A 72,089-nucleotide genomic window follows, 5' to 3' on the forward strand; every position below is an offset into this window, starting at 1 on the left:
CTCCAGCATTCTCAGGCTGTGAAACAACAAATATTTGAGAAAGAATTGATGGCTAATAGCTGTCATTTATTATTTTTATAAAAACAAGGCGGGCTGGAATGGCCTCTGAAAAGCTGACATGACTCTGACCATCTGATAAATGCTCACACTTATGATGTTTTACACTGAATAATCTTCAGCCATTTCAGTATTAGGCAAATCGCCTCAGCATTTTATCCAAACCTCTTCAGCAGTTAATAAAACATTTTTGCTTCAAGCTTTAACTACTTCAGCTATTTTAAAAATAAGCATGTTGGTTAAACATTTTCAGCGAAGGGCTTCAGCATCTTCAGAGACACTAAAAAAATGAAACATTGGATCAATGAACAAAAGTTCTGTAATTTGTTACACTTAAAATGAATAGTTTTCATCAAATTAGAACTTTGAGTTGATGGTTTACTTAAAATTTTAATTTGATAAAAAAAATAATATTTTTAAAAGTAACATTTGTTAAATGATCCAATGTTTCACTTTTTACAGTGAATATGTGATTTAAAGTATTCTGGTAGTGGAGGACCCGAATGCAGGAGATCAGGCTTGGTGACAGGAACTTAAAACATTTAATAAAGTAGCCAAAACATGACAAAAACCTGAGAAGTATGAACTGAAAACTAGAAACTTACATAAGGGTGTGAATCGTGATCAACCTGGAACTGGTGCGACTGGCAGGGAAAATCAGAACATGACCAAAAAAACTCCAAACAAAACCACAGAACCCTTACAGTATTCACATTATAGCATGTGATGTAATTCGTCTAGTTTTCTCAGAATATTTAGCTTTTCACGGCCCTCAAGTTAAAAACACAGTTAAGAGCAATAAACAGCATTTAAATGTTGTTGTAAACCACCAGGAATATGACAGTTTGAACAGATTAATTTAAGTTTTGTTTTGCAGGGAGAAAGGTAGTCTTTATTTCAGGTGGAAGTCAAATTTTGAGGGCGGAGCAGTTGAAAGCTCCGCCCCCATGGTGCTGAGCCAGACCGAGGGAACAGTCCATTATGATTTCTGAGGTGAGGGGAAGCACGCCGGGTCATGTTACTGATGTGGGCGTGGAAAGAGAGGGGCGTGTCCATGACAGAGACTCTTCACATGGGGAGGGAAAGTCAGTTTTGCATTTTGCAACAAACTTACTCAACAGTTTCAAGAACTGTTTTTTATTTGATGACAGCTATGATACCCCCCGGGCAATCTGGCATTACAACGTTTTAGAATGCAAAAGTCGCTCCTCATGTCATAACACACTTTTTTATGCAAATAATGCTGTGAAAATGGAATCAAAACACAGCTTGGAGCGATGAATGCTGCTAAGGAGGGATCACAGAGATGTGCAAACATTCTTTTTGTTTGATCATTAACAACCCTGTCAACACTTTATTATTCCCTAATGCAATCAACGAATCAGAACATGGCAATAAACCAAAAAGGGAAAATCATTAGTCAAAGATAAAAGAGCTGCAGGGATTGCTTGTGTGCGAGTGGAGGAGATACACTCGGGCCTGTCGGATCACGTTCTCGCTGCATGGAGCACTTAATAACAAAAATCCTCTGAATTGTTTTCACCCAAAATCATTAGCAGACGTGTCCTGCCTTTGCACGTCTCCCTCGAGTTTCCATGTGCTGGGCTTCCCACACTGTGATGATGGTCGTCAAGGAGAGCACTACAAAAGTATCTACGCCTGCAGGGCTGACATACCTCTCCGGTTTAATATCTGTGCCTGAATCCACTCGATAAGAGGCGATAATGACGGGTGAAACAGCTGGAAGAGAATCTCTCTAACATCCTCACTCTGCGTGTTGCTGAAGGCCTCCACCGCTGACTGTTGTTGAACATGCTGTACCAATTTGCATCCACAGAAATGCTCCGTGAGACACACGACGCACCTCAACCCTTAAAGTCCTGTTTGCACAGGGTTTCCAATCAACCCGAACCATCAAACCCTGCAGCCTCTTTTGCTGGTATTTTTACTTCAGGAAGCTGGAACCTTTTCAGACTGATGTGACCAGAGACTTGGGGTTTCCCGATCACATCTCCTCTAAAGAGACACAATTAAACTGTCCTCTCCTTTGGAAATCTACTCGTTTCTCTACTATGTTTTATCTACTTCATCGACTATTTTCAACCCTCCCTCCTGGAAGCTTTTACCAGTTTTTTCTCAAGCTTTTGCAGCTCACTGACGTCATCATTATCATCATTTCAGCCTGTACGCCTCTGCTGGCAGGTCACCTCCACAAACATCTCCATTTCAGGCGGTCACATGTATCTGGTCCCTTCCAGCTTTCTTCTCAATATCGTCTCTCCATCACTGCTTTGCTCGTTTTCCATCTCTTGGAGTCCATTCCACGACTTTCCTGGCCCACTTTTTGGTATCCATTCTGGTAAGATGCCCCGCCCACCTACTTTTTTCCTCTCCTGCAGCTCATCACATCTTCAGCTTTTGTTTTTGAATCATATTATTTCATGACGGATTTTGTCTTTCCTTGTTATATTAAGCATTGATCTTTCCATGCTTCTCTGGGCAACAGCCAACGTTTCTCTCCATGTGTCACTGTAGGTACGATGACCGTGTCCATGATCTTCTTTTTCAAGCATGAAGGCATTGTTTGGTCTGTAATGAATGTTCTCTACTGCCCAAATCGTCTCCATCCTTCTGTCATCCGGCCCTCAATCTCTTTATTCATCTCGTTTCCAGATGTCAGCAATCTTCCTAAATACATGTATTGGTCAACTTCCTGAAGTTGATGCCCATCAACTGAGATTCTGTTTTGGCTGTTACTGCACATGATCTTTGTTTTCTTTATTTCATCTCCATTCCGTCCTTCTTTTCTATGTTACGTTTATCAAGTAGATTTTGGAGTTGATTTTCACTCTCTGGAAACAAGACGATGTCATTTGCAAATCTCAGGCTGTCTCAGGCTCAGGCTAAACATGTGGAAGAAAAAAAAACCTGCAGAACTCTGTGTTTCTCTTTTAGTGGAGGAACTGTGACTGAAGTCTGTGCGAAACACTCAAGGAGAACATTAACCTGCATCTATGTCCAACATTTATATAGTGGTCATTTTGCAGTTAATATGGTCAATAAAATTCTCATCCTGATTGAAAATGCTCTGGTTTTGTTTTTATCTTTAACCTATAATGATCTACCAACACATTTCAGATATTTTAAAAAGTTGTACACTTTAGGTGGTAAAAACCTGTTGGGAAAAGAAACATTTAAGAATTGAACCCTGCAGTGATTTTAAGCAGAACAAAAACTTTATCGCTTTCATCCTCTCAGTAATTATTAATTCACAAATGTGTTCTTTGACTTTTCCAGCCCTCAAACCAGACTCCTTTATTCCCAGTGAGACTGATACTCATGGGAATAGCAGGAACTGTCCAGCAGATGAAAAGCTCTCCCAGTGATGCTCAGACTGTCTGTCTCTGTCTCTGTCGTCACGTCATCAAGCCTCCTCTCATCCGCCGGTCCTCCCCAAACTACCGCTTTCAAACAAGTTTGGGTTTTCTCCTAAACTAAGCGTTTACAGACTTACTGACCTCAGATCAACAGCCAACAAAGTTTCCAACGCTCTCAACTTTATTAAAAAAAAAAGAAAAAAAAAAGAAAAAGGAAAATCTCCATGTATATTAATGATCCATTGATGCTAAACATTAATTTCAACAGGTGAAATTAATGAACACAATTGTTCATTATTTTGAAAAGATCCATGGATATTAAAATATTTCAACAAAATATTAATATAAGTACAACTATAAATGTTGCATTACCTGCTATAATGCTAGTGTAAATACTTTTTGCTGAAAATAGTCACTGAAGCTTTTTGCTGAAAATGATGATGGGATTTATTTTAATTGCTGAAGGGATTTGCTGAAAATGCAAAGGCTATTTGCAAAATGTTATATTTGCTAAGAGACTAGGAATTTCATTGAAGAACTATGAAAGAGCACCTAAGGTGACCTAAATTTCTGACAAATTTGTAGTAAAATTGCTTTTAAATCCCCTATTACATGCCAATTTTGCAAAAATATTTAGTGTGTTGCTTAAATATGACTTAAACTCCAAATTAGCCAAAAAAAGCTACCTACTTGCTTAAATACTAGCTAAACTCAGGAATAGCCAAAAATTCCTCAGTAAACTAAATTAGTCAAAACGTTAGCATGTTGCTAAAATAGAAGCTAAACTCTAAATTAGCCTAAAAAACAAGTAGATCCCAAATTAGCTAAAGATGTTGGCATATTGCTAAAATATTAGCTAAACTCCAAATTTGTTTAAAAAATTGAGTAGATACCAGATTAGCCAAAAAAGCTAGCTTGTTGCTTAAACTCCAAAATAGTGTAAAATTCCTCAGTAAACTAAATTAGTCAAAAACGTTAGCATGTTGCTAAAATATTAGGTAAACTAAATTTTTTGAAAATTACTCTAAAAGATGAAAACATAGCCCATGAATATATTTAAAGGCTTGTTGCTAAATTTACTTAAAATGTTTAAATTTGAAGATTTTTTCATTAATTTCCTATTGGGCTTATTTGGGTCGATATTTCAAAAACAATAAAGTTTGTAAAAAACAAAAATACAAGCAGTAATGTCCTGAACAAGCTGAACGTTTTGATATCAAGATTGCTGAAATAGCTGAAAGTGTGATTGAGTTTTTAAGTGCATGCTGAATGCTTACTAAGCAATCACACAATTAAATGAACACCTTAAGCTCGTCAGTAAAGAGTGATACTTTTGGATAGTTTGCATGTTTTTCACTCCAACAGCATCGCTTCAGATGACTAGAACTAGAGATGTCGACCTGAAGGAGTTAAGAACTGAGACTTGTTATCAATGTTCATTTGTTTATTCCTTCTTTTTTTAATCTGCCGAACGTTCAGAAACGTGCTTAATGTGGGTTCTAGAACAGGCTTTAGCCCATGCTGTTCCCTCTGAACTGTTTCCACCAGATACAAGAGCATGTCCTCACAGTTGGGAGAGACTTGGTGTGAAATGTCAAAGTGATGTTAATTGGGTGAATCTTGCTCCAGGTTTTTTCTTTCACAGCTCTAATTCAATATGATAGACCAGGTGTCATAGAATTCCAGCTAGACACAAACTGCAGTTATTGATTTATCCTCCATGATCACTTTTAAAATAGTTGACACTTCCGTCAATTTCAAAGGATAAAACCCTTTATATTTCAGTTTGGGGTCACTGGAGCTTCTACTACTGAGTGAAGGTGGTGTTCACCCATACAGATATACAACCATAAATTCACTGCTGAGGGACAATTTAGAGTCCAACCTATGAGGCTTTTTTGACCTGGAGAACCCACACATGCCTGAGGAGAATACACACTCCACATTGAAAGTTCCCAGCTGGGATTTGAACCAGGACCTTCTAGCTGTGAGACGTGAGTGCTAACCACTAATCCTATGAGGACTTTTCTTTATACAAATCTAAAATATGACCTTAATAAATCAATATTTCTATAATAAAAAAGCTGGACCGCTTAACTGTGTTTTTTTTCTTAAAAGTTGTGGATCATTTGCCTTTAGCTTCGTGGTTTCTCACACTTCCTGTTTCTCATTCTCAGCTGTTTGTAGTCAAGTAACTTCATTTCAGTTCTGCGGAGAAAGTTCAAGGGCATGAAATGATTATTTGTGTGTCTCTCAATGAGCTGCAGCATTCCGAACTACATTATTAAAACAGATTTGTTTGTTACTGCAGCTTTGCTTAGAGTATGGGAGCATTGTCTCAGCGTGAGTGAACCAAAGCAGGACAGAGTTCACTGCTTTGATTGGCTCCAGAGTTCAGGTGAGCTTCACACCTTTCTTTTTTATTTGATTTTTTTTTCACATTTTTGCTTTTTGATGTTTGGAGGGAAGTTTAGATGAAAGGTTCAGAGGAAACTGTAGTTAAACCTTTAAAAAGAAAACCACTGGTAAAGTCATGTAATGGCTCAAACTGCTGTCTTTCTTTTTGTCATTTAAATATGTAAATATGCAGATAATAAATTACTATCAAGTACAAAGAAGAACACCTGAAGTAGCAGCACAACTTAGCTGAGGAGGGCTGGGACTTCTGCTCTCTGCACAGAAGCTCATAATCTTTTCTTCCCATCATTTTCAGAGTCCCAGCTCCTGACAAACAGCTCCAGGTGAGATGAGTCAGAGCTCGTGTGCCAGACGGAGATGCTGTGGATTACAGGCGGCTGCAGAGAGGAAGTCAACGAATTTCCTGAGGCGGAAGGAGACGAGGAGGAGAAATGAGGTACGTGGCTGATGAAGGCCTGTGGAACAGACACCTGATGTAACACAGAGTGGAAGCTCTTTTTTACAGACCTGAGCTGCTATGACAGTGAAGAGTTTGCTTTTGTCTTTTATTTACAGATTCTCTTCTTTATATTATACTTCTTGCTTTAGTTTTGTATAGGACACTTGGTCTCTCTCCTTGAACTGGAGCCAGAGCGGTCTCTATGATTGATTTTTTTTTTTTCTAAGACTTGTCTTTAGGCAAAGACTCCATCAGATTTACAAATAGATAAATCCACCAACAATTTTGGATATTCTTTTCAAAAACTGGGTCTACACAGTGTGTAGTGGTTAGCACCCCCACCTCAAAGCAAGAAGGCCCTAGTTCAAGTCCTGGCTGAGTTCTTTTGCCTCCTCCTTGAGGCTTCTGGGATAGACTCCAGTGACCCTGCACAGAGCTTAGCGGGAATAGAAGAGGGTGGGGTTAGCATGTGTTGCAGCAACAGGAATACAGTTCGGTGCTACGTACAAACCGGGCATGTGTGGGTATATTCAAAATGTTATTGCTGCTGTGTGCTTCATCCCTTGCTTGTCATTCTGCTCACCTGGCAGGTGGGGACCAATCATCCTGATTAACACCTGTTGCCCATTTAAAAAACAGAGGAGGCCCTCAAGCAGTCGGCAGGCAGAGCAGAGCAGTACGATGAAGAGTAGCAGGTCTTTGAGTCTTGAGTTTTTAGCCATGAGTCGAGAGTTGAGAGTCTTGAGTTTTGAGCCATGAGTCTTGAGTCGAGAGTCTTGAGTCATGAGTCTTGAGTCATGAGTCTTGAGTCGAGAGTCTTGAGTTGTAAGCCATGAGTCAAAAGTCTTGAGTAGAGAGTCTTGAGTCGAAAGTCTTGAGTCATGAGTTTTGTGTCATGAGTCTTGTGTCACGAGTCTTGAGTCGTGAGTCTTGAGTCGTGAGCCATGTGTCTTGAGTCATGAGTCTTGGGTCGAAAGTCTTGAGTAATGAGTCTTGAGTCATGAGTCGTGAGCCATGAGTCTTGAGTATAGTCGAAAGTCTTGAGTCATGAGTCTTGAGTCAAAATTCTTGAGTCGTGAGCCATGAGTCTTGAGTCTTGAGTCATGAGTCTTGAGTCGTGAGTCGTGAGCCATGAGTGTTGAGTCAAGAGTCATGAGTCTTGAGTCGGAAGTCTTGAGTCGTGAGCCATGAGTCTTGAGTCAAGAGTCTTGAGTCGTGAGTCTTGAGTCAAAAGTCTTGAGTCGTGAGCCATGAGTCTCGAGTCATGAGTCATGAGTCTTGAGTCGAGAGTCTTGAGTCATGAGTCATGAGTCATGAGTCTTGAGTCATGAGTCTTGAGTCGAGAGTCTTGAGTCGTAAGCCATGAGTCGAGAGTCTTGAGTCATGAGTGTTGAGTCAAGAGTCATGTGTCATAAGTCTTGAGTCTTAAGTCCTGAGCCATGAGTCAAGAGTCATTAGTCTTGAGTCGAAAGTCTTAAGTCATGAGTCTTGAGTTGAGATTCTTGAGTCATGAGTGTTGAGTCAAGAGTCATGAGTCTTGAGTCGAAAGTCTTTAGTTGTGAGCCATTAGTCTTGAGTCATGAGTCTTGAGTCGAGAGTCTTGAGTCGTAAGCCATAAGTCTTGAGTCTTGAGTCTTGAGTCTTGAGTCTTAAGTCTTTAGTCCTGAGTCTTGAGTTGGCAGTCTTGAGTCGTAAGCCACGAGTCTTGAGTCAAGAGTCTTGAGTCTTAAGTCTTGAGTCATGAGTCGAGAGTCTTGAGTCCTGAGCCTTGAGTCAAGAGTCTTGAGTCTTAAGTCTTGAGTCCTGAGTCGAGAGTCTTGAGTCCTGAGCCTTGAGTCGAGAGTCAAGAGTCTTGAGTCTTAAGTCTTGAGTCCTGAGTCGAGAGTCATGAGTGTTGAGTCATGAGCCATGAGTCTTGACTTGAGAGTCTTGAGTCGAAAGTCTTGAGTCATGAGTCTTGAGTCAAGAGTTTTGAGTCATGAGTGTTGAGCCAAGAGTCATGAGTCTTGAGTTCGAAAGTCTTTAGTTGTGAGCCATTAGTCTTGAGTCATGAGTCTTGAGTCGAGAGTCTTGAGTCATGAGTCTTGAGTCGTGAGCCATGAGTCTTGACTTGAGAGTCTTGAGTCTTGAGTCTTGAGTCGTAAGCCATGAGTCTTGAGTCTTGAGTCTTAAGTAGAAAGTCTTGAGTCATAAGTCTTGAGTTTACAGTCATGAGTCGAGAGTCTTGAGTTTTCAGTCATGATCTGTGAGCCATGAGTCTTGGGTCGAGAGTCAATAGTCATGAGACTTGAGTCGAGATTCATGAGCCATGAGTCTTGAGTCTTGAGTCGAGAGACATTTAGCTTTAAATACACATAAAATATTTCAAACAATGCAGCAATCTGCATCTTGTCTGCACCTATTACATGTCGCCATACAAGACGTCTCTGGCCCAGAGCCCTACCGCCAAAGATTTCTGAATGCTCAGGATTCACTGCTAAATGTTTCACAATTTAATCATTCAATCCCTCTTACAAGTTCTCTCCCTATTGAAATATTTTTGATAAGTTTAATATTTTATATTGACAACACCAATCCGAATTCTTCCCTTCTTCCTTCCCCTCCATTTGAAGGGGCAGTTTAGGTTTGAGTGTGTGCGGAATTTTTTTTTATTTCACCCTCCAAGCGGAGGGAAACACAGTTCTCTGTCGTGAGGGTAAACCACCTGAGAAGCGCTTTTCTTCATGTGTGTTCTCTCTGAACATAGAAGTTTACATTTAAATGTAAGTAATGACTTTTTATCATAGCGTGACCTTTTTAAAGTTATAAAACCGCTGTTGTTCTGTAAATTCAAGCACTGGAAGCGGTGATTATTAATGACGTCATTGAACGAAAGTGACGTCCAAAGTATATGAGACATTATTTTTTCACAACTCTCTGTTTAAATGAAGGGGAAGGGAACAAGCCGACCCTGTATGATTGTACTTTGCCTTTTAGGGTAAAATCTTTTGGGGGTAAAAAATTGTATTTGTTAATATTTTTACTTTTAGGCAGACTTTTCATTAAACAAATGTTATGACAGCTAAGAGTAAAGTCAATCAGATGGTGACTCAGCTTTTGGTTTGGCAAATACTGATAAGAAATTGTTTGTGGGGAATGGACTCGACTGAACCAGACGTGTTGGGAAGCGTTTACTTCTCTGGTGATAAATGTTTCCACCTTTTTCATGAGCTTGTTTGGCTTCATTTACTGCTTCCTGTCCCGGTGATCTGAGTTGCTTTCTGTCCATAAACTGGACGGTTTGTGTCTCCCGGTGAAGGCCTGCTTCGCTTCATCCAGCCAAGCTGTGATGAGCAGAACTGTGATGTGTTTTTCTCTGTTCCAGTTTTCACACAGACCTCCGTGCTCGTCAGCGCCTGTCAGGCAGGGAGGGAACATGTGTTGTTTTCGGCATCTTTTGACTAAATGTGGCTCAGTTTACCGTCAGAGGAATTTTCTCACAAACTTTGATGAGTTTTAGGGAGGAGCCGGGATTGAGGATGAATCTGCTACCAAAGTGGTTGTTCTGGCCAGGAGGAGCGAGGGGAGCGGAAACCGAGCGAACACAGGCGTCTCTGTGAGGGCATGATTAGATTGAGCAGCACTCGTCATTTGAGTAAACAGAAGTCACTTCAGTGACCAGAAAGGAAGATTCCCCTCAGAACAGAGCTGTTTTTTGGAGGGCTGGGACTCTGAAGAAATGAGGAAAAGAATGATTTCTGTGTTTACAAAAACCTTAAGTTTATTTTATCTCATTTTAATGTCATGAAATTAGCACAAACAACAATTTGGAAATCCAAACTGTGTTTTTGCTCAGAACTTACTGGAACTGAAAGAAGCTGTCCTTGTGTTTTTAGAAGATAAAAGTTTCCCATCTTTAAAGTTCGACTGAAACCTTTTCTGTCTATTTTACACGTACCGTATTTTCTGGAGTAGAAGTCACAGGACCAAAAAATGTCTAATAAAGAAATTAAAAAAAACAGATATAAGTCACTCTGGAGTATAAGTCACACTTTTGGGAGAAAAGTCTGACGTTTCAGAACAAATCCACCAAGCCCAACATAGCTAAAAAATAAAAAAAATAAGCAAATACAAGAATACTAATCTTTTTATTTGTATAAGAATAATATCAAAGTTTAAGAGGAAAGCAATCAGATTGTCTTCCATGTTTGTTTTGGACGACACGGACGACACTTCTTCTGCCACTCTCAGTAGCAAATATTTATACTATATATGCAGCGCCCTCTAGTGGTTGTTAGAGGAAACAACCGCTAAAAGATAACCAATGTTTACTGGGAAAATAACAACTATATGAGCCTATTTATGTCTAAAGAAAAAAACACACAAATAAGTCACTCCTGAGTATAAGACGCATACCTGGTTAAACTATGGAAAAAACGTGACTCTGGAAAATACAGTGTTTTGTAAAAATCCATAATGATCCCACACTCTGAAAACACGGGTTATTTCTTCAACCCAGTCCTTGGGTCATTCATGATGGGATGTATTTTTGAGTCACTTTTTGGAGCAATACTAATTTTTGGGCTGTAGTGCCACTACATTCAATTTCTTTAACTTGCGTCAAAGTTGGGTCAAAAGCAACCCATGTGGGTCATTTTTTAACAGGAATTTTCAGTATGCAGGGGCCAAAAAAGCAAAAGGCGATAGGCCCGAAATGTGAATCGTGACTTCCGGCTTACGGATTTAGAACAGCAAAGCTGACAGCTGAATGCTGTTTGACACAGTTTTATGTAAATAATAAAAGGTAACCTTACCAAATTCAACAGAAAAATGTGCAATATTTATTTCATGAATGTGCTGATGAACTGTAGTTTCATTTAGACTGTTCACAAATCTAAATACAAATCTGAATAATCTTTTAATATTTGAGGTTTTATTGAAAATATTGACCTTTGCAACAACAAAGAGGAGCTACGTCAGAAAATAACACAACAGTTATTAGTTTTTCTTTATTGTCAAACACATTAAAATTGTCTGACTTTATCTCTGTTTTTAGTGATTTTGTGAACACAGAAATGTGATCAACTTTAACTGGACAGAAAAGATCTGCAGATCTACGTCTCATCCCCGTCATAGAAAGCTAGCATTAGCATTAGCATCAATTAGAAGAAGAAAATCTGAATTCATAATCAAACCAGCAGCATTCAATGAAGTTCCTGTAACCTTCATCTAACTATGACCGGGTTGTAGAGAGAAATAATCCACGACTGGTTTAATATCATTTTGGGGAAGCAGCTGTGGAGCATTCTGCAGGAGGAATACTGACATTTGATCTAAGAGGGAAAACAAAACAAGGAAGGACATTTAGAAAATAAATATTGTACAAATTTCTGTTACAGTTTCTTAGGTTACCTTTTATTATTTACATAAAATTGCTTTAAACAGCGTTCAGCTGTCAGCTTTGCTGCTCTAAACACAAAAACTTGAAGTCACTCTGCACACTCGCCGTTTTGTGTGACGTCACGTGAAAAGATTTTATAAAATTGTTTTTCTTATAAGCTGAACGCATTTCATCAGGATCGCTTTCATGGAATATGTTGCATTGGATAGAAAGGATAAACTATCGCCCCAAACAGAGAAACTTTGGGTTCCCATCAACATTTGTTTTCTTTGTTCCACTTATGTAACTGATGTAATTAAGCCAAAGTTCATTCAAGTGAGCAGTTTATCGGTGCGTGTTAATCTTTATTTGGGAATCTGGATCTCAAAACACAGTTCACACCAGTTTTTGTTGCCCATTTAACAGGAAGAGATCTGGATCCAATAGGGTTTTATTGCTGTTGGCATGGTAACGTGTGTTTTTGTTCCTAACTTCTCGCTGTATCAATCATTAAACTTCTGCCAGAAACTAATTAGCACTAAAGACGGTCTGACTTCAGAACAAAGGCAGAAACCATTTGGCAGCGACTGTTCTCTGCAGCCCAAATATTCAAACTTTTGGAGGAACATTCAGTCATCATCTCAGCTTTATCTCCTGACTCCCTGACATGATGTTTGACGTGTGTGCAACGCCGTGAAACAGGAAGCTGGTTTCCTGCTAAATAGAGAAGACTGACAGAGGAAGTCATCACTCACTCTGACAGGAGCTGCTGAGCAGATAAATGCTGTTTGACATTGTTGTTTTTCTGGATCAAAAGTGTTTATTTTGTGTTTGATCAGAGAATGAGGAGAAGAAAACATGGCTGCTGTTCAACACGCAGCAACTGAATGACTAAATCTGACTATAGCCACCGGACAAAACTGAACCCTAAAGACAGACAGAGAGATAAACAAAGTGCTCTAAAATTACATCCATGAATTGATTTAAATCAAGAAAAATGTGACAGATTTGGTTGGATTTTATATTTATTTGATTCTGACTTTTTTATTCTCCAGTGGATCATATTTAATTAACATTTCGTTTTTTTTAACTCTTCAGATATTCAATATTGATCAGTGAAATATCAAGTTTGAATCGGTGAACTATCCTGACAAGGATTTCAAACCGTGATGATTCTTTGTCTCACTGCTTTGCCCCGCCCTCATAATTCCTGGCCAATGACTGAAGAGATCATTAGTCATGTGGTTGCAACCTGGAAATATTAAGTCAATTTTGTCAATTTAGATATTGTCCATGAGAGATATTTTAACAATAAGGATATTTTTTTCTGTCTTAATATTGTGGGAATAATTTCTTATTTTAGTTGTTTACTATTTTATTTTGAAAACCCCTGTTAGACGCAGCAGGATATCCCCCTTTTATTGGAGAGTGCGCATGTGCAGAAAAAATATGTTTTTGGTGTGTATGCAGTCATGTTCTCCTGCTCCGGCTGCCTCAGAGAAAGCATCAAAAGAAAAAAAACACTCAGTTCTGGGAGAATAAATTTGCCAAAACAAAGATGGAGTCCTGTCTATTTCCAAGGGTGCAACTCAAGCTTTGAAATGATGTCAGTCTGAATGCAAACCAAACATAAGGTTCAGGGCTCCATTTGGACTTGGTCCGGACCAATGGACTTTTCCAGTCTGAATTCAAACTAAAACATTGTCCTCAACCCAACAAAGTTTCTAAAAATGCAAGCTTTTTGAAAAGGAAGTTACATAAATGTGAGCATTCTATTTTAACCATAGTCTAAGCAGATGTTTAAATGAATTATATGTACTTTAAAGTCTCCCTATGACAATTTTTTTCAATGTTCCCAGTAGTGTTTTAATGATTATTTTGACGTTTTTAACCAAAATCCCCCAACCTAAATGTCTTAAAAATAAAGTTTTAATGTTGATCTGAAGCCAATGTTTCTAAAATCTCCTCTGAGGGGGTGTGGCTTTTGGAGCTGAGCTGATCAGCCCCACCCCTGATTCTGTTTATGATAGTTCTGTGTCTCTCTAGCTCAAATCTTCATCACTGCTACATAAAACCTCCATCAATCTGGGTAATGTCCAGCCGTATGGTTCTGATCCGGATGTCAGCTGGACGAGGAAGTGAAGATCTTCATGGACAGAACTTCCTCCAAAATCCTGATTCTTTCTCCTTCCAGTTCACCAAAGACTCTTTTAGCTAATTCTCCAATGTTTATTGCTGTGATCAATACATTCAATCATTGGTTTCTCAGAGTTCTTGATAAAATAATCAAAGCTAACATCAAAATGCTCTTTCATTGATTTACAATCCTTTCCAACTGCGGTCAAATGAGCCGCCGTTCACATTTCCGTGGTCACATCAAGAAGCTCCGTGGAGTCTGGTGGAGATTTTCCAGCGTTCTCAGTCCTGCTACCGTAAGTATTGGATGAAACTCACACCAAAAATCCAGTGATGCTGATTTGACCACAGAAATGTGAACGGCGGCTCATTTGACTGCAGTCAATGTGAAGATACCATCTTCTCTTCTCCAGAACCTGAACTAGACACTAGGAACAGATGAGGGTTTAGTGCATGTGCAGCAGAGCTGTTGATGGAAAGAAGATCATTCATTCAAACAGAGTCTGTCCAAGACAGTTTGATTGATTTAAAAGGAGAAATATGTGAAAACAAAATGATTTCTTATTATATTTGTTCTCTTTCAGAAGAAAAATGACACAAATACATGTTAAAAACTCCAAAATCATTTTTTTATTGAAGGGGGACTTTAGTCCACAGTCATATGAAAGCTTTCCATCTTTCTTCAAGTTATGAAGCAGTTTTTTCATTTGTGGGTCTCTCTGCAGCTTTTTCACGTGAGTGCAGCCACGTGCAGAGGCTCCTGTCTGAAAAATTCCACAGTGAAGCTGAACAGATCTGGAACAAAAACACAGACTTGTTTTGTGTGTTTTATCAATCCTCTTGTTTTTTTGTTAAAGTCGGCTGTTAAAAAGTTGCGCTGAGTGATTTAAACGCGGCTTTTCCAAAACTTTCCAGCATTTCAGGTGGAGTAAAGGACTCTTTATTTTCAGCCAGTCTCCTGAGCATTTGCTGGTATGTGTGGCTGCAACAGCTCAAGATCCAGAGGACAACATGAAGTCCCGGACAGGTCTGATAACAAGCGTTCGACCGTTTGATCCTCCAAGCCCAGAACATTCCTCACAGACGAATACTGGGGGTTTGTCGTCCTTGGAAGCTCAAATGTGTTTTGTTTCTTCATGTTAGTAAAGGCTGACATCAAAAATCTTTCACCTTTGGGGATGCAGCAGATGAGACCACACCAGAGGAAGAGTTTCTGGAGCGGGGTAAAGAAAAAACAAGAAGGAAAATGTACAGAGAATGAACTGTTCCAGTGAGATACATTTGGAGACAATCACAACAGTTTCTAGCCAACACTTGTTGGTTCCTTGACTTTTTTAAAGCGGGTCACTCAGACCCAGTTCTCTTTTTTTATCTTAATATAAAGAATTAATGTTTATCTGACATTCACTTTTTTTGGTTTTGTACTTTGTTTCCATCATCTCAGGACAGGATATCCTTTCTTCTGTCAGTAATGTCTGATGTTTCATGTAGATTATTTGCTTCTGGTTTCTTCTGTGTTAGTTCTGGTGCTGCTGCTCGATGTTGTCAGATTTTGAACAGTTCCTCCACCCAAAGAGCAAGGCCAAGTGGGTCACATACTCAGTTGGTTAGCTCGCTACGCTAGCCAGCCGCCCAGTGAACAATGGAGCTCGCTAGCTTGATACAGCAGAGCTTGCTAGCTTGATACAGCAGAGCTTGCTAGCTTGATACAGCAGAGCTTGCTAGCATGCTTTGCTGTCCACCAGGAGGCTGGCTAGCATAGCGGTTGTCATTCTTTTTAGTTTAATTGCATCACAGCAGGTTTCAGTTTTCAGTCATCATCGCTGTCTTTAACTCTTTTTATCAGCTCCTCCTGAAGTCTTCATTTTATCGTCTTTACTGTCTTTCTTTTAGATTTTAGAAGTGGATCTTGGTCATGCAAATCTAGTGGATTGAGTCACGCTGGAGGACATTTAGAAGACTTTTTGACTTTTAGTTTTTATTTCCTTCACTCGTCTTCCACCAGCATCCTTTCTGACAACCTTCTGGACCATGTAGCTCCTCAACCCTTTAGCCCCGGAGCTCCAGTGTTGATGTTATTTGATTTACTGTAACTTTTCAACCATTAACACAATCATTCCAGTAGATTTTGAAGGAGAAAAGCGGCGCTCCAAAAGGATCTGCTCTTCAGATAAACTCACTAGTAGCTCAGAATCCCGTCAAGTTTTTCCCTAACTTTTCATAAATTCAGAAAATCCCCCTCCTAATTTTGTACACCTGGTGACACAGACACATAATCCATGTAAAAGCGATTATAGACCTGCTGTCACTCTCAAACTAACAAATGTTGGGTAAATTCCAGAAATCGTACAGTCTTCCTGAATAATGCTTGTGGATTTGGGTGATAAATAAACAAACGCTGTCTTTAATGGCAGGCGTGAGGCGACATGTTCAGCTCAAGTGGAGCAGAAGATGTTCTTCAGAAACCAGAACGACAGAGTTCAACCGAGATACTTTTCATCTTTACCTGGCTTAGAAACTGAGCTTGAGTTTACTTTAATTAATCACAGCCAACAACTCCAACTTTTTGATGCTATTTTGACTTCAGGACTGAACAAAGGAGAGAATAAAACAAAAAAACTCTTCGTGCAAATTACGACTAAACCTAAAATGAAGACACACTTTGGATTTCTCAAGAGCTTCAAAGCAAAAAGGAAAATCTGGAATAGATGTAGTGTTCTAATAACCTCATTTCAGACATTTTTCTTTTGCTCTCGTATAGTTTTGTCAGTTTGTTTATGCAACATTAAAAGCAGAACCGATTAGAAACACATTTGGGCCGGATCTGGGTCACGTTTGGCAGTTTTTTTCCCCAAAATGTGAGCTCCAGATGTATCACAGGTCAAAAATTGGGTAAAAATAACCCACAAAGAATTCAGAACTTAAGTACTATTTTTCACAAACATAATGTTTAAGGATTTAGTTGTGTTAATCTAGATTTTGATTTTAGTCCTGAAAAAAAGTATCTTTTTTAAAGAATTTATGAATTGTCAAAGTATTTCTCTTAGTTTAACAATTCTTTTTTTATGTTGCATCCCAATATGACATTTAAGTAATGACCATATTATGAGTAATTGACAACTCACTTCAAAAGTGTCAACAAGAAAATATCACAAGTTGTTTCTGCTGTTTTTTTATTTATTTATTTTTAGCCCAGAGCTGTTTCCTGGAACTGCTTGATTGGTCACAGCTCCAGTGAAAAGCTGAAACCAGTAAACCTACTTAAGAACTGTGAGCTTGCCTTGGTATTCATTCTATTGACATGTTGTTTTTTTCAATCAACAACCATGCTTTCATAAACGGTGTATACTTGCATAGAGCTTTTCTATCTTCCTTGAAGACTCGAAGTTCTTTACAGTCACATTCACACTGATGGCGGCTCCACTGTAGAACACGGGCGCCAAACTATAACAACAAGGAGCAAGGTCGGCTTCAGTGTCTTTGTCTAAGTGTCCATTAGTTGAGGGCATGGCGGGAACTAAACCCACCATCCTGTGATTGGAAGAACCAGTTCAACCTCTGCAACACAAATGCCGTTTTCTTATAGTTTACATGCTTTTTAACACTATTTATTGTATTCTGTGTGTGTGTGTTTATACATTACACTAGAATGTAAAATATGCTATTGTCTTATATGGGAATATAATATGCACTTAAAATACTTTAATTTTCTCAAAAATCAACAGGGCTTTTTTTGGCTTGTGAACTGAAATAATTATAACAATTATGACTAACTGGAAAAGTTGCATTATGATGCCAGTGTGAATGTTCTTTTTTGATGAATGTGGTCGTTGAATATGCTGAAGCTTTTTGCTGAAGATGCTGAAAAATATTACTGTAATTGCTGAAGGGATTTGCTGAAAATACTAAAGCTCTTTGAATAATGCTGAATTGCTAAAGAACTTAAAGTTGGAGAAATGGTAGACAGTGCAAAAAGAATTTCAAGAATTTCTTGAATAATCAAAAAAAAAATGAAAAAAATTAAAAAAGGTATCAACTCAGAATTAGCCCCAAACCTCAGTAGATGCACAATTAGCATAAAAAATGAGCATTTTGTTAAAATGTTAGCTCAACTCCAAAAAAGCCCCGAAATCCTTAGTAGGTGCCATTTTAGCCCAAAAAAGTCTCGAACATTTCTAAAATTGGGCTGCACGGTGGCGCAGTGGTTAGCGCTCTTGCCTCACAGCGAGAAGGCCCCGGTTCAAGTCCCGGCTGGCGGATTTGGGACCTTTCTGTGTGAAGTTTGCATGTTCTCCCCGTGCATGCGTGGGTTTTCACCGGGGACTCCGGCTTCCTCCCACCGTCCAAAAACATGCTTCATAGGTTAATTGGTGACTCTAAATTGTCCCTAGGTGTGGATGTGAGAGTGAATGTGTGTGATTGAGGCCCTGTGACAGACTGGTGACCTGTCCAGGGTGTACCCCGCCTTCGCCCTTCAGTAGCCGGGATAGGCTCCGGCACCCCCGCGACCTCGAAAGGGAAGAAGCGGTCAGGAAGATGAATGAATGAATGAATTTCTAAAATTCTAGCTTAACTCAGAATTAGCCCAAAAAACCTATGTCAAAATATCCAAAAATGCCAGCACGTTGCTAAAATACTAGCTTAACTCAGAATTAACATAGAAAAATCTCTGTGGATACTGGATTTGCTAAAACAGCTAACACGTTGCAAAAATGTTAGCTTAACTCAGAATTTGACCAAGAAAACCTCAGTAAATGCCAAATTAGCCAAAAACTTTAGCATGTTGCTAAAATATTAGCTTAACTCAAACTAGCCTTAAAAACCACAGGAGAGGAAAAATTACCCCAAAATACTAGCATGTTGCTAAAATACTAGCTTAACTTAAAATTTGCATAAAAAACCTCAGTAGATCTCATAAAAGTAAAAAAAAAAGAAATAAAGCTAACATGTTGCTAAAATGTTAGCTTATCTCAGAATTTGCCCAAAAAAACCTCATTACATGCTAAATTAGCCAAAAGCGTTAGCATGTTGCTAAAATATAAGCTAAGCTCAAAATTAGCCTTAAAAGCCTCAGTATCATTGATGTCCGTAACATGCTGAATGTTTTAATACTAAACTTGCATAATTTGCAGAAAGTCCACAAATATTTGAAGAAGTACATGGAAAATAATGGCAAAATTTGTGTAAAATTTCAACAAGTGTTTAACATTTCGAAAACTGCCTAAGTAAAAGTAAAAGCATGAATGTTCTGAACATGCTAAATGTTTTTAATTGCATAAATTTGAAAAATTCCCATTTATTTTCAATGGGGCTGAAAAATCGCATAAATTACATAAAATCTTAAAAACCATAAAATGTACAAATACTAAAAGTGCAAGCAGGAATGTCCTGAACATTTTTATACCAAGATTGTAGAAATTGCCAAAAGTCTAAAAGTTTTTACAAAACAAAATGCGTACAGATGGAAAAATAAGGAATAATAATAAAGAGAAACAGGATGGTTATAGCGTGAATGTTTACAAAGCATTTACACAATTAGCATCATCACAATTTATGTCTAGATTCTGTTTTTTTAAAATCATTTTAAATAAAGATAAATTCTTTGCTGTTGCTTAGCTGTGTTTCTGGTTTGCTGCAGTCATAAATCCTCTTCCTCTGACCTAATTAGTGAAATGTTTCTGTGATAAATCTGATCTGTTTCCTTTAGTGGCAGAAACACTGAGACCCACAACAGTGCTGCTGCATCGGTTTGGATCTTATAAAATCTTTGGACCTGAAACCTCTGTGACTCTCATCCATTGTTTTCCTCCGACGGATTGTGACCGCTGCATTGTGGGATTCCTTCACTCCACTGCTGTTTCTATTTCAGGGATGATATATTTAGTTCTTTTCTCTGCAGAGTTGTGACCCTACAGTCCTGGTTGGCGCTCCACATGAAAAGCTTGTTTCATTGTGCTCCTCAAAGTGGTCTCTTATAGAGAAATCAAAGTGCAGGATTGTGTTCTACTCTGGCTTTGAGAGAGGTCAGATTCCAGACTCACTAAACTGATAATCATTTTTTTTTATATTTGGGACTCACTCCATCTTTATCTGGAGAAAAATGTTAGCAATTCAAGGACAATCATTTAGACTGCATGAACAACACAGCTTCATTTGTGCTGAATCAGCACCTTTCACTTAATGTGTTGATCTAAGGGCTGCACGGTGGCGCAGTGGTTAGCGCTCTTGCCTCACAGTGAGAAGGCCCCGGTTCGACTCCCGGCTGGGACCTTTCTGTGTGGAGTTTGCATGTTCTCCCCGTGCATGCGTGGGTTTTCACCGGGGACTCCGGCTTCCTCCCACCGTCCAAAAACATGCTTCATAGGTTCATTGGTGACTCTAAATTGCCCCTTGGTGTGAATGTGAGAGTGAATGGGTGTGTGATTGAGGCCCTGAGACAGACTGGAGACCTGTCCAGGGTGAACCCCGCCTTCGCCCATCAGCAGCCGGGACAGGCTCCGGCACCCCGCGACCCGAAAGGGAAGAAGTGGTCAAGAAAATGGATGGATGGATGTTGATCTAAGTGTTCTCTAACCTTTTGTTTTTCAATAAACAATGATAAGCGGATTTTGTTTGCTTTGTGACGACTGAAGTCTTCTGCTGTGGTCACTGGTAAAAAAAAGTGAGTCATCTCACAGAGAGTGCTCCCTTCAGAACAAACACTCACTTTGCCAAAATAACTGGGAGTGAAAAGGCAGAAGGAACAATAGCCTCTTTGTGTTTCGGTCCAGCCAGCCTCACCGTGTTGCCATGGTCACCTCTGTGGACATTCCTGGCATTCTGCAAGTCTCCAGCTGATGAAATTCTCTAAAAGTGTTTTTACATCAGGAGAGATCTTTAATCCACTTCTTTGGTCCGGATCGGGTGTGGAGTCTATGATGTAAGAATGACCACAGAGGAGGTTCATGGATGTAGAGAAGGTGGACACGAGGCTGGAAGGTGTGAGTGAGGAGGACTGAGAGGAGAGGAGTAGATGGAGGCAGATAATCTGCTGTGGTACATCCTAAAGGGAGCAGCTGAAAGATCCGGAAGAAAAGGTGTACAATTGTTGAAGACCGAGTGTGAACTGAACCTGTTGCTGTCCGTTCAGCATTTGGCCCCCCCACACCACACCTGTGCGTGGTCATTGCCGTACCCTCTCTCCAAATATCACGAGGGTTTTAGGATATTTCCTGCTTCCTCAGTCACAGGTGAGGATTCCCTGGAACTAATGAAAACCTAATCCATGAGCTGGAGGATTTAAGAAACTGGAGCATGCAGCAAAAGGGGTCTGTCTCTATTCTAAGATCTCTGTGTTCTTTCTCCACAGCATGCTTCTCTTCCCAGGCTCCTCTGCTGCATTATATTTGTTAAAAAAAAGAGTTAGAATCATAACCATTTAATTTCTAGAAGGTGAAGAAAAATATTGAATAAATTAAAACCATAAACTCTCCAGGGTGGTGTCATTGTTAGTGCTCTTACCTCACGGGAAGAAAGCACCGTTTCAAATCCCAGATGGTTCTTTTCAGTGTGGAGTTTACATGTTGACCTCATGCATGTGTGGGTTTTCTCCGATAACGATGGATTTCTCCCACATCCACAAACATGCTTCAAAGGTTGATTGGTATCTCTACCTCTACCCTCCTCCACCTTGTATCCTTTGAATGTATCATCAGTTACATCAAGATCCAGATTCTGGGGTCTCTTTACCCAAGGTCCAACCCCTGACTTAATCTCAGTTCAACTGCAACAGGAGGATTGTAGTTTTTGGGGAATTAAAAAGAGTTTATTGAATCTAAAGGGAGTAGCTGGGTCCTCTGTCCGTTTTGCCAGGAGCATATCACCCTAGTGAAGCAAGGTGAGAGAAGCCAGCGCTGGCTTCTCTCACCTCACTCCACCAGGTCCCAGCGCTGGCTTCTCTCCCCTCACTCCTCCAGGGCCCGGTGCTTGCTTCTCTCGCCTCGCTCCTCCAGAGTCCGACGCTGGCTTCTCTCGCGTCGCTCCTTCAGGGTCCGGCGCTGGCATCTCTCGCCTCGCTCCACCAGGTCCTGGCGCTGGCTTCTCTCGCCTTGCTCCACCAGGGCCCAGCGCTGGCTTCTCTTGCCACGCTCCTTCAGGATCCGGTGCTTGCTTCTCTCGCCTCGCTCCTCCAGAGTCCGACGCTGGCTTCTCTTGCCACGCTCCTTCAGGATCCGGTGCTTGCTTCTCTCGCCTTGCTCCACCAGGTCCTGGCGCTGGCTTCTCTCGCCTCGCTCCACCAGGTCCCAGCGCTGGCTTCTCTTGCCACGCTCCTTCAGGATCCGGTGCTTGCTTCTCTCGCCTCGCTCCACCAGGTCCTGGCGCTGGCTTCTCTCGCCTTGCTCCACCAGGGCCCAGCGCTGGCTTCTCTCGCCTCGCTCCTCCAGAGTCCGACGCTGGCTTCTCTCGCCTCACTCCACTAGGTCCTGGCGCTGGCTTCTCTCGCCTCGCTCCACCAGGTCCCAGCGCTGGCTTCTCTTGCCACGCTCCTTCAGGATCCGGTGCTTGCTTCTCTCGCCTCGCTCCGCCAGGTCCTGGCGCTGGCTTCTCTTGCCTCGCTCCTTCAGGGTCCGGCACTGGCTTCTCTCGCCTTGCTCCACCAGGGTCCCTTTCTTCGCTCCCCTTTCCTCTCTTGTTTGCATATTTCACTGTTCCTTATGAAGTTTCCCACTGGCCACACCCCCACTGCACACCTGTCCCTGATTAGGGAGCAATTAAGTGGCCTGTTCAGGGCTCTCTGGAATTTTAAACTCTAACAGAATAAAACATATAAAAAACTACAGTCCACCCATTACAGAACCACCAACAAGAATATTGAACATCTTCAATAATATTCACTGAAGAACATGAAGCATTCAATACTCTGATGTTTAAGACCATTAACTTTTATATATGTGAGAGCTCTTCTGTATAAAATGAATCTAATTACAGCTTCAATGAGTAAATGGAAAGTATTACTAGAACTGAATGGCATAAGATAGAAACATTATAAAGAACTGAAGATTTGTGTGTGTGGCACTCCTGAAAATATTTATTGTGAGGAGTATCCTCAGTAAACTGCAGCCTGTCAGAGTGAGGCACTCATCCAGGAGGAGCAGTCACTTCTGAACGGAACAACATGGAGAAACATGATTGGAAGAATGGAGTTATCATCCTGAAGCTGAATGTCCTTTTCCTGAACACACATCTGTGGCACAAATGAAGCCTTCCTGACAGTCTCATCTAACGCCGCCCTGATAACCAGCAAATGACGTGTTTGAGAAACTGACAGAAATGCTGACATTTTACAGACAACACTCACAGTTATGGATTTCATTCTTCCAAGTGCAACACATTGTGAACTTTATCAGGAATACAGAAAGGACATTTGACATTCCATGAGAGATTCCACACGCTTATTATGAATTTGCATTTAAAATGAATCATACACATCTGAAAAAAATGTTTTTCTGATGATGGAAAACGTTTGTTTGGAAAGTTAAGCTTAAAACAGAGTTTCTGAGTATTACTTTATTCAAAGGAGCAGACATAAAAAAGCTGTTTGAAAAACCTCGTATTTGTGATGTAGAAGATACACTGGGCAGGGCCTCCAGCTCCCTGCTCTGCCTCATTCTGATCATCCACTTCCAGATAAACAGATCCATGAACGTCTTTGTTTTCCTCGTGTGAGCTGGATCTGGATCAGAATTGTGCGACTGTATATACATATATATATATATATATATACTTTTTTTTTGTATTGTCGCTATGATCTTAAGTTTTTGCGTTGAGTGATTTGTTGATGTGTTTTGCGCTTCAGGACCACCCTTTTTGTGTCTTAAAATGTCACTGTCTTTACAATGTTATGTAGAGGAGAACAAATCAGAGAAGATCAAATCATCTAAATCTGCTGAAAAGATGAGAAAAAACTGAAAATATGATTGAGTTTTTTTACTTGTGGATCACAGATAAAGTTTGTGTGGCCAGAAGTCTCATCTGGAACCAATCTCTGAGACATTCATGCAACAACTCAAACGTAAAATGTATAAAGAAATCTTGAGGCTCATCCAGGACAGGAAACATAAAGTGAAACAACTTACTTACAGTATTAAGTAAAAGCTTAACTTTGATGTCTCTCCAAAACATTTAGGTTTGTAAATTTAATCTTTCGACAGTTTTCCTCCCTGCAGATCCTCCTGTCTGTGTTTCTATTGATTTTCTAAATTCTGTCTAAAATACAAACCATTCAATCATCTTCAGGTGGAAGAGTCAATTCACAGAAATCAAAGGGAAGGAGTTTTTGTATTCAGTTTTTCATGATGTGAGATTACAGAAAACACAGTGTGTAATCCTCATTTCCGTGTCTGTTCTGCACTCGAGCATTTCTTTCTAAATAAGGGAAAGTGCTTCCAGCTCAGAGGACTGACGCAGCTTGACGGTCCCTGAATGTGTTTATTCATGCCAGTCTTCCCCTCAAACGGCGTCAGCGTCTCCTCCGGCGGCTCTCAGGTCACCAGGTTTCTGCTGAGCACAGATAAAGTTTAACAAAACCCAGAGCGGCGGCAGCGGCGTCTGACCCCACGCAGCGTTTGACCATCACGTCCCGGTTTCACCGTCTCAGCGGGGGTTCACATTCCACATGCTGCTATGCAGAATATGCAACTGTGACGTCATGTTCCTGAGGGCCCAACTACGGAAATGATCACGCTGATGAGCAGAAAGTCTCGTTTAAAAAAAAATCAGCAAACATTTCAAATCTGGAAACTCCAAAACAGAAAAATGATCATGAATTCAGAAACCATTGGGTGGTTATTCTAAAATCACCGTTAGATTCTGTTTATTTAGTTTGTTTCCTGGAAAGAAATGCGAATGCTTTTCAGGGAAATTGACTTTCACCATTCGGTGCCACGGTGTGTGACATGAAAACAAATGAGTGAGAGAATCACTGTGGAAAGTTTGGCCGTGCCACATTTAGCTCGAGGCTTTACTGCTGTCATTCACTTCATTTCCTCTCAGTGAGGTTTCTGGGAGAAACTGGGGAGATTTTCAAGACATCTTGCAACTTTTATTGGTCTCGGAATATCCTCGTGTTGTTCATCACCTAGAGGTGTGCCAAATTATCGATATTGCGATATATCACGATATTTAGTCCTGCGATTGATTCTCGATGAGTTCTCACCAAGAATTGATCTTTTATTTTTGTTTTATTTTCTGTAAAACGTGATATTCCTTTAGTGAGACATTCCTTCAGAGGTAAAAAGTAGGGGTGCATTGCCAGACTGGCTGTTGTGGGCAACTATGTATCTACTAGTGCCGCCACAAACAATTATTTTAATAGTCAATTAATCGTGGCAACCCTAGAACCTACTTGAATTATTTAATTTTTGTTCTGCTGTTTACAACAATTTTGCACTAAGTAGTGGCACTGGTGTTCATGATCACTATCATTAACACTGTATTTTACAGATTATTCCAATTCAGTGTGTGTCAATGCTCGTCAAAGACATAGGATTACTGATTTCATAATTGTACTAAAGTTTTGATTATTTGTTGCACAAAATTAGACAGTAGCGGATTATTATGATTGTGTTCAAACTAAGAAGTACATGGGAATATATTTTCCTAAAAAAATATGTTCTTTTATATATTGCAAGTTATTAGAGAGTATTTTTTAAACTAATTATCACAGCATTATATATCACCGATATTTTGAGCCATGTTTGATGTATCGCATCGTATCGTGACGTACACAGTGACTCCCAGCCCCACCATCATCTGTTTAAGTTACAGTAAAACTGTTGAAGCTTCTTAGAATTGTTCTAAACTTTTATGGTCTTTTGGTTGGTCCACTGAGGCAGGTGAATTCCAGGAATCAGAAGTCCAAATGAAGTCCCTGTGGAATGTTTATGAGCAGTAGAGGCTTTCCCTGTCCTCCCCGGGGGCGCTGTGCTGCAGCAGATCCTCCTGGATGCCAGAAGAGCGGCGGCTGGGACAGAGACGGTGGTTTTCACGGTGCTGTTGTAGGTCTCAGATGAAGTCATTGCAGTCAGTTGGTGCTCAGAATTGTCCCTTCATAGTAAAACTATTTCTGGCTGCAGGTTGTACTGGTGTTTGAGGTCGGGTTGTGGTGCCTTCAGGGTTTATGGGAAAAATTCACACAGAAGTGCATCAATTTGCCTACTTTTTTAAGAAGTAACCACATTTTATAAGGAGAATGTCTTCAGACCAGTTCAGTCATAACTTATATTTAGTAGAAGTATGTGCAGCTCCACCCTGCACCCCCCCACCGGGGTTCTTCCTCAGTGCATGGTGGGCACCAACATTACATCCTGTGTTCTCCCCACTTTGAAGGAGGAACGGTGTTCTCAGTGTGTCGAACAGTAAAACTCTGCAGGAGCTCCATGAAAGCCCGTCTGTGTAGCTTCCTGACTCCGCCTCATGAAGCTCACAGGAAGCAGTGGCGGTTGGTTTGGCGGCAGCCTGATCCGGCATTGATGAGAACGCCGCGGTGACACCTTTTGGCCCCGCCGCCGCCATTTGAAAGTAAAGTCGGGGCTTTCCTGAAGAATCTGCCGCTGCAGTGCGCTCCGTCCTCATCTTTGAACACACAGCGGGTTCACATTAAAAAGACTGGAGTGGAAATGACTGCGGGGGATGTACCCTTCCCTTTATGAGGTCCACATCATCCTCTGTTTTAAGTTGAGGATGAGGAGCAGTAGGGCATTATCCAGGATGATGGAACAGATGCAGGAAAACCTGAGGAATGCACTCTGTTGAACAATAGAGGATGGTTCCTATTTAGGTCTGTTTTCTAGCAACTTAAAGGAGGTCTGTCTGGGTTTTTTGTGCTTTTATCTGGATATTAATATAGTAAACACAGAGTAAAATATAAAATCTGAGCATGTTGTGTATCACGGTCGTAGACCACTTGCTGAGCCTGTAGAGAAAATGTTCATGCACTTTTTTTTCTACAGGCATGCTGCGAGCGAAGTCCCCCTATGACAATTTAAAAAAAAAAACATGGTCTTAGGGTACACTCATGCCAAATTTGGTGCTTGGACCACAAAATGCATGATTATTTTAATAACTACACAGATCTGGACGTCATGAAAAGAGAACACACCATTGTTGTACATGTTTCTTGTGAAGTATTTGTGAGAATAATGGGAGTTACATGCAATTATGATGTGCAAGTGATGCTGTGTCCTTGCAACAACATACAGGTTGTCCGGGGCAGATCGCTATCTGCATGAACATTTTCACTGTATGGGTTCACTTGGTGGTCTAAAACTTTTACATTTTGTGCAGGTCATCTGCTCTGTACTGGTTTGCCCAGCATTCTTCATGTATCCACCTGTAAGGGCAATTGGTACAAAGAGCTAATCAACACTACAGATAATTACCAAAGTACAGGAAGTAGAGACTGTTTACCAGACCACCACAGGAGAATGGGAAGAGTCACAGTCTGTTCAGAGACCAGAGTAAAAGACAAACTTTAGAAGAAAACATTTCCAGTGGCTTCAATTTTCAATTGCATTTTATTTAAATAGCTCAATATCACAAAAAAATTGTCATCCCTTAAAACCCTTAAAAATTGTTATCCCTGTCCTTAGACCCTCTTTCCCATTAAGGAAAACTCCTAAAAAAAAACCTGATTCAGGAAAAAAAAGAAGAAACCTTAGAGATGTCACATGAAGGAGAGATCCTCTCTCAGGACAGACAGGTGATTTACCAGAATTATTAAAGAAGAATTAGATTATCTAACTCTACAACTACGTATTTGAATAGAGTTCATCCACATGAATTTAACGCAAATTATATTCAGTGTGAACGGACAACTGACTTTAATAATGCACACGCGAGGTGGTGGTGGTGGTGGTGGGGGGGTGAACCGCGGTCCACGTCTCTGCCGAACCGTGGCTACTGATCTGTACGGACCACAGATTATCCGTGATCCATTACAACCCCAGTTTATATGATTAAGATTTCCCCTTACAGGGGGGCTGTGTCTGTATGACAGACGCCTCTGCTGTGTTTCTGTGTCTCTGTGTCTGAACTTGAAGGCTCTCTGTCTAGCATTAACCCGAACCAAAAATAGAATTAGGAGATCTTTATCCTTTTTTTAAATGTCTTGATGAGGCCCAAGCCGGCAGCCTCAGCACCCCACAGTGTCTCTCTCTCTCTGCCGGCATACCGAGAGAGGGAGCTCCACCGCGGGAGTGAAAGCAGGAGATCTGTCCAGAGTGGATCCCGCCTTCACCCAAAAGTAGCCAGATGAGTTTTGGAATCCCACGCCTCCAGTGGGTAAATGGAAAAGATGGAAGTTTAGAACAAAAACACTCACTTTGGATTAGTATTCTACCCGCCGATTGAGTCGCTGAAATCGTCACATCCAAAAGCCGAGTTCCTGATTGGCAGATGTGACCTTTGACCTGTCAAACTTCAGGTATTTATTTTGGCTAAGTCACCCATTTCGTGCCTCTTCACTCAAATCGAGCTGCTGGCAGATATTTGCACCTCGCCTGTCACTCATATCGTGCCGCAGGACTTCAGATCGCTTCATGCCGCATCTGTTCCGTTGACTTAACATTGACTCTGGCTGCCTGCGTGAATCACATTCAGCGTGAATTCATCTTTAGATGTAAGGGGTCTAAAGACATCATATCCAGTCAAGATAACAACGACCACAGAAAACGAAAAGCTTTGAGGAAATCAACCCAGTAAAAATCAATTCAAGCTAACCCAGGATGCTGCAGGTCTTTAGCATTATCATGAAAGTGATCACAGTTTCTGCTTGCTGATACTCAATAAAATAAAGCTGCTGGAATGAATACAATGTTTTAACATGGAAATTAACACTTTAAAATCTACAGCTGTTAATAAAAATTACACACACATCTTTTAAAAGAAAACAATTCAACACGGTATTTAATTTCCCTGCGGGCATGTCCCAAATGGATTAATAAAGTTGTCTATCTATCTATCTATTTATCTATCTATCTATTTTAAATCTAAGCAGAAAAAGGGAGTTTTTTGATCTTTACGGGCCACATTTTGATCCTCCACTTTGTCTTTGACTGAACTATTCTTCTAACTGAGGATTACAGTGGATTTTAAATAAGTTGTCAAAAATCTCTATAGTTTAGCCTAAAATTAGCAAAATGTTTCCTTTATATTCCGTTTCAAATCATTTCTAAATGCAAAAACTAATTTTTTATCTCTCCACCGATCAACAACTTCTTTTTAATCGTTACAATCAGGATGTTGTCCTCCAAAAAGTTGGAACCACCATCCTTAATTACTTTCCCAGACTTGTATTTATAGCAGGCCATGAACTCAATGAGGCATTTGACAGCGAGCACGCCGTGTACAGCGTGAGCCCGCTCTGCTGACTCATTCAGGGAAACGTGTGGCGTTTCTGCCAGCCGGGCGTCCAGTCGATAAGGACGACACTGTCAGTTCTGGATCCTGTTTTCTCTTCATTCCTGGAAACAAATGTTGACTTTGAATAATTGCTTCTTCTTAGAAAAACACTCATCAGAGCGGCTCAGAGGACGGCTTGTTGGAGACGGCGTGTGAGGGATTCAACCATCCACGGTCGGCGAGTTAACGATTCAAAGTCAAATATCTGGATGTAAACTCCAGAGGAGTTTATAATTTTATTATGATGAGATGCCACTTCTTCAAATTCCCAATTGTGTAGACACCATCAAATCAGAGTGAAATGAAGATGTGACAGGCTAGTCCATTTTTTCCAAAACTTAATTTCTGCAACTCAAAATGCTTTTCAGTATCTTGTGTGGCCCCCACCAGCTTGTATGCTTGCTTGACAACGTGGCGGCATGCTCCTAATGAGACGACGGATGGTGTCTTGTGGCATTTCCTCCCAGATCTGTGTGAGGGCATCCCTGAGCTGTTGTACAGTCTGAGGAGCAACCTGGCGGCGCCTAATGGACCCAAACATAATGTCCCAGAGATGTTCTATTGGGTTTAAGTCAGGGGATGGTGAAGGCCATTCAATTGTTTCAATTCCTTCATCCTCCAGGTACTGCCTGAATACTCTTGACACGTGAGGCCGGGCATTGTGGTGCATTAGGAGGAAACCAGGACCTACTGCACCAGCGTAGGGTCTGACAATGGGTTCAAGGATTTCATCTGGATACCTTATGGCAGTCAGAGCACCATTTCCTAGGCAGTAGAGGTCTGTGCGTCCCTCCATGGATATGCCTCCCCAGACCATCACTGACCCACCACCAAACCTGTCATGTTGAACCACGTTGCAGGCAGCATTACGTTCTCCTTGTCTTCTCCAGACTCTTTCACGTCTATCACAGGTGCTCAGGGTGAACCTGCTCTCGTCTGTGAAAAGTACAGGGCGCCAGTGGTGGACTTGCCAATTCTGGTGTTCTTGAGCAAATGCCAGTGGAGCTCCACGGTGCTGGGCAGTGAGCACAGGGCCCACTACAGGACGTGGGGCCCTCAGGCCACCTTCATGAAGTCTGTTCCTGATTGTTTGGGTAGAGACATTCACACCAGTGGCCCTCTGGAGGTCATTCTGTAGGGCACGAGCAGTGCTCAGCCTGTTCCTCCTTGCACAAAGGAGCAGGTATGGGTCCTGCTGAGGGGTTGAGGACCTTCTACGGCCCTGTCCAGCTCTCCCAGAATAACCACCAGTCTCCTGAAATCTCCTCCATGTTCTGGAGATTGTGCTGGGAGACACATTAAACCTTCTTGCTGCAGCACGTGTGGATGTGCCATCCTGGAGAAGTTGGACAACCTGTTCAACTTCTGTAGGGTTAAGGAATCTCCTCATACTGCCAGTAGAGATAATTATCAAGTCAAAATCAGCACGAGTGGAAAACCAGCCTAGAAAGATCAAGAGGAGAAACTTGAAATGACCTCCACATGTAACACCAGTCCTGTTTGAGGGTTTTCTAATTGTTGCCACTGAAGTGCACCTGTTGTTAATTCATGAACACCAATACAGCTGAAATTGATTAACGAGGCCCTCAGCTGATTAACCAACCAGAAAATTATCAGACAGGTTTAATTCAAGTCATGCCAGGCCCAATAAAAAGTGTTCCTTTAATTTTTGTGAGCAGTATATATATATATATATATATATATATATATATATATATTGACATGAATAAAAACAGAAAATATAGGGAAACTAATAGTTTCTTAAAATGTGACTCCTGACAGATTTCCTTTCAAAATAAGAGACCCTGTGCCAACCAGGATCACCCAGTGTAGCTCTGTACAGCTAACAATTGTTGTGCAGCATAAGATAATATGTTCTTTAAACTCATATAAGATAAGTTTGCTTAAAAAAAAGTATAAAAAGTTTGCTTAGTATTTGAAATCTGAAGGCCTCTCCAGGTCAGCAGGGATGTAAAGATCTTGGCATACCAGTAGTGTATGTCATACACTTAACTAATCTAAATAAAAAATGCATAGTTATTAACCCTTACTTTAAAAAAAATACATGATTTTATTTTTTTTTATCCGTAGAGCCACTATGAAGAGGTAAAGAGCCACATGCATTAGCTCTTTGTTTGCCTTCTCTCCCACTACAGCCCCTCACACCCCCAACCTAACATCAGTGGTGCAACATAAACGATGTATAGATCCAGATTCCAGCTCAGACGAGGAAAACAAAGATGTTCATGGATCTATTTGTCAGTAAGTGGATGGATCAGAATGGAACAGAGCAGGGAGCTTGAGGCCATCTGATTGTAGTGCAAAGGTAACAAGTTTTTTCAAACTGCATTTATTGTCTTTCACCACAATTTAAAGGTGTCATACCATGGAAAAAACAACTTTTTGAGCTTTTTAGTGTATTATACTGTTCATTCCTCACTACAAAGAACCCCGAAACGGGATTTTGATCCATTCACGCATTTCTGGATAATCCTCTAAACCTGTGCTCTCAGCAGCAGCCCCACCCATACCCATGAAAAGGAGCGGGTCCTCACATGCTGATGTCACAGAGTGAGACAGCCCCTTATTTACATACATATCAATTTTCTTGTTTATACGCTGATTTTTTTGTTTTTTGGGCCTTCGTTGTCTCTTAAAGTGAGTTGGAAGGTTGCAGTAAACTTAATTTAAGCTAGGAAAGAGGGTGGTATTAAATAAGTTTTCTTTGAACTTCTTCCCACCCCATTTTGAGCAATATATTCTGTTGTACTTGTTTTGGTTGTTCTTTTGTTGTCTGTTGTGACTGTTTTTGAATGTTCTAAATAAACTGAAGCTGAAGACATGATGTGATTTCATGATATGTTGGTTTTTCACAAATATTTTTCAAAAATGTGCCAACTTGGAATGGAAGCGAACTCTCGATGGGACTGCAGCTGATCAGACTGTAATCAGTCAGTTCACCTTGGTGCACCTGAACGCTCTGCTCCTGACCTGGTCCTCCTTCCCGCCGCAGGTGTGCGTTGGCCTCATAAAGAGACGTCTGTGCACTCCATGTTTGGCCTCATTTCATCATTTTTGTTCCGGGAGGGGAAAATGAAGGTGGCAGGGGGTGAAGCAGCAGCCCTTCTCGGTTTCCCCGTGTCTGAAACAGCTTTCATGAGTTGCTGCTGGACGTGCGGTAGTGTGTTTGTGAAAGGCGCGCTCGCGGTCGGACCATCCTGGCACGCTGCCCCCTCAGACACTATCAACTCCAATTTTTTCTTTAATCCACTCTTTAATTCTCCCTCTTCAGCCCACCTTCGCCCTGGCCTGGAATGTTTTCACATTGAGAAGAAAATAAACGAAGGCCTCCGTCCCTTCTTCAGAGGATAGACACATGTGTACATCAGTGACACACTGAATGGCGTCTTTGTGAGTTCCCTCTTTGGTCCCTCCGTTAATCTTTATCACAAACCTAACCCACGGAGGGACAAGCAGCCCCCAAATTCCTGCAGTCATCCCCGTCCTTATTATGTCTGAACTGGACGGCCTCATGCTTCCTTTTCAATGCATTCTGAAGATATTTGCTCCGGCGCCCAAGTCTGTTTTCTTTCATATGAAGGGGTCAGTGAGGTCAAATATAAAATAAACAAATGAATTCCACACCCCTGCTGTCACAAACGTTTGATAGATGCTTTTATCATCCATTTTTATGCTGTAAATCCTTGTTTTTTATCTTAACTGCAGGTTAAAACAGATGCACCTTCATGCAACTACTTGTTTTCCCCTCCAAAACCTCTAAATCTGTGAGATGTTTTTATTTATTGATTTTAACCACATTAATCTTTCTTTTTTGTTATTCAGTATTTCAAAACTTTATTTGAGTTTTGGCGACATTCTTCCCAGACCTGGGTCCTCATTTGTGACGCGCTGACCTGCAGATGAAGACGATTTGACATTAGACATCTTAGAGATGATGCAGCTGACTGAACTGTCAGCGCTCTGTCTCCCCCTCTGGTCACCAGCAGGAACCATCTCCTGAGTACTGACTCACTACATCTCCCAGCAGCCCCAGCGCACAGTTCCTGGATACTGCTCAGCTGTCTCTCACAGAACACTTAAGCAGTCCTCAGAGCCTCACTCAGTGCGAAGTATTGTTTGTGCTACTTTTCCTCCAATACTGAGCGTTTCATTCTGGACTTTGCCTTCTGTTTCTGACCCTGTTTCATCTCTGACTACCTGCTGCTTGCCCTGACCCTCACCTGGACTCTGACTACTCTGGTCTCTTCTTGGATGATCTCATGCTCGTGATTGACTTCTGCCTTTCTGACTCTGATTTAGCTTTGTGGACTTTTGGCTGTTCTTAGTTCTTGTCTGAACTAGTCAACTTGCTGCACGTGGAACCAGCTGTCTGCCTGTTTGTGACATGAACACAACACATTTATTAAAAAAAAATCACTCTAACTAGTTTGTTAACTGTTACGCGACACATGCATTATATTCATAGGATTATGATCTTAAGTTTTCTTAATACTAGGTTTGTTATTTTGTTTTATGTGAAGACCTTTGATAGTGTTGGAACCTTTGAGTTGTTTTATGTCTGTAGTCGGGGTGGGCGGACTGATCTGAGTATCGAGAGTATTTATATCAAGGTAAAGTATCTATATTAGACCGATAGTTTTAATACTTCTGTTGCAGTTTTTGTTTTATACGTACAGTAAAGTACTTGAATTTACTTACAGAGTTCATGCAAGCGCAGTGACTAGCTGTCTACAGAGTTACCAGACTGCAAGAGGACCTGGTGGAATACAAAATGATGACTGAAAATCATTAGCTGAAAACTAAAATTGCTAAACATCAATGGCTGGAAGCAAATATTCTACAACATTTCAGAGTTTTAGCCACTTTTATTAAAACTTTTAGTATGAATAAACGGCTTAATGCTCAGGGTTATCTTAAAATGTGTCATAAGAGGATAAACACTTAGATTTTAAAAAGATTCGTAAAACTGTTAAGACATTTACATTGGAGCTTTAGCTCCAGACCAGAGTTTACATTTGACTGGCCGCAGTAAAACTTCAACTCTGTACGCAATAACCATAATCAGCTTATTCTGCTGCAAAGAAAAGCGGTTTAAAAAAAAGGGGAATATAACATTTTATGTTAGTAATGTGTGGCATATTGGTGAAAAGCCACTTTGAAGTGTTGCTTACCAGCACAAAACCACTTTTCTCTGCAGATCAGCTAATTTACCTGATTCGCACGGTGGAGACGGCCAGTTTTAATATTAAGTCAATGGAACAGACGCGACATGATGCGATCTGAAGTCTGGCGGCACGCTTTAAGTGATGGGTGTGGCTCAAAGGTCTGTCAGCAACTCGAATTGAGTAAAGAGACACTAAAAAAATGAAAAAAGGAAAAAGGTTTCCTAATTTTATTTTTTCCTCCTTGGGTTGATAAGAGACATAGAGCATTCAAGCTCAGACACAGAGACACAGAAACACAGCAGAAGTGGCTGTCATACAGACACAGCCCCCTGTACCAGGAATTTTTTTTTAATAATAATCATCTAAACCTAAACATGGAGACTTGATTACTGATGTTTTTGTAGAACCCTTCACAATAAATAAACCTAAATTATTTCTCAACATCATCTGTGTGTTCATACGTTTCAATTAAGATATCCACAGAAAGCATTCCTTAGAGCGATCATCCTAAATGTGTTAGGAACACATTTTTTGACAGCAGATGAACATCAAATTTGTCACGCGATGAAAGAGGGGAATAGTGTTTGGTGTGAATGCACCTTCAGGACTTATGGTATGTCTAAGAGCATTGGAGGTTTTGACAGAAACACCTCAGGAGGTTCAAAGCTTAAAATGCAAAAAAACAAAAAAACATAGCTGTTAGGGTTGGCAGTTACATTAGTCTTTTTTGACCAAAAATTTGTATTTTTGACCGAAATGTGTGGTAGATGGTCAGATTTCATAAATTCCTTCCAGCTAATGATTTTCAGCCACCATCTTGTCTGCCACAAGGTCTCCCTCCCCGATTGGGTGAAAAAAGTCTCGTCTGATTTAAAGAGAAAAATTCCCAATGTGGCAACACTATCTGTCTGTAAGTCATGAATCAGTCTCCTGTCTCCCCCTCTGGCCTTTAGCGGGAACAGTCTCCAGAGTACTAGCACTTCCTGGTTCTCCACCTTTCAATTCCCATCAGCCCCTGCTGTCAGTCCTAACCCCACAGCTGGTTCCCATCAGTAATCACTCCCAGCAGTATTTAGTCTGAGCACTGAGCTCTGCCCAGTGTGAAGTCTTGTTTGTGCTGCCCTGCCTGCATCACTGAGTGTTCCCAACCTGACCTGATCTTCTGCTTCATCTGCTGCCTGCCCTGACCCTCACCTGGACCCTGACCACTCTGATTTTTCTCTGATGCCCTCATGCTTGTACTTGCCCTCTTCCTGCCCGACCCTTGATTTAGTTTTGTGGACTTTTAGCTGTGCATCACGCCTGTTGTCCTGTAAAACCTGCAGCATTTTTATCCAGCCGTCTGCCTTTTTCTGACACTGTATAAAAGCCACAACACCTCTGTCCCCCACCGCTGCTTACATGTTGTCCCTCTTTTACTGTTAGCTATAGACTTAATGAACAAAAAAAATGTGCGTTTCCAAAATTATTCTTTATTCACAACAGTTTTATGAAAAAGTAGCACTATCGATATTGGCAATAGCCCTGTGATTACTTGATATCAGATCAACACCCAAATTCCCAGCATCACCCGCCCCTGGTCAGTAGATGACCTTTCCTGTATTCTTCTAACTTATCATCAGTCTACCTTGTGGTGTTGATTAGCTGGAGATCTTTGCACCAAACACACCTAGATTTAAGCAGTTTTAGATTAACTCGTCTCTTCTTTTGTTGAAGCAAATTAACAATCTGGTGGGATATTTGTACATTCTTGTAAATAGTGCTTGTACCATAAATCTGTGCCATTTTTTTATGAGCTTTGATCTCAGTTTTTACTTCCCAAAGTTCTTCTTTTGAGTTTTTTTTTAGAAGTTGTCTACTTTGGGTTCGTCACAATCTGTGGAAAGTAATAACTGTTCAGTGTTGGCATTTTTCTTTATTTCAGAGGAAGGATCTCACTGTAACCATCAGCTGCTTACATACTTCTACTCATTTTGGAAAAGACTTCAACATTTTTTGTTTAATTCTGCATTTCTTCCTCATTCCTTAGACGGGTTATAGTTTTTGGTCCTGTCTCTCTAGACTTCTTTGGGGTATTGGCATTGGGCGGTAACATATTTTGAGGGCTTGTCTGGGATTTTTTTCACTTGCATTAATGGGATTGTTTCAGGGAAACGCCACTCTCCCCTCCATAATGAAGGGGTTTTGAAAATGTAAAAAGTAAAGTGGTCATAATTTAATCTAACAGTTTACACCTTACAAGCTAGTAATCCCTGAAGATCCCTTCAATTAATGTTTTTTTAAACACATTTATTTTATTGTTGACCAGAATTTTTTTTTTTAATTTTAGCACTAGCTGGAAATGGCAAACTGACCCTGAACCAGTTCAGTATTTAATTTTGTTTGATGGTAGTGAAGAGGTCCCATGCACAGCCTTAAACCTGGTGAGGTTTTAAATAAAGCAATGCCTTAAAAAAGAGTCTTTAATGTAAATAATTTTATAACAACTTTCCATTGAACTAATTCTTCCTTATTAGGTGCAAAGTGTTAACCCTGTTTTTCTAAAGGGAAGCAAACACGCTTTGTCCGTGATTTGGCCACAATTACAAGGTCTAAATAAAGGTCTAAACACAAAAATGGAAAAAAAAAATTGAAAGTTTGGTAGAAAAATCCAGATTCTGTCTAAATCATTCCATACTACAATCATGCTCAATAACACCATTTAAGGAGATCTAATTAAACAAGATTCTTTTGTAGGGATGTTTGAGAACAGTTGCAGTCATGGTGGATTTTCACTGAAAAAGCGGCGTTGCTGAAGCAATACATGCAGCTATCTCCACGGATGAAGTCCTCACTGTAGGTTTTGGTGGTGAAATGGCTCGGTGTGAGAAGAAGACAGAGTTCTGCTTTCTGGTCAGGCCAAGCATCCGTTTCCTGAGCATCAACAGCAGCTTTGTATGAGAGCCACACCACTCCTGATTTATGTGTGCCTGTTGGCGGTCAGGTTGATGAACCTCCATCAGGGTAGACGGAGCGTCAAATGTCATGAATAAATATGTTTTTATATGAGCCGGAAGCAAAAACAGGATTTTGGGATAAATTGTAACAAAAACACACACACTGCTCCTTTGATGACTCTTCTTTTTCTAGACTCAAATCAAAATAATTATAGATGTATCCATGGCAGCCAGACAAAGATTTCATCCGTTTTTTCTGTCCAAAGGTCTTAATTAGGAGAAGGTCCTGGCTGGAGGAGATTTCAGAAGCTGAGGAGCCATTATGCCAAAGATGGCTCTAGCATACGTATCTGCCAGCCAGTGGAAGCTAAAGTGAGTGATGTGACGCTCTGTATCGAGGCTTCGAGGCGTGTGTCGAGTAGTGGAGGAGGAGCTTCTGTATATCGAGGCTTGTTTCATTTAGAGGAGGAGCTGAAAAAGATGATGTCCAAAGCTGAGTGTACCACGTGACTGATTCATGAAGTGGTTCAGATTGTGCTGCGATTTAACCGATACATGAATCCTTTAGACTCCGTTCAAAATGTGGGTGTTTGATATGGAGAGTTAAAGTCAGTGAGAGTTTGGAGACAGTTTGGACAGAGGTTTTTTTAAATAAAACCATGAATGTGTCCCTTAAGCACACTGTCCCCATCCCAATGTTATATAGCAGGATCACTGTCCAAACTCAAACCACCCTAACATGGGGATGAGTGCTGAAATGGGACTAAGTAGGTACCGATAATGTGTAAATGTGTTTCACATTCTTACATGACTGAGAAAAAAATCTGCAGATAAGTGAAAACGCGAATAAAGAAACACGAATGGGCAGGGAAACATTAACAGAAATTTAATGTTGTTTGAAAGATTGCAGGCGGCTAAGAAGAATACCGCTGTACAGAGGAAAACGGAATTGCTAGCTTAGCACTAAAGTGGTGCTTGCTAATTTCGCCATCACTTTCTGCCAATCAACGAGTAGCTACAGCGGCTCCGCCCCAACTGAACCATTACTTTTTTCTAGGGACCTAGAGCCGATGGAGACCCAAACTGGAACTGTTTAATGAGCCCATTTTGCTATGGAAATGCAAATAATCAAACAATTCCTTTCTCCAATGGGAGTAAATTACCAGCTTGCATACATGCAGTGCTGTCAGGATTACATTTACCGTGAAATCAATTTAGGCAGAAAATGAACATAAATAACCTTGTTTTTCTTGTTTGTTTTTTTTTCTTGGTTTTTTTTTTTTTTTTTTTGGCTTTTTTAGAACAATCCAGAGTAAAATGTTGATCATTTTGGAGCATAACTGAAGTCAAAGGAAAACATAACATTAAAACATATACATAATTCAACATAAACAAACTTAAAATTACAAAGAAAAGATAATGTGTAAATGAATGTGTTCCATTCTGCAATCTGATTGGCTGGAGAATTGTTGATTGTCTGCTAACAGGAGAAAGGTGTTGATTGGTCAATCAGCTCAAACAATTGAGACTTGCAGTGGAGTTAGTGTCTCTAGATCTGTGTAGAAATACACACTTGTGCGTGTCCTCAGATCAGCCCATAAACACACACAAGTGTGTATATCTAGATCTGTGTAGAAATACACACCTGTGCGTGTTTATGGGCTGATCTGAGGACAAGAGTGCAAACATTTAGACAGCTGTAAATTCTTAACACCAGAACAAATCATCATGTCAAAGCACTAAATTGCTCTACACTTTACATTTTCTAAAGATGCACACATTGTTTTTAGCGGATGAACATGTTTACACGCTGCTAAATCAGTTTTTAACAGTTTTTCAAAGAGGAATATAACTATATGTTAAAGGATGACAAATGTTTAATGTCTAAATCCTGCAGCCATCACTCTTCACTACTTTTTTCTTTTTATATGCCAAAACCGCGGACTCATCCCAAAAACTTTCCTTTCCCAGGATTTAGAAAAAAAAGAATCTGTTCACATATTCAGAAGAACTTCTGCTGCAGTGACAGTCCGGCTCCAGGTCCAGTTTTCTTCTAGCTTCTTCAACACTTGATATTTCCTATAGGTACACTCATTTACTCATTCACACTCTATCCTTCTGGCAAACAGTCGTCTCCCTGCTGACAACTGCAGACCTGTCGTAGAGCTCTCCCCATCAACCTCCCCTTTCTCTTCCCTCTGGATGTGTTGACTTTACCCTCTACGTTTGGGCCGAAGGCGAAGAGAGCAGTTGGCCAGGAAGCCTCCTGAGACTGCAGTAAGAAGCAGCCAAAGGCCTCATTGAGGCGGGCTGAAGGACGCCCTCTGTTCCTCGGACCTTCGGCCTGCAGGCAGAGAAATGCAGTCACTGTGATGTAACGCTGAGGACAGTTTGAACCCAAATGTTCATTTTTTTCTTCTCCACTCTGGTCCTCATTCTGGAAAAACGTCAGAGTATTATTGTGTCATTCATTTTCAGAAGATGGTTCATTGTGAGAAATAACTTGAGGCTCAAACGATGAATAATGATCTTTCACCGCTGGACCTCTTCTGCCCTTACCTGAACCGGTGCCTCCGGTGGGATGATCAGCTTCTCCAGGAGGAAACTAGCCTTTCAGTCTGAAACGTGTAACCACTGAGTGACCAGCAGACCTCTCCTCTGTTTAGTTCAAAAAAAACTCTTAAAAGTATTTTTTTAATTCAGACGTTTGATCCAGCATGAAACGCTGTGTGTTTTATTTTGCTTTTAATAAGTGTTTCTATTTTCTATGTTACATATTTTATTTGTACTGCTTTACTTTTTAAATTGTTTATGCTTTTGGTTGCTATTTTAAAGTTCTGATTTTAATGTTTGGTGCATTGTGATCATTTTAAGGCGATTTAAATAAATAATTGGACGGTCAGTTGAGTAGAAGATGGGAGAGACTACAACATAAAGCACCAACAGTAGATCAGAGTCAGTGTTGGGTAAATTACTTTTGAATAGTAATTGATTACTTTACTTTAGCTAGTGGAGGAAACTGTAATTAAATGACATTACTCATTACCTAATTTAAAAAGTATTTCACTACTCGCTGCATTACTTTTTTTGACTCACATAAAGATTCTCAAAGTAATGAAGCAAACGAACAAAATCCCCTTGAAAATCCACTCAATAAAATCAGAGGAAATTAGTTTTTTTTTTAGAACCACATTATTAATTTTCCCACATGAACATGAGAAAATGTACACAGAGAGTTGTTGTAGTCCAGTAATTGTAATTTAATCACCAAAGTTTGAAATGTTATTAGTTATGTTATTCCTTTACTGACAAAAGTAACAGAATTACAGTAATTTGTTTCTTTGTAATCGATGACCCCCAACACTGATCGGATTTCAGGATGGTTTGGATGGAAGTGATAAGGTCAAAATTTGGATTCTAATCAAATCAACCTTTATTCATAAAATGCTTCTTATGCAAATGTAATACAAAGTGTTTTACATCATAAAAACATTTTGCAAAATAAAAACCAAAAGTAGAAACAAAGATCACACAAACACACAATTACTTTAAGGTGCCAAACAATGAAAAATCTACTTTTTATGTGTATTATACTGTTCATTCATCACTGTCAGGAACCCCAAAGCGGTATTTTGATCTGTTCACACATTTAAGAATAATCCTCTAAAAGCCAGCCCCTCCCATACCCACGAAAACGAGCAAGTCCTCACATGCTGATGTCACAGAGTGAGACCGCCCCTTTCAGGAAGAGTCTGCTCCGCCCCCAGGCTAACTCTAACACTTTCTCTGCAAAGCTAGCAGCTCGAGCTAACGGTGAGTAACTAAATTTGAAATTACTAGACAGGAATTAAGCAAAACCAAAGAGGAAGTTTATAGATACGGTGAAAGATGGAGGTTGATGATGGAGGCAGAACATCTGCTCCAGCTCCCAAAGGCTTAAGACAGTTCAGTAAAGGTAAAATTACTTTTATCGTACAGAGAAGTACACTCACTGGCTATTTTGTCAGGTCCACCTTGCTAGTACCGGGTTGGACCCCTTTTAACCTTCAGAACCACCTTAATCCTTGGTGTCATAGATTCAACAAGGAAACATTCCTCAGAGGGTTTGGTCTCTGAGGAATGTCTTGACAGCATCACACAGCTGCTGTAGATTTGTCGGCTGAACATCCATGATCTCCTGTTCCTCCACATCCCAAAGGTTCTATTGGGTTCTGGTGACTATGGAGGTCATTGGTCCAGTGAACGCATTGAAACCAGTCTAAGATTATTCCAGCTTTATGACATGGAGCTTTATCCTGCTGGAAGTAGCATCAGAAGATAGAACTCTGTGGTCATAAAGAGATGGACATGGTCAGAACAATACTCAGGTAGACTGTGGTGTTGGAACTATGATCAGTTGGTACTGAGGGGTCCAAAGTGTGCCAAGAAAATCTCCCCACACAATGACACTACCACCACCAGCCTGAACTGTGATACAAGCCAGGATGGATCCATACTTTAACGTAGTTGATGCCAAATTGTGACCCTCCCATCCAACACCAAACACAGACGTATCGGATTGATTTCATTCATGTCAACGCAATTAGGCTATACAGTACTGATGGGAAGAAACTTCTATCAAGGTTTATTCTTGTTCACTCTTCAAAAATCCCAATCCCTGAGGCTCTCTTTTCATGGAAACATCAGCTAGAAGTTTGACTACAAACCTGTTTTGGTTTGGTGTGCCAGGTCTGGCCCATCCAGCAGGAGAACACATGGCTAAAGCTGGAGGCCCGGGGTGCGTGCTCGGGACCAGCTGGTTTTACTTTCTGAAGCATTTTTCCGCATTCTCCAGGACTTTTCCAGCCTGTCGTTTCTAGGAATATAAAGAGTAATCTGCGCGGGCACACAAACAGTCTGTGTCCTGCAAACACACCAGTGCTGAGTGTGACTTACTGTTTCCTAATGTTTGCAGCAGGTCCTCACAGACGTGTGGCACATTTTACACGTCAGCCAGAGCTTTCACCTCGTCTCCTGAGAACACATACAGCAGCAATGCTGGACCCAACTCACCTGAGGGATACAAAATATCTTAACACCCAGATCAAAGCAGGGCTGTGTTTACATAAAGATTATTTGTGTCCAAAAAAAGTATGCCAAAATTGTTCATTAGTATTTGCTTAATTTAGGATGAGTGATTCTAGATAGCATTGAAGTATTTCAAATGTCCTCATGGAATTTAAAAACAGAGTTGAGAGATATCATTGTGACTTTTCAGGTAAAAGTTACAGTACAAAAAATGAATTTTGTACATTATTCCAGTCAATCCAAACATTGTAAACGAAACTATTCCAGAATTTTAAAACTTAGAATGATTTCTTTTTAAATGAAAGACAAAAATACGTTTGTACGTCTGTGGTTTCCTCCTCTGAGTTGGAATCCGGATCAAAGCTGCACAGCTGGATAGCTCTCTTTTTTGTTGCTCTGCTAATGTTAGCTTGGGGTTGTGAGAGGCTGCAAGCTAGCAGAAGAGAGTGTAAACAAAGGGATCATGGGAGGTTTACACTGGATGCTGAAACGCAGCAAAGCGGCGTGGAACGGAGTCCTCTTCCATTTGGCACCCTTGTTAACCTATAGTGTGGTTCACTCCAGGCGTGGAACGCCGCGGTCCTCCGTAGAAGGCTCACGGCGTGCAGCAGATCGTTTCAGCGTCTGGTCTATTTTGTGTGCGAGTGATCGGCGTCAATTCTTACTTCAAGATACATGGAAAATCAGGTTTATTTTCAAAATACAACCAATTTTTCACAATAAAACACAGAGATTGACAAATGTGATCATGATTTTGTATCTAAGCAGACTAAAGAGAGGAAAATAAACACACAATCACAACACACACTTCTCTGTGTCCCAACAACAGATACATTAAAGAAGTGTAGAACGACTTACAACTTGCTTCTTCTTAGCAGAAACACGGAGTCATATTTTTAGTTCATTAACTTACTCATGATGGCAAAAACAAAAAAAGATCTTCTGTTGACCATCGCAGAATTGCAGTAGAGAGTAGATGCTGAGCGCACTCAGCTCCGCGGTGCATCAGGTAAATTCATACTCGGCCTCACTCTAAGTTACCTGACGTCCAAGCTAGCACCAAAAGTGGTGAAAACCAAACATTACATCACATTTGGCAACAGCAGACAGGACACTTTTCATGGGAGTCCATAAATTAAAACCTCTCCAGTTTAGACCTGTGATATTGTTGAGGAATTATTTCATTTAGGACAGACAGAAGAATGAAGCTGAATGGTTTTAGACATCACAAGAATGAATCTGAATAATGACTCAAGCCAACTCGGACCAAGCAATGCTTACTGACATCGTCTGGTTCCAACATGGCGGTATCTGTATCATGAAAAAATTTTGTTGGGACCATCATAAGTCATTTTTATGGATGATGTCACACTCACTCACTCCAGTTCTCATTTACATTCAATTGTTAGAACGGTAAATATCTATTATGTACCATTTTCTGCATTTTTGGGGGCCAACAAGGCTCCAGTCACCTTTATTCTTTAAAGAGTGTTAGAAATGTTGACAGAGGAGAAATTATAGTCCATACAGGTGGACTGTGTGAAATGTCAAAGATCATAGACACTCAGAGGGAAAATATTCATGCACATTTTTATCTATGACCGTGCTGCAGGTGAGCGTTAGGAGTCTGTTCTTTAATGGTTTTCTTGTTTTCTGACTGTGAATCTAATAGAACAATGTACATCACTGAACACTTCTTTAAGTTCTACAAGAGAATGACCTCTTTAGAGCATTGTGTCCTCACAGCACCAAAGGGATCTTCTCAAACATCAGTGCCATCTCACACACAGCCAGACAGTTTAGTTTAGGTAAATCTGAGATCTTGACTCGTTCCGACACAGGTGAACCGGGCTGGTACTCCATCTTCAGTACAGTACGGCTCTGTCTGAGACCCCAAACCGCTGCCTCGTTAAGGGTTACATAACAGCCCAACAGATGCTCACTGTGAGACCTCTTTCCTCTGATGTTTCTCATGATGATGATTCTGCATCCATCAGCTCCCATGATCCTTTAGTCAAACACTTGTGTTGATGTAGAAATGGTTTCATTAGCTTAGAGTAACCATAAAAACAAAATTCTATCTGTAGATAACAGGGTCTTTTCTGTGCATTTAAAATCACTGTGAACTACTAGAGAAATGAAGGTGAAATAAGGAAGAGGTCAACATCCTAAAGGATTAGCATTAAGTGTTAGTGTAGTAAATATTTAATACAATTCAAACAATTAGAAAATAATAAGAATTTTAAGATGAAAAACTAAAATATAAAAAATATTGTGAATGTTATAAAAATGAGTGCTTGATGAAAACATTATTTAAAATGTAATAAAAGCAATGAGTTTTCAAAAGAAAAGTGACACAAAATGTTTCTTTTCTTTTACATTATTTAACTAAATACACTTTTAAATAAAAATGAAAAATTCCGAATTGGTCTCTGTGACTGAGTTTGAAGGCTGTCCTGCATTAACCCAAGAGTGGGGAAAATTAAGGGACCTTTTGATTATTATAGTCTTGACGAAAATAAGTAAAACACTACGGTTCAGGAGACCGGAGCAGGCTGCTCCAGCTCCCCACAGCGGCGGTCTGTCTGCACACTTTCATGTGAACAGCACTAAAGAGTTCCATGCACAGGGTTCAGCTGGGATGTAAATATGGAAAACCTGTACGACACGCCTGTAACTCACCCTCTAATGCTACATGTGTGGTGTCAGTGTTCACTTTTGTCATCTGCAGCACACCCGTAGAAAAATGCATGAATTTTTTCACTCAGCGAGCGGTCCACAACTTCAGTTTTATACAGCCACATCCATGATCTGGACAGATTTCGGAGGTTTACACCAGCAAACAGCCTATTAGGCAGTTTTAACAAAGACTTAATCTGCATCATCAGCATCCAGTCTCCCTTTCAAAAGCTCCATGTTCCCTTCACGTCATGAATGGATGCAGTCACTCTGCAGACTCACGCAAATCACTGAGCGTGAAAGTTTATACAGTAAACTTTTTGAAACCTTCCCTTTGATCATCCAGACATTTGTAAGTGACTCTTTTTATGGACGAGTTGAATCTCAGATGGAAAGTAAACAACCCAAACTAGCAAATAAACAAATCACTGAGTCAATTGAAGGGCAGACAGGGAGGATTAGACGTGTGGACAGATGAAGATGAGGGGGGCAAGGCTCCTCAAAGACTCCTTCAGTGGAACAGAGGGCAACTCTTCTCTCTGTGATCTATGCATCCGTCAACACCCGGCTGAGGCGCTGTAATGCTACTTCCAAGCAAAGGGAACCACAATGTTGTTCTGGTGGGTTTTAGAACAGATTTTTGTCATGTTGAGGAAAGAAAATCCACCAAAAAGAATCTCAATGATCTCCATCATTTCTAAAAACTAGATAGAAGCTGCCTTCACCCATCAGTAGCTGGGTGAGGTTCCAGCAGCCCTGTAACCCCGAAAGGGACAAAACGGTTAAGAAGATGAATGAATGAATGAATGAATGAATGAATGAATGAATGAATGAATGAATGAATGAATGTGTAAATCTGTAACTTTTGATCTAAAGGTAAACAGATACTTTTAAAGAACTATTACTTAACAAAATAAAAATATTTTGTCATCAAAACAAAATTTAGGAGACTAAACACTGTTTGGCTGAAGCTTGGAAAATGAAATGTGTATAATGGAAATTAGTTGATCTATAAACAGTTTAAATCTGTCATTTTAGGCCCATTTTGGTTTTGACACAAAAGATTTAGGATAACTTTATTATTACAGTCACTTGCATTGACAAATGTCTGGTTACTTCTATCCAAAAGGTACCATGTTGGTGAGGTGCCAAAGAAAATACATTTTAATGATGTGAAAATGTGAAAATGAATTACTCAATAAACAGTTCTCAAATTACAAACAACTCAACAAAGTCCTCATCTTTTAATTTAGCATCAGCATTAGCCTCAACATGGTGTCGCTAAATATATTCGAAGGCGATGCCCACAAGAGAGCAACATGAGCAGAATTTTCCTAAAAGCAAAGTTTTTCTAAAGCCCTACAGCAGCGGTCCCCAACCTTTTTGGGGCTGTGGACCGGTCAGCCAGTGTGGAGTTATCCGCGTCCCGACCGGGGGGGGGAGGGTAAACGTTAATCCACTGTGTTATCATGTACAACTTTATTAGCTGGGTCCTCATAACGTCACAACAACTGAACATCACATGACCTACATCGTTTATACCCCAACACAAAGATTGCATTTAAAGGGATGTATCATGTGACGTGTCGCGGCCTTGACGTGCGTCAAGTGAGACGGATGTAAATGAGAAAATCCGGTCACTTTTCAAAATAAATCATTTTCAAAAAAATAAAATAATGGAAATTAATTGTTCCTTCTGTGTGCCCCGGTAACAAATGACCCCGAGGGTTGGGGACCACTGCTTTAAATGTAATAATGATCTCGTCAGTCATCTGACATAATGGAGGATTGATAAAACACATAACGGCTCTTAATCTTGTGTCATGTCAGAAAAGCTCTGTTGTAGGGTGTAAAGAGATGGCGTGATAAACTTTTGTTGACTAACAGAACTGTGTGATATTTTGTTTTTCTGTGGTCTTAACATGTTCAAAGTTCAGCTGCCAGGTTTCTCTAACCTTCAGACCATCATCCGGCCTCCACAGCACCTCCTCTGTGAGTTACATCACCTTTAATCACTGAAAGGCCAACCTTTCATCGGCTGCTGGTCAGTGGCTGATAGCATGTACAGTAAATGCTGCATTCCTCTGAGCCTTACCTGGGTAATGCAATCCTTTGACTCTGATGATCGTAGCTCCATGAATGTCAATGAGTATTGTGTGTTTTTAGCCCAAAGAACTGAAGGAGCTGAGAGTAACATGAGATTCTCTCGCTGATTAGTGATTAGTAACTCACTCTTAGCTTATCGGACTTAGTGTCTGCTTCATGTTTAAGTGTTAGCACAGTTTGTCTGAGTTTAGTGTTCGGGACTTTCTATACATGTATGCACTGATATTGCCTACTTCAGGCAGAAATAAGCAGAGCTCACAGGACCACACTGTCAGTCACGAACAAAACCACTAATGAAAAATTCCTCCATCCGGGCTTTATTAATATCTGCTTCATCCTTTCAGGGTCACGGGAGGTTGTGGAGATTTTACAAGCTGTCATCAGGAGAGGGGTAGGATATAACCTGGAAAAGTTATGAGTCTATCACAAGACCACACAGAGACAACCTTGAAAAACGTACCTTACAAGTCTTGTCCATACGAATCCCATTGCTCTCACTATAGATCACGCTACGCTAGCCAGCCGCCTGTTGGAAAGCGTAGCGTGCTAGCGAGCTCTGCTGTATCGATTCTAGCGAGCTCTACTGTAGCATGTCAGTAATCTCATCTTTAGCTAACTAGTGAGCTCTGCTGTATCGATTCTAGTGAGCTCTGCTGTAGTGAGCTAGCGAGCTCTACTGTAGCATGTCAGTAATCTCATCTTTAGCTAACTAGTGAGCTCTGTTGTATTGAGTTAGGGAGCTCCATTATATCGAGCTAGCAACCTTCCCTGCAGCGAGCTATCAAACTCCGCTGTAGCATGCTAGCATCCTCCTCTGTATTGAGCTAGCGAGCTTCTCTGTATTGAGCTAACGAGATCCGCTGTAGCATGCTAGTGAGTTCACCTGTAGCATAGCTCCACTGAGTGTCTACCTAAGCCAATGTGGGCAAACACAGGTGGGGCCACCACTGAAACTGCTGAAACTGCCCCATATGGGCCCCACTTGGTTTGCTGGCTGGGTCCTCTCTCTGGATCCTGTTATAGACTTACTATAGATCTACAAACACACAAAGCAGCTTCTTCTGACCTTTTCTGTTCTTCACCAAAAACATAATAAAAGCAAATATTGTATTTGTGGTTCTCTTTCTCTGCGTGAAACTATACTGTTGGTTGTTCACAATGTTCATTTGTGATCTCACTTACACTACTCTTTCCTATAACTTCATTGTATCACTCCTTAGCTTTATCCGTCGGTAGTTTCTACATCTATGAACATGTCTTTTGCTGGTGAAGGTCTTCATTCATCCAGGTGTCGTCTTGAAGTCGAGTCATAGCAACAGGATTTAGAATCTTCTTCCTTGAAATGTTTCTCCACTCATCCAATTGGCTTCATCTCTCAGAGTGGTGCAGGGTTCAGTCCACATCTCATCTTTCAAAACCAGAACCAGAACATTTCTCCTCATTGTCCTCTCATTCTCTAAGATCTTGTTAAACAGTCAGAGACTCTACAGAGGGGTGTCAAACTCAATCACACAAGAGACTAAAATCTAAAACACTTCTTAGGTCGCGGGACGAACAGGATAAACATTTATTGAACACTCTCAAACGAAATTTTTAAAACTTTAAAACTGTAACTTTTTAACATAACTATGAACTAGATATATAGCATTACCTGCAATAATGCTAGTGTGAATGCTGTAAGATGAATTTGGCCGCTGAAGAGGCTGAAATTGATAGGTGAAAATGCTGAAGCTGAAAACACAGAATCTGATAGCCACCAAATTATCAGCTAAAAACCAAATTAAAAAAACTAAAAAAACTAAAAACAAAAACTAGGTCATTCAAAATAGCTAGCATATAGCAAAGATATTAGCTAAACTCCAAAAAAGACTAAAAGGAAAAAAGCCTAAACTAGCCAAAACAGCTAGCACTTAGCTGAAATATTAGCTAAACTCCAAAATAGCCTAAACAACGTGTAGCAAATGCCAAAATAGTCCAAAAAGCTAGCAGAGTGCATTTTTTTCAAACTTTATAACCGTAACATTTTAGCAGAATTATGCATAATAAAAAGCAGGAATATTATTCCAGACTAAATCAACTTAAACCTTAAATAACTGTCAATATTTTACTCTCCATAAAAATATATTTTGTCTAAATTATACAAGTTAGAAATAAGAACAAGGTAACATCGGGTCATTAATAACAGTAAAATAAAATGATCTGAAGGGCCGGATCCGGCCCCTGGGCCTTGACTATGACTGTGCTCTACAGCCTTCTCTCCTAAACTCTTCTATAGAGTTTTAGTGTTAATATACACATCGCAACACACATTTTTGGAATCCAGAAAGATTTTGTCCAACCACGATCATCTTTGTTTCCCTAATAGGACCGGGTCTCCCAGCTGCAGCCGACACAAACTGTAGCTTATGGCAGCCTTAAACGGTAACTGGGGCCTTTCAACAAGCCCCTGAATGGACATCCATTCTTGTCATGCTTGGAATGGTTCAGTAATTCACAATATTAAAGGACAAAACTTAAACATGGGGGGAGGGGGAGGTATTTGCTTGTCTCTTAGTTTTATGACCTAAGATACCCTTTTATTAAAACACACTGCAGGCCTCAGGGACCAATCCCAGCAGACAGGATCCGGAGGACATTAAAGACCTGGAGGTTTTGGAAAGATTGCTCTGAATTTACTCAATTAATGTCAGATGTTAAAATATGCTTTTGTTTTTTAAGTGTTCTTTGTTTTGTAAGATGTTCCTGTGATGTGTGGCATGTGAAGAGTACTTTTCTCATTAGAAGGTGATTAAATCTAAAATACCTTCTATAAAAACTATCCTGTCAGGTGATAATTATGGGTTCTTGACTGTATATCCCCATTCCCACGGTACTCTGCATACCTTCACAGCCATTGCTGTCTGGATCTTCGGCATCCTACTGTATACCTCACAAATGGTCAATGGAGCTGTCTTCTTTTCTCCTTTACGGGTCACAGGGTCAAACTTTACAAAATAGAAGATACATAAGAGCATTTCTGAGCACACAACATGTCTAACCTTGAGGGAGATGGGCTACAGGACCAGAGAACCACGCGGGGTATCACTCCTGTCAGCTAACAACAGGAAACTGAGGCTACAATTCACACAGGATCACCAAACCTGGATAATAGAGGATCGGAAAAACGTTGTCTGGTCTGATGAGTCTCTATTTCTGCTGCCACATTCAGATGGGAGGGTCAGAATGTGGCATCAACAGCACGAGAGCATGGATCCATCCTGCCTTGTATCAACGGATCAGGCTGGTGGTGTGGTGTGACTCCGGACTCACACGCCAACCGCTACTGCTCCTGTGCAGCCGCCATAGAAGTCCAGCTAAGGCAGATGACTCACATTGCAGCCAAAGGCTCTGCTGCTGACGTCATAAAACACCAAACTCACAAAGGTTTGTGTGATAACCTGCTTTATATATGAGAAGTAATCCCCCATTCTAAACGGGGGTTAGAGACCAGAGACATTCGGAGAACCCCCCATCTCACCCCTCCCTACCACCACCACCGGGGCTGAAGAATGCCTGTTACCAATCCATACTTATCAAAACACTTCTGATTATATGTAACACCCATCCCATGTAGCTATTTATTATTCTTCACTTATTGGCAACAATACTATGGGTGGGGTCCTGGGTACTTTCTATTTAAACTTTAATATGACAAACAGGAGATACAAGTTAAATTTCCAAATTATAAAGGATTTTAGACTAATTTAAATTTATGGTTAATAGAATTTAACAATTTTACACACTTATCTTTTAGGAATTATAAAAGTATGTTTAATTATTATTATTATCTTAAACAAAATGTATTTGTGACCTATTTATTTATTTAATAGCTTGTGTATATGTTAGTAGCTAAATCTAATTTTTTGAAAATTTAGACTGGGCTACACTCCCCCCTTTCTTAAAAGTTTAGATGTCCTCGTCTAACATCAATGTCTGTATCTGGATTTGGAGTGTTTCTTAGATTTGGAAGATTCAAGAAGACTGTTATGAGAGCTAAGGTTCAACTGAATAACCATACCGTGATGTACTATGGTTACAGGTTCCTCAGTCTGATTTCCAGGTTGGTCATACGTCAAACGAATAACGGGTTGTTTTTTCCAGTTCGACTTCCTAAGTCTCGGTGTTGGTACATCTGTCTCTACCTCGGTGTCTCCTTCTGTTATGTCCTGTTCTGCATTTGAAGGTTCACTTTCCTTTGCATCATCCTAGGGCTGGGCGATATGGGAATTTTCATATTGCGATATCGTTTTTTTCATTTTGTGCGATAACGATATTAAAAACGATATAAATCAAATAATCAAAAAAATCAAAGTAATCTTTATTGCAACTTTGCCCCCCCCCCATTAAATCCTAGGTAGTTCAAATTAAACTTTCATTATTTTTTGTATTAACTGTAGTATTGAAACTAACTGTGAGGAACATTTAAATATTTCTAATAAATATTGTACATATACATAATGTACACAACAGTTAAACCATAACGGTGGTATGTTTTTAATAGGCTGTACAGAATTTCAGATTTATTTTAATCTGACTGCAGCACATACATGTTCCTTTCAAATTAAAATTAAGTCTTAAAAACATTGTTCTAAAGCAGCAAATATATTGCCGTTATTTTTATATTATGTTCTAATTTCTTCTGAACATAAACTATAGGTAATGCTGTGCAGCAGAAGATAATAAAATGTAAACTTAAAATAAACAGTTCTGATAATAGATTTAATCATCATTTCACTCAGTCATCTGACATGTGTACATGTTGGAGGATTGATCAAACACATAAGATCTCTTCATTTAGTGTCATGTCTGGAGTCGTTAAAAACAAGTTTATTTTACTATTATTAGATCACCTCATTAAGAAATGAGCATAAACGGCACAAATGTAACTAACAAATTCATTATTGATACACAATAAAACAACAAATTATTCTAATTTGAAGCTCTATACAAAAGATTTTGGTTAATATTTGAACAAAACCCTCAAACTCTAAACTCCACAGCCACAATCGAGTCTCCGCCCCTCTGCGCGGTGCTCGTAACAGCTGCGCGCAGTCTCTCTCTCTCCTCTTTCAGCCCCGCGTGACACGTGACGCGCGTCAATAGACAGATTGTCTCCTTTTTCTTTTTTCATGGAGGTTCTCCTCTAAATCAGGTGTTTAAACTCCTGATTTTAAAGCGTGTCTTCTCTCCCTCACACTCTGTGGATCTGTCGGTAACAAACAGCTGCGGAGGAATAATCCGGTCGGACCGAACCATTTTCAGTTTAGAGGAGGGGGGTCCGGTGACGATGTTTCCAAAACAAAATATATAAACATCGTTACCTTGACATTAAAAATAAAAGTATTAGCGATTATATATTGGTTATTGGTTTACTGAAATAATGTTTTCTGTTGTGTCCTTTTGTCATCATTTGGGGCCTCCCAGCCCCCCCTCTCAGTCTAAGCTCCTAGAATCAGCCGCTCCGTAAGAAGAAGATGAAGCGCGGCTCTTCCGGGGGTTTCTCCCGTGTTCATTTAAGACGAAGGTTTATCGCAATAGACTAATTTCACTATCGAAAAAAAGTAATATCGCAATAACGATAATTATCGTTTTATCGCCCAGCCCTACTTCAACCTCACTTAGTGCATGTTCAGATTCAACCTCAAAAGAGGAATCCTCTGAGTTTGCATTGTCTGAGGTTGGTATGTCATGTCTTTGCACTAGTCTAGGGACTTGGTAATTTTGAAAAGATTCGCACAGGTACTCGTACTCAGAGTCTGAACAGGAGTTACTGTTGTCTGACTTAGAAGAACTTTCCTTTCGACGTCTCTGTCGTCTCGTGACAGGAGGTTCAACACGTTTGGTTGTTGGTGTTGTTTCAGGCAGTCTAACAAGATAACCGATTGGAAGGAGATGATCTCTATGCAGAGTTTTTACACTTCCTGGCCCTTGTTCAGGTTTAACTTTGTACACGGGCAGGTTGGCTAGCTTTTTGACTATCACATATGGTATTGGTTTCCATCTGTCTTGCAGTTTGTGTTTTCCAGTAAGGCCAACATTTCTTACAAGGACTCGATCTCCTTCCTGTAATGGTTGATCTCTCACACACTGGTCATACCTGGACTTGTTTCTGAGATGGGTTTTGTTAGCACTTTCAGTGGCTAGATGGTACGCTTTCTTTAGCTCTTTTTTCATCTTGTCCACATATTGTAAGTGAGAAGTTTCTGCATTTTCATCAAACGCTACGCCAAAACAGATGTCGACAGGCAATCTGGCGTTTCTGCCAAACATTAAAAAATAGGGTGAGTACCCGGTTGATTCATTTTTAGAACAGTTGTACGCATGTACTAACTGACTAATGTGTTGACTCCAGTTTTGTTTCTTCACACTTTCAAGCGTTCCGAGCATTGAAAGAAGTGTTCGGTTGAAACGTTCCGGTTGCGCTTCTCCTTGTGGATGGTATGGAGAGGTTTGAGATTTCCTGATGCCAAGCATGGAGAGTAAATCTTTTATGAGTCGGCTTTCAAAATCTCTGCCTTGATCAGAATGTATTCTGGCGGGAAGTTCATAGTGGACAAAGTACTTCTCCCACAGTACTTTTGCGACAGTGATAGACTTCTGATCTTTGGTGGGAAATGCTTGCGCATAACGTGTAAAGTGGTCAGTTATAATCAGAACATTAGCAATACCTTTGCTGTCTGGTTCAATTTGGAGAAAATCAATACAAACAAGATCTAGTGGACCATTGCTTGTGATTTGGTTGAGAGGGGATGAACGTTGTGGAAGAGTTTTACGTGACACACAACGTCCACACGTTTTTATGTATTGCTCAATATCAGTGTTCATCCGTGGCCAATAGAAACGATCTTTGAGCAGCTCTGATGTTTTTTCTACTCCAAGATGTCCGCATTCATCATGAAGCGATTTCATTACACTTGTTCGGTATCTTTCTGGCAAGATTAACTGCTTGTTTTCTACACCAGAGGAAGTTTTCCGCATTCTGTATAATAAACCATCTTTCAAATGGAGTTTTGATTTTTCACGCCATAATAAAGCGGTGTCAGGGGAATCTGTTTTGACTGAAACCGTCTGGTCATTTTTGTGAATAGCTTGCTTGATAATACCAATCACAGGATCAAGATCGTGAGCTACCTGGATCTCTTTTGATGATAGTTGGTCATAGGACTGTGTATTCATGCTTACCGGAAACGCATACGCTTCAGGAATAGCAGTAGGTGGAATGCCCAGCTGATCTGCAAATCTGAATGAAGTTGTTGTTTCATGCTTGCATATTGCTTTTATAGCTGACTGTGGAACATCTGTCCATTGTTCCAAGTTACTGTACTGGCGTGACAACAGGTCGGCGTCGATGTTATGACGACCTGGACGATACTGGATGTTAAAATCGTAAGTGGCTAACGCTGCAAGCCATCGATGTCCAACCGCATTCAGTTTAGCAGTTGTCAGTACATATGTCAACGGATTGTTGTCAGTTCTTACTGTGAATCTTGCACCGTAAAGGTAGTCATGAAATTTTTCAACGACGGCCCATTTCAGTGCTAAGAATTCCAGTTGATGTACTGGATAGTTGCGTTCTGATTCACTGAGTTTGCGACTAGCGAATGCGACAGGTTTGAGACCTTCAGGGTACTCCTGATTAAGAACTGCACCTAAACCATTCATGCTTGCATCCACATGCAATATGTAAGGTTTGGATGGATCTGCAAACGCTAAAACAGGTGCATTTATCAGACGATCAATGATTGTTTTGAAAGCTTTGTGACAAGCCTCATCCCAATGTTCTTTGAACGGCTCGGAAGGTTTGAGGTAGGTCTTGGGATGATCTTTAGGTAGTTTTTTCTTGCTTTTTTGAGTGGACGGATAGCCTTTTGTTAGTTCAGTTAGTGGGCGTACTATGCTGGAGTAGTTGGCAATAAACCGGCGATAGTAACCGCAGAAACCTAGAAACGATCTGAGTGATTTGAGGTCTGTTGGCTCAGGCCAGTTTTTCACCGCTGCAACTTTTTCAGGGTCTGTAGCAATCCCTTTTTCTGACACAATGTGTCCCACATATTTGACTTGGGATTGACAGAACTGACATTTGTCAATGGACACTTTGAGACCATACTCTTCGAGTCGATCTAGCACTTTCAACAAACGCTGTTCGTGTTCTTCGAGTGTTTTACCAAAAACGATAATATCATCAAGATACACGATGACTTGGAGAAGATGCATGTCGCCAACGGCTTTCTCCATGAGCCGCTGGAAGGTAGCAGGGGCTCCTGTAATGCCTTGAGGCATACGCTCAAACTGGTAGAATCCGAGTGGGCAGATAAAGGCTGTTTTTTCCTTGTCATCTTCTGACATGGCTATTTGGTAATACCCACTTCGAAGATCTAGGACTGAGAACCACTTACTACCATTGAGGCAATCCAAAGCATCATCTACCCGCGGAGTGGTGTATTGATCCGGTATCGTACGGCGATTTAGGGTTCTGTAGTCAACGCACATTCTGATGGAACCATTCTTTTTGCGTACGACTACTATTGGTGACGCATAGGGACTGCGCGACTCTTTGATAACACCAGCCTGTATTAACTGCTGCAGGTGTTTCCACACATCATCAATGTCAGCAGGAGCTAATCGGCGTGACCTTTCTCGAAAAGGGGTTGAATCACTCAATCTGATCTTATTTTCCACATCTTTAGCTAAACCTACATCCCATTCGTCCAGAGAGAACACGTTCGGTCTGTTAGCTAGTTCATGTTTTAATCTGTCCTTCCATTCTGCTGGGACAGGTGAATCTCCAAAGTCAAAAAGGTTGGGGTCTAAAGTAGAAGACTTTAGCTCCAAAGCCTGTGGGCTTGTGACTACGTCCACAGCATGCATTTCTGCAACAAGGGTTCCAACCTGGATACAGGTGGGTTTTTCTGACTCGTTATGTAAAAGCACAGAGAAACTGTTCTCATCGATCTCATCCTCTGTAAGAACGCCTGGCTGTACTAATACACCAGAGGGAAGTTGAGAAATGACAGGTGCTTCAACTAGCAAAACATCTTGTCAATGAGTAGCTTTGTAATCTACTTTACATGTAGCATAGAGCTTTTCACCTGGAGCTATGGTGAGCGAACCAGGACCTTTCCATTTCACTTGTCCAATAGTTTTTTCTTCTGCATTTAGGAGTTGTGGCTGAAGTTTTATCTCATTGTAGACAGCTTTAACTCTCATAGAAATAACTTTACTTTCATTGTCACTTTCTTTGCAAATCTGAAACAGTCTGCGAAACAGAAAAGCATTTGTGCCAACAACAACAGGGGCTTCATGACCTTGTGGTGGTTCAGGACAGACAAGAGCTAGCACAGTAACCGGACCTTTAACACCAGTTACTTCCTCTGGGAACTCCATATCAACTACTATGTAGCCACTATAAGGATAGGACTCAGCCGCTAAACCCCAAATGGCTAGGCTGGAAATCGGTTGGATAGGTACATTGGGAATGCTAACTTTATACCAATCCTCAAAGATAATGGTCACAGTGGATCCTGAATCCATGAGACCATCGCAGGAGATGTTGTTCACTTTGATAGCAGCTATGGAGGATGGACCAATCAGACCTGGAGGAATGACTGAATTTTGATTCTGTACACTAGCCTTATTAACATGAGCAACAGGCTCATTTTGATCTTCAGTGCTTTCTTTTTGCACATCAGTACTTCGTCGTGTTTGTCTTATGAGCTTTTGTATCACCTTCTGTGAGTTTTCTGGAGCGGTACATTTAGGAGCAATGTGTCCATTCTCTCCACATCGGTAACAAAAATACTCTGAATCTTTAGGAATTTTTGATTTTGGCTGAGTAGGCCTGGCACTTTGTTCTGTTTTAAATTTTGGGTAGTGACTTGTGTCTCTAGCGTTGTGTTTTGATTTCACGGACATTACATTTATTTGATTTCGAAGCGCTTTAACCTCTCTTCTCAGTTGCTGCACTTCATCCGCTTCAGGTATAACTTTTTTCGTCTCTTTGGACCCTTTCTTATCCGTTTGTTTGTTTAGTGCTTTCAGTTTTTCTTTAAGCTCTCGAACTTCATTTTGAAGATCCATTGAATGATCCTTTTCAGGTTCTGTTTCAGTTGTTTGCACAGTGCGAACATACTGCTTTGATGGTTTTTTGAGTTTTTGTCTGGCTAACTCGTGCTCTTCTTCTTCACGAATCTCTTTGAGTAAATTAAGGAATGACGGTGGGTCACTTTGCCTCTCTCTGAGATTTAGCTGGAGTAGCAGAATGTCAGACTCTGTTTCACCTTTGATGAGTTGCTCTAATCTTGCTTTATTGACTTCACTGACTTTTAGGCCTCCTTTTTGCACAACCTTGTTCAGTGTTCTTTCCAGTCTAAGCAAAAAGTCTGACAAGCACTCATTTGACTTTTGGTGAAGAGCTCTGAATGTAAGATAGAGTTCCTCTCCTGACTCTACCGTTCCAAAAGTACTCTCCAAGACCTGTATGTAATCCATATGTCTTGCATCTGGATGTGACATGCGTACAGCCTGAATGATCTCCAAGGCTGGTCCTCTGAGACTTTCAATGATTCTTCGTTTTTCCTCCCTGTCTGTAAAATCGTATTCTTCAACCATGAACTTTGCTTGTTCCACCCAATTGTCTAAGTTATCTTCTCCAGGTGGAGTAGGATGAACTCCAGAAAATGTCCTTAGACGCCTGAATGGGCTGTTTTCATTTGCCTTTGTTGACTGCATTAAGTTACCTAACGCACGAACGACAGACTCAGAATTTTGGTTCTCTGAAAGCGCAGGACTGTATAGTTGCCTGACATCATCCAGGGTTTTTCCTTCATCCTGGAGAAATTTGTCCAATTTCTCTGAAAATGGATCAAACCTTGTTTCTGTTCTGGCGGTGACTAAAGTCCATTTGCTACCTTCTTCATCTAAAAGTAGTTCAGTTGGAACTCTTTGTGAATCTATTTCTTCCCGACATTCACAAAGCACAGTCACAGTGTTGCTTTCCGGATCAAACATTTTTCCTCGTACCCTCACCTTGCCTAAAACTTTTATGGTTTCAAGTGCAAGTTCAATAGCGTCGATAGGTGCTTCCTCAGAAATACCTATGGCCATAAGGGCATGTGACACTTCCACACCTTCACCTCTACACCAGTTGCTAACATTTGGTAACCCACGATTGCTTTGAGCGGCCATTGTTTCTTTCTTTTTTTTTTTATATTTTGAAATTATTATTATTTTTTGTTTTATTTTATTGATCCCAGCGGTGCCTCCAATTGTGTAACACCCATCCCATGTAGCTATTTATTATTCTTCACTTATTGGCAACAATACTATGGGTGGGGTCCTGGGTACTTTCTATTTAAACTTTAATATGACAAACAGGAGATACAAGTTAAATTTCCAAATTATAAAGGATTTTAGACTAATTTAAATTTATGGTTAATAGAATTTAACAATTTTACACACTTATCTTTTAGGAATTATAAAAGTATGTTTAATTATTATTATTATCTTAAACAAAATGTATTTGTGACCTATTTATTTATTTAATAGCTTGTGTATATGTTAGTAGCTAAATCTAATTTTTTGAAAATTTAGACTGGGCTACATATACTTTGTTAAAAAAAAAAGAAAAAAAAGAAAAAAAAGACCTGCTCTGGATAATTATTATCCTCCGTGATTACCAGAATATTTTTGAGCCACTCATGAGTCAGCTGATGCCATTTCTCCAGCCATTCACTATTCAGATGGTAGCAATTCAGGAACTGGTAAGACCAGCCTTTGGCTCGCTGTGTGTGTGTGTGTGTGGGGGGGTGTGTGAGTGTGTGTGAATGTGCGTGTGCACTGGTGGGCACTGCCATGTGTGTAAGGCTGTGTTGATAGAATCGATTAATCAATTTGAATCAGTTTAAGCTAAACAGATCAACAATCGATTCACAAAAATATAAATCGATTTAGCACATAAAGCTAAAGTCCGCTAGCTTGATGCTAACATTTAATGGACTTTCCCATAGAATGGCTAATGCTAACGCTCGGTCGACCTAAGCATACATTGCTGACTAAATGAACTTCTTTATAATATTTGTGCTATTTTTGACAATTAAAGATTTATTTATAAATTTAGTTTTAAATATTATAATAACTGAATTACAATAGTCTATATCTTTCTATTCATAACAGATGTAACTTCTTTTACTTTTGACAGTGGCGCACACAAGTTCCTTTCAAAATTAAACCCACTCTGCGTCAACATGTCCTCTTGCAGCAAAAGCTTTACTTAAATTAAAGTTGCAAGACAGTCAAGCATGATATTTTTTATCATTAGAATCTTGGTGGGTTTTTTTTTTCCTTTTAATTTAACATTTTAGCAGAATCTAATTATTAAACATGAAAAAACTCAAAACATTTAGAATAACCTGAGCTTTGTATTGAAAACACACAACTCTAACTCATTTTAAACCATTTTAAACCACATTTGTTCAAAACTTTAACCACTTTAGTGTAATTTACCAAAATAAAAATACTTTGAGACTTTGATTTGACTAACTATAAATTAAAAATACAAATTTGAAGAACATTTCTGCAGAATGTTTGACAGTAAATTAAACTTTTTTTGCTTAGTTGTTTCACATGTTAAAAATCTAATCAAAAATGGCAAAACTTAGCTAACTAATCTCTTATTTATTCAATCGTTAGCATTTTCCATTAAATAAAGGGATAGAAGAGCCACATGTGACTCCGGAGCCACAAGTTAAAGACTCCTGATCTAAGGACTGGGATAACCAGTTTTATTTAGTCTGTTTAGTTTAGCAAATAAGTATTGTTTATATTTTATGACCGATCTTCTGCTTCTGCACAATTACCGGCATGAAGCCCAATGAGGCAAATTTTGTGATATTGGGCTATAAAAATAAAAATAAACTGAATAAGTTAGCTAAAATTCCCACTGCAGCTTTTGTGTAGGAAGGTCTGCATCATTTTAATGCGTAACGTTTCTCTGCTTGTGGGTCAGACTGGATGGAGTCCTCATCAGTAACACATTCAGGACGTTGTCTGGTCCCTGAACAGACCTCTGCATCCAGCAGGAGGGCAGCTGGGCTCTCTGCTGGGAGCGACATGGGTTTGTTCTTCTGCACGTGTGGATGTGCAGTCTGTTGTTCCAGCAGCTCCAGGCGGGTTCCTCACATCTGTTCAACATGTTGCTGAGCCCTCATCAGTCCAGAAGCTGCTGGTGAGAAAGACCAGCACCAAGTCACGGAGAGCCAACCATTCGTCCATCCACTCTGCAAACCAGTCCAAGTGAATCTGTGTGTGTTCCTCAGACCTCCATGTGGCTCATTTACAAAGCTGTTTACCCCTCCAGGGTGAATTAGACCACGCTTGGGTTGTTATGCCCCCCCACTGCTGTTTACCCCCTCTGGTTGAGTATTTTAGCTTGAGCCAGATCCTTCTTAGGGAAATATTCACTTATTGGTGCTAGATGGGTCCAGTTACTCCTCAGCAAGAGTCAAAGCCTGACTGAAAGACAGAAACTAGTGAAAGTTTATTGGAGATCTTTGAAAAAGATCAACGTTTGGGTCATGTGACTTGAAAAGCAGATATGATGATCCAGAAAAGACAAACCATTCAGGAATTGGTTGGAAAAAAATTAAAAATAAAAATGTACCTATAACTCCACTTCAATGTTAAAATGTCTGATTTTGTGTTATAGACAAAAATACAGTCACGTTTTTTATGTTAATTGGTTTATTTTATGTTCATGAAAACTTTTATTTCTGTTTTATTTTAATTCGAGATCAAATCTGGGAATTCTCAGGGGAGCCACAAACTCTTAGTCCATCCTATAGAAAAAATAAGACAGATTTGTATTTATTGTCACAAATATGGTAAATATTTTTTCAAATAAATATATGTTTTTTCATTTTTATTAAATAGAAAACCACTCAACTTTTGAGAAAGATTTACATGACTTCCTTTCAAAGTAAAAGACTATGTCACATAGGATCATGTCAAAGAGGCAAATACAGCAGAAGGTAGTGTGATGTCTTGAGTGATTCATGAATAAAAAACTATACATGGTTCAATTTACCATTATCTGTGGATCTTAGCCAAAAATCTGTAAATCAAACTAAAATTAAATGAACCTTATATAATTTTTGGACCATATGACACATTTAAAATCCTTGAATTTTGCTTAATAATAGACAAATTCCATTGTGACTAAAGTATGAATTCTGGTACACAAAAATATGTCATAATGTTCAACTGTAATAAACTACAAACCCAAATCGCTTGATGGATTGTTGGAGCATTATGGGTGTTGTAGTCATGAGCCTAAACTGTTGGTAAATTAGTTGAATAAAGTTTGACTTATCTGACTGATTTGGTTTGCTGAATGCAATGTATAGTTAAAAAATGACGGTATATTAAAGATTAAAAGCATGTAATGATTCTTCAGTTAGAGCGGTCAAAGAACCACATGAGGATTACATTGCAGAGTTGTACAGTGGAATTTCACTGTCTTGTTACGCCACACTGGTTGATGGATTAAATCATGTGTCAAGTCAAGGCCCGGGGGCCAGATCTGGCCCTCTGGGTAATTCTATCCGGCCTTCCAGTTTTATTTCATTGTTATTAATGACCCGATGTTATCTTGCTCTTAATTTTTAATTAATTTGGACAAAATATTTTTTTGTGGAGAGTAAAATAATGAAAGTTATTTAAGGTTTAAGTTGATTTGTTCTGAAATAATATTCTTGCATTTTTATTATTCATAATTATGTTAAAAAGTTTCGGTTTTAAATTTGTAAACATTCTGCTAGCTTTCTGGACTATTTTGCCATTTACTACGATTTTATAGGATATTTTGGAGTTTAGCTAATTTTTCAGCTACATGCTAGCTGTTTTGGCTAAGCTAAGTTCTTTTTTGTTTTTGTTTTGTAATTTAGGTTAAATTGGCATTTAGCTAATATTTTAGCTGGCTTTCAGCTTCAGTGTTTTTAGCTATTAATTTCAGCATCTTCAGAGGCCAAATTCAGCTTACATTATTCACACTAGCATTATCACAGGTAATGCTATATCTAGTTCATAATTATGTTAAAAAGTTAAAGTTTTAAAGGTTTAAAATGTAGTTTTAGAGTGTTGAATGAATGCTTACCCTGTTCGACCCACGACCTAAGGTGTGATTTGGATTTGTCCCCCTGTGCGTCTGAGTTTGACACCCCTGGATTAAATTAACAAAAGTGAGGTGCTTTCTAACACAGATTTAGAGAAATTAGGATTTTCGATTCTTGGAAGCCTCAAGCCTTAGTCCCAACCGCTCTTAAGGGTGGAAACACGCTGCGGGGAAAAAACTGGCAGACTAGTTCGAGGCACGCAGGAATATCAAGATTCCCATCGAGGTCTTAGGAATCTGGATGGGTCTGTGAACCCATAAGGGCAAAAACAGTCATGCCCCGGGTCGTGGTGATTACTTATACCTCACATAGGGGTAAGTAAGAGTAAAGTAGGTGATGGATTTTTTTATTTTTCAACCCTCCTCAAATCCTGTGGACTGCACGCCTAAGTTCTGTTCATGTGATTCGTGAGTTCTTCATGCATGCCCATTTTCTGCCCCCAGGCAGCCCATATCTGGCAGTGAGGGCAGTTGTGACTAATGCTTGTGGAAGAGTATCATTTGCCATCATCACCCATAAGTCAAGAGAGCATGTTACTCATTGTTCCGATTAAATCCACAGTCCACCTTGAACCAGTCGATCTTCTACAACCTCCATGGACAACACAAAAACCTGCAGCCCCCATGCGGGTCAACCCCATACAGGTGCATGTTACCATACCTTAAGATCTTTCAGTGATGCAGTTACATATTTGTGGAGTGTAGCATGGATTTGTTACATCAAATCTGTCAAAGACTATAAATAAGGCTCTAAAGGAGTTTGTGCACGTTTAGGGAATCAAGACTCAAATTGTTTCCGAAGCGGACCCTATTAGTGCCTAAAAAGGTATTTCCTGCCTCCACAGCTCCACGCCAAGCGGAAAGGGTAGCCGTCCTTACAGCACACACACTCAGTCATTCTCTATGAGGCTGCAGCACATACAGCAGACAGATTTCATTCCTGTTCATTTCATGCGACCATAGCACAGGATAAAGCTCCAGCCAAGACTCACATCCACCAAAGTCGATCCATAAATCGCTGGCTGAGCGAACACAAACAGACGGAGAACCTCCACTGCTACCATGTGTTCTGTGCACGTTTCCAGCTCTCTACTCGTGGAGGGGGCACTAATCATCATTTGGTCTGCATGCACAGCATGAAAGTACACAAGTGTGCTTGTGTTGGCCTGGGCAGAGGGATTTTTCTGGCTGATGATGGTGTCTGACAGGGTTTTACTCTGCAGTAGACCTCAGGCAGGAGATGCTCGATCAGAGAACAACTGCAGGAAAATATATGTCCAAGAGTTTAGAGTTTGACGGAGAGAAAAGTTAAAACTAGAGAGGGTCCATTCACAGCAGGCAGTTCATAATGGTCCCTGATGAAGAACCATCTCTGGTACTGTGAATGTTGCTTCATCATCCACCTGTCAGGAGTTAAGGCAGAAATGGTCAGAACGTTCACTTTACATCTCATGTCTCACTCTTGTTGTGTGATTGCTTAGTAAACATTCACACTATAGTGTTTCTTCTGCTCCTTTCCGCACGTTTTTTGGCACATAAAAAATCAAACACACTTTCAGTGATTTCAGCACTCTTGATATCAAAATATTCAGCTTGTTCAGGGCATTCCTGCACCTTTGGTGTTGATAAACTATAGTTTTTGAAATATTGAGCAAAATATGCCCAATCGGAATTGAGTGAGAAAGTCTTTAAATTTCACAATTTTAAGTAGATTAGCAACAAATCTTTAAATATATTCATGGACTGTTTTAATCTTTTATATTAGTTTCAAAAAAATTGAAGTTTAGCTCATATTTTAGCAACATGCTAACGTTTTTGGCTAATTTATTATCGACTGGGGGTTTATGGGCTAATTTAGAGTTTAGCTTCTACTTTAGCAACAGACTAACTTTTTTGACTAATTTAGTTTACTGAGGAATTTTAGGCTAGTTTGAAGGTTAGCTAGTATTAGCTTTTTGGCTTATATGGCATCTCCTGAGGTTTTTTATGCTAATTTGGAGTTTAGTTAAATGTTAACGTTTTTGGCTAATTTTTTTTATCTACTGAGGTTTTTATGGGCTAATTTAGTGTTTAGCCTCTATTTTAGCAACATACTAACATTTTTGACTTATTTAGTTTACTGATGAATTTAATGCTATTTTGGAGTTTAGCTAGAACTAAAAGAATGTGCTAGTTTTTTATTTTTTATTTATTTATTGGCCAATATGGCATCTACTGAGGATTAGCTAAAATTTTTAGCAACATGCTAAAGTTTTTGACTAATTTAGTTTACTAAGTAATTTTAGGCTATTTTTGAGTTTAGCTAGTATTTAAGCAACACACTAAATATTTTTGCACAATTGGCATGTATTAGGGATTTTAAAGCAATTTCACCACAAATTTTTCAGAAATTTAGGTCAACTTCAGCGCTCTTTCACAGTTCTTCAATGAAATTTCCAGTCTTTTACTAAATGTACAATTTTGCAAGTATTTTTTGTATTTTGAGCAAATCTCTTTAGCAATTGCGTCACCATTTTCATTTTCCGCAAAAAGCATTCACACTAGCATTATTGCAGGCAGGGGCGCCAAAAAAGGGGGGACAGGTGGCTGATTCTAGGTGCCCAGACTTGGTGGGCACAAAGGCCTCTAATGCCAGTTTGCTTCTGTGTTAGGCGCCCTACAAAGCATTTTTTCATGGGGCCCTAAATCCCTAGCAGCGCCCCAGGTAGTGCAACTTTTTTAGTTTCTATTTTTTTTTTCAGGATATGTTTCTTCAGATATTTTGTCTCACTGGCAGAGTAACGGCACAACACCTCAAACTTTATCATACTTAACTTTTTAATAGAGAAGATCACCCAGGCGTAGCCCTACATTTTGGCAAAAGCTGACACAAAAACAGAAGAAAAACATGTTCTTCCATCATAAAACCCATTAATTAGACCTGAAGCATAAATAACAACCGAGTGAGGAATGGAAGAAGAGAATTCTCGTTTAGAAACAATCTAAAGTTTGTGTTGTTTTGTTAATTAAACTCCAACACCCCTTTTTTAATCACAGGGCTGAATAAAATCTTATGACTGAGTTTAAACTTCACGGGCGCGTCTCGCTCGAGGATTCCGCTCTGGGGAAGGAACCCACGCAGCTGTGAGCTGAAGTCCGGCTGACAACAGAAGTTAGTGCACAGAGAAACTCCTGCCGCATATGCATTCATTTTATCAATACGACTCAAACTGCTGAGAGCTCTGGGATAATATTAGGAGAAAAAATAAACCCACCATGTCAAAAGGCGCTCCGATGTTCAATTTATGGTGTAAAATGGCATGAAAGCTTCGGTAAGGCGGCTCGCGGGTCACAGCTCACGGCTGTGGATCAAGGTCTTATACCAACGGGATTCGGTCTTGACCCACAAAATGTCGTCATACAGTATGATATGGTTGCTTTCCAAAAAAATGATTGTCAGCTTTTGATTCACCGTGATTTGAATAAAGAAATATTCAGAAATGCAAGTTTAATTTTAGTTTTCTTTATATGTGTCCTCCATCATTGGAAAATGCCACAAGAACGTGTTAAAAACTCCAAAAACACAGTGGGAGTTCACATTCATTTACTGTACATTCTACTAAACACACCCTCACCCATACACTTCATCCACCTTCTACGGGCATGGCCTCAGCTGGGTTAGCTAGATTGTGTCAGAGCATAGAACAGAGCAAGTGAAGAACAAACTTTAAAGTCAGGCAGGAGAGTCAGGAAGAGAACATCAAGCAATTAACACAGAAAACCACTTAGACTCCAGCACTCTGCTGTGAAGCCAGAACTTCAATGAACTTCCAACTTGGTTTAATAAGAAACCATCCTCCAGTCGTCCCTAGAGGAGATGCAACTTTTAGACTTTTGAGTTTGCTTTAAAGTCGCCCTGTAACAACTTTTTTAAATAAAAAAAATCGTTCCCAGTAGTGTTTAAAAGATGATTATGACATTTTTAACCAAAATCCCACAACCTAAATGTCTTAAAGAGCCATTTTTCATGTTGATCTGAAGTCTCTCTTTCCAAAATGTCCTCTGAGGGGGCGTGGCTTTTGGAGCTGAGCTGAGTAGCTCCGCCCCTGATCCCCCCCTCACACAAAAAAATCCAGTGATGCTGATTTGACCACAGAAATGTGAACGGCGGCTCATTTGACTGCAGTCAATGTGAAGATACCATCTTCTCTTCTCCAGAACCTGAACTAGACACTAGGAACAGATGAGGGTTTAGTGCATGTGCAGCAGAGCTGTTGATGGAAAGAAGATCATTCATTCAGACAGAGTCTGTCCAAGACAGTTTGATTGATTTAAAAGGAGAAATACTCAGAAATGAAAAAACTAAATGATTTCTTATTATATTTGCTCTCTTTCAGAAGAAAAATGACACACAGACATGTTAAAAACAAAAAAAACATGATTTTCATTGGAGGGGGGCTTTAAATTAGTCAAAAATGCATCAACACTGATCAGGTTGTGGTACAGATTTCCTGCTTTGATCATGAACAAACTGGTCCTACAGAAGGTCCGCCCTCTGCTTTATTGTAGCTTTGAGGAAGAAGTCTTATTTTGTCTAAATGGCTATAAAATCCCTCTTAGCTCCTATTTCAATAACAAAGGGGGACAGTTTTTCTACCTCAGGCTTGATTGATGGATCCTGCCAAATTTACAAAGATCCAAGCATAGTTACAGCTGTTTGAAGGAGTTTGGAGCGTCAATGCTGAGCTGTCCTGAAGTGTTTATTTAAGTCAGGTTTGAAAAACAGGTTCAGGTTAACATCCTGTCAAATACTTCACTTCGCGTATTTAAAAGGTTGAACATAGTGTGCTTGTGAATGAAAGGTTTCACTCCGCTCTGATGATTAGTGGAAAAAGGAACTTCCTCTCATTAGTTCTGCTTTAAATTCTGCAGTCAAACATCTGTGATAATAATTTTGTGCCAGTCTCTTTGCCGAAATGTTGGATTGAGACAAATATTGGTTTTCTAGCAGGAATTTTCATGATCATAATGAGGATGGTCCATCAGACTTGGCTAGAGTACCAGCAGATTTTGATACTTTTTTGTATATTTACCTGTTTTCACACACACAGGATTATGATTGACTACATGAGAATTACTACGGCTCTATGGAGTGATTTTTGTGCCAACATATTACAAGCAAGTCAAAATTGCAAAAGTGTAAACATTAGGAATAAAACCTTCAAATCAAAAATATAAAAATTATTTATGTTTAAAATATATTTTTGGATTTGCAAACTTTTTTTGCTTTCTAAAACTATTTTGCCGTTTGCAGCAAAAACGTTTTCAAATTAGTTGTTTCTATGGCGTGATATTTGTGCCACCAAATCAGTTTTGAGTTTAAAATGTTCTAAACTGGGGGCCAAATGTAGTGTTAAGAATAAAACTTCATAATTTCAAATGAAAATATTTCAAATTAAATGTTAAAACTTTTTTTGCTTTCAAAAAATAATTTTGCATTTGAACAATATTTTTTGAAAATAAAACAAGTTTGCAAACACAAAAATATTTTTGAAAACAGAAAAAAGGTTGCAAATGCATTTTTTTTTCTTTTAAAACAAAAACATTTTGGAAACGGAAAAATTTTTTGGAAAATAAAAAAGTTTGCAAGCACAAAAATATTTTTTGAAAGCAAAAAAACGTTTTAAAATGTAAAAAATATTATTTTAAGCAAGAAAAAAAACTTAAATGCAAAATTGTTTTTTGAAAGCAAAAAAAATTGAAAATGCAAAATTAATTTTGAAAGCAAAAAAGGTTTTAAAATTTAAAGTTAATTTATGAAGTTTTATTTTTTACACTACATTTTGCTTGCAATTTAGAAAATTTTGATCTCATAACTGTGACTTTTTCTTGCAATTAGATGGCACAAAAATCCTTCCATACAGATTTTGTTTGAGTCTGATGTCACTCAAAACAGCAACTAATCAGAGACAAGTAGAAAGCTTAAAGAAGAAAACCAGCAGGTCCCACATTAACAGGTGTGTAAAAGCCTCCTCCAAACTATACCATGTTTACTGATGAGACCCTTTTTGATTTGCATTGAAGACTTTTATTATGCAGAATTGAGAAAGTCACTTGGAGAAGAACGGAAATATCCTAAATAACAACTCCTATTTATCTACTTCTATGATCAAAGTGTGCATTTCTCCATAGAGAGTCATTTCCCACCAAAAATGTAAAAAGATGATAGAAAGTTATCATTTATAAGCTTAGCCCTTTCTGTTTCCCTCCAATAGTTTCATCTTTGGCCTTGAAGGAAGTCTCCATGTGGCTCCAACAAACTTCACTCCTTCAGGGTCGGACTGACGGTGCAGAAATGCTGCCATCTAGTGGTAAAACCTGCTGTTAGATGGTTTTCTCTGTCATCAGTTTGGAACCATTTCAAAGTTCATCCTGAATTTCTTCCTGATCCCTGCATTGTTGTCCTCTGCTGACATTCTGATTCTTTTTCCTCTGAAGGTTCTGTTCAGAGAGCAGAGTTCTGGAAAACTTCTTTATAAAACTTTGTTTTCTAGAATCGATTTTGAAAGAGAAATAAAGAGGAGAGGAGAAGAAAGGATTAAGAAGAGAGACAGGGTCAAATTGATGGTAAAGAAACTGTGGGGAAAAAAAGGTAAAAATAAAAATAGACAAATCTCCTTTTTACTTTCAGAGTCGCCATGACGCTGTGGCGAAGGAGCGCCTGTGAACTCGTGGCCTACCTGACCAGGTAAAACTCACAGCAGCTGACGGTGAACGTGCACTTGTCTTCTTTCCTTTCCTCATCCTTCTGCTCTGTTTGATTCTCAGATTACAAGACACCAGCCTGCTGGTGGACTGTTTACCCATCTTAACCAATAAGTGAGTTCTCCTTTAATCTTTGAGAAATGAGTCCAACCCATCAGCAGATTCACTATAGCAACAAGAGACAGTCAGAGAGAAGTTTAAAGTCTACACTCTTCTCTTCATCTATTGTCAAAGCACTCCCAGAGTTTTTACTATAGTTTTAGCCATTTTTAGTATTTAAAAACAAGTTTTCTGATTTGTCAAATAAGAAAACTCATGAATTTCAGGAGGAGAATGATCTGGTTCTCCTCCATCTTGGTTTTGGACTCCAGCTGCTGATCACATCATCAACACGTCATGGGCTAAAGCGGAGTCCCTGATTGGTTGATGAGACCGGAATTCTTCTTCACATTTCAGACATTTGAACGATGGAAACCTCGCGCCATCAGGATTTTTGATTTGGCAGAATCGCCAGGCCGCCGCATTGACCTGATGCTTTAAAACTCTCTGTGGGTTCATTTGACACATGTGTACATGACTCGACATTGAAACTGGATTGTGTGAATGGTTTGGTTCTTCTTTGTGTGTTTTTATTAATGTTTCGTCTTTTAAAACATGGCGGATGTTAATCGCACATATATACGTTCAACCTGCACAAAAACTGGTGGAAATTTGTGTTGGAAACACGTAAAATGTGCAGTCAAGATGCACGTTGTTGCATTGTTTTGCTAGCTCGTAGCTAGCTACTAAGAGCCTAAATCTTATTGTTGGTCACACTTATTCTTTGTAAGAAGTGTTAGTGAGTTCGCACATAATTTTCTTAATCCGTGGCGTCACTGTTGAGCTTTTTTCTTGGTCGTACGGACAATAAAAGCCCAACTAGAATAAACAGCGCTAATGCTAACGCTAGCTTTCTGCTCAGTGACATAAACACCACAGAGAGCAGATGTTAGTGAAGGAGCTGTGGATGTAAACTTTAACCTGCCACAACATTTACTGTTATTATCTCTGTGTTTTGAATCTTAACAGTTTGGCAGATGTATTTGATGTTATCATCCATGTTTAAAAATGTTTTTGTATCAGTTAAAGATGCTAGCTGGAGCCTTTTTCTCAAAATGACATTTTCTATTTGAAGGTAAATTCCAAATGCAATTGATATTTAATCCATAATAAAGTTTTTGTTTTATTTGAAAATGTGGTAAAGGGTGTTTTTTGATTATTATTATTAATTATTTTTATTTTATTAGCACTTTGAGATGTGTTTAATGGGGAAATACTTTGTTACTAAACTTTATGAGTCATTCATGCTATTAAACTACATCAGTCTCCCTCATTTCTGGTCTTGGGTGACAATCATTTACAAGCTCAGTTGAATGGATTTTAGCACAGAGGCAAAATTAAAAATCACGGATATTTAGAAGCTGTTCATTTGACAGCAATGCATTATCTGTAGCAGTAGAAGGCGCAATTGTTGCACTATTTACAGCTTGATCTTAATCGAAAATAATGATTTAAATATACCACAAGATCAATGATTTTCTATGCTTTAATTCGAGCCATGTTTTGTAAAAATCGGTTAAGAAATGAAGGAGCTAGCCTGATTTTGTGGTTGATGCCTGCCTGTCCTCCATTGAAACAGCTGCGTTCTGCTGACTCAATGCATAACGATGGCGCCTCGCGCGAACGTCTCTGCCTATTACGCTGAATAGGTAAGAGCCAATCCAGTGATATATATCAGTGGATATATCCTGAGACAAAATCATCCTCAAAATGCTACACAAGATAAGCGTTGGATTGCTGCTGACAGTTTATTTACATTTTGGAGCTGGCGTTCAACACATGGCAGGATTCCCGAGGGAGCTCATCAAAGGACCTTTGACTGGCGTCTACAGTGACACGCTGCATGACGGCGGCGGGGCTTCCGGGGAGAGCGGCTGCCCATTACGTCATCGGTGCATAGGCATTTTCTGGGTCCTAGTGCCCTACAGGTTATAACTCCCAGTTACACTAAAAAAGCAGCAGCATTGCAGGAGCTTCTATGACGTCATATTTCCTCACAAGACCTGAAGTCACATGCTGCATGGGTCCTCACAAGTAGTCAAATGATGTCATTTGACATCATATGTAGCAGCTGAAAAACCCTGATAGGTAACCACTTTTCTCCGCAGCATTATTGAGATTGCTTCTCAAAAAAAAAAACCAAAGACCCAAGAACGCAAAAACCCAAGATCGCAAAAACCCAAGACACAAAGATGTCTGATTATCCCAGCAAGCTTTTCGTGGGAGGACTCAACGCTATCACAGACGACGACGGGCTGCGCCAGCACTTCGAGCGCTTTGGCGAACTCATAGACCATGTCGTCATCAAACACAAGGTCCAGAGGAGATCTCGCTGCTTTGGCTTTGTGACCTACGCCAAACCAGAGCAGGCCGATGCAGCCATGGCTGCCTGCCCACACACAGTCGACGGGATCGCTGTGGAACTCAAACGGGCTGTTGCAAAAAAAGAAAGTAACGAGCCCAAAAAAATTGCCAATGCCATGGAGAAGAAAATCTTTGTTGGTGGCTTGAAGGAGGACATCTTCGAGTTCCAACTTACCCAGTACTTCTCTCAGTATGGTCAAGTCGAGAAGTCTGAAATTATGATAGACCTCGAGACCAGAAAGTATCGAGGATTTGGCTTTGTGCACTTCACAGATCCCTCAGCAGCAGACAAAGCTGCGCTTGTGAAGTTCCACACAGTCAATGGACACCAAGTTGAAGTGAAGAAAGCTTTGACTAAACAAGAGATACGGGGAAACGATGGAACAACTCCAAAAGTCACAGAGGGAAACCAAAATGGCTACGTTGGCACAGATTATCCCGGAAACAACAATAACGGGGGAAACGGCGGCTTACACGGA

The 72,089-nt window shown here is 40.0% G+C and overlaps 4 protein-coding genes across 4 annotated transcripts in view; 1 reads left to right on the plus strand and 3 right to left on the minus strand.

Annotated features, from left to right (window-relative positions):
• Nucleotides 1-21,729: 21,729 nt before the first annotated feature.
• On the minus strand, nucleotides 21,730-22,464 carry LOC112158125 (octapeptide-repeat protein T2-like). The gene is made up of 2 exons (XM_024291336.1): nucleotides 22,243-22,464; nucleotides 21,730-22,200 (listed from the first exon to the last, which is right to left on the minus strand). Exons 1-2 carry the CDS (start codon nucleotides 22,462-22,464, stop codon nucleotides 21,730-21,732), a joined length of 693 nt encoding a protein of 230 aa, XP_024147104.1.
• Nucleotides 22,465-50,778: 28,314 nt separating this feature from the next.
• Nucleotides 50,779-56,276, minus strand: LOC112157953 (retrovirus-related Pol polyprotein from transposon 412). The gene is made up of 2 exons (XM_024291072.2): nucleotides 52,851-56,276; nucleotides 50,779-51,442 (listed from the first exon to the last, which is right to left on the minus strand). The coding sequence occupies exons 1-2, from the start codon at nucleotides 56,103-56,105 to the stop codon at nucleotides 51,164-51,166; spliced, it is 3,534 nt and encodes a 1,177-aa protein (XP_024146840.2). The 5' UTR covers nucleotides 56,106-56,276; the 3' UTR covers nucleotides 50,779-51,163.
• Nucleotides 56,245-57,991, minus strand: LOC118597863 (paraneoplastic antigen Ma3 homolog). Its single transcript, XM_036210530.1, has one exon. The coding sequence runs from the start codon at nucleotides 57,963-57,965 to the stop codon at nucleotides 56,277-56,279; it is 1,689 nt and encodes a 562-aa protein (XP_036066423.1). The 5' UTR covers nucleotides 57,966-57,991; the 3' UTR covers nucleotides 56,245-56,276.
• Nucleotides 57,992-71,087: 13,096 nt separating this feature from the next.
• Nucleotides 71,088-72,089, plus strand: part of LOC112157945 (heterogeneous nuclear ribonucleoprotein A0-like) — a 1,942-nt gene continuing 940 nt past the window's right edge. The window contains exon 1 of the mRNA XM_024291059.2: nucleotides 71,088-72,089. This exon is cut by the window's right edge and continues 940 nt beyond it. Within this exon, the coding sequence (XP_024146827.1) occupies nucleotides 71,439-72,089 (651 nt within the window). The 5' untranslated portion in view covers nucleotides 71,088-71,438.

Source organism: Oryzias melastigma, linkage group LG24 (assembly GCF_002922805.2).
Source record: "Oryzias melastigma strain HK-1 linkage group LG24, ASM292280v2, whole genome shotgun sequence".
Lineage (NCBI taxonomy): Eukaryota > Metazoa > Chordata > Actinopteri > Beloniformes > Adrianichthyidae > Oryzias > Oryzias melastigma.

Excerpts from the sequence above, each read along its gene's own strand:
- LOC112157953 (XM_024291072.2), bottom strand. The coding sequence starts at position 56,105 with ATGCATGCTGTGGACGTAGTCACAAGCCCACAGGCTTTGGAGCTAAAG. Across the intron at positions 51,443-52,850 it reads CTGAACATGCACTAAGTGAG|GATGATGCAAAGGAAAGTGA; the intron begins GTTGAAGTAGGG and ends GCCCAGCCCTAG.
- LOC112158125 (XM_024291336.1), bottom strand. The coding sequence starts at position 22,464 with ATGCAAACAAGAGAGGAAAGGGGAGCGAAGAAAGGGACCCTGGTGGAG. Across the intron at positions 22,201-22,242 it reads GAAGCCAGCGCCAGGACCTA|CGAGGCGAGAGAAGCCAGCG; the intron begins GTGGAGTGAGGC and ends ACTCTGGAGGAG.
- LOC118597863 (XM_036210530.1), bottom strand. The coding sequence starts at position 57,965 with ATGCAGTCAACAAAGGCAAATGAAAACAGCCCATTCAGGCGTCTAAGG.